The sequence below is a fragment of the Rattus norvegicus genome, chromosome 18 (assembly GCF_036323735.1).
Source record: "Rattus norvegicus strain BN/NHsdMcwi chromosome 18, GRCr8, whole genome shotgun sequence".
Lineage (NCBI taxonomy): Eukaryota > Metazoa > Chordata > Mammalia > Rodentia > Muridae > Rattus > Rattus norvegicus.
The window spans coordinates 65,808,873-65,880,961 of record NC_086036.1 but is presented as its reverse complement, the minus strand read 5'-3'; the positions used below and the strand labels follow the sequence as shown (position 1 = coordinate 65,880,961).

Below are 72,089 nucleotides of genomic sequence, written 5' to 3'. Positions count from 1 at the left end.
TCTAGTTAAGCCAACATCAATTTCATTTGTCTAGTAAGTATTAGAGATTTTTTTTTACAAAGTGAAAGATAACATATATGGTACTAGACTTGATTAGGTAAGACACAGAAAACATCCAAAATGTTTCTTGGGAGGGGATGCTAGTCCCTAGAAATGTTCAAGGATGAAAGTGTTAACTAGACGAAGAACTACTCCGGAGAATAGTCAGCCATGTTGATAAGGCATGGTATGGGACTCACACAGGTCACCTTAGATTTTACTTGAACAAAATGTTGTTAAAGGACAATAAATAAGATGCTTTATCAGCAAAACACTTGCCCTATAAGCATGAAGACTTGTGCTCAGGAACCCACAGTAAAAAAAAAAAAAAAAAAAAAAAAAAAGCCAATTGTAGGTTGTACTTTTGTTTGTTTGTTTCTCATTTTTTCTTTACTTTTATTGGATTGTTTATGTATTTACATTTCAAATGTTATCCCCTTCTCCAGTTACCCCCTCTCCTATCCCCCCCTGCTTTTATGAGGATGCCCCCCCCACTCCCACCTTAACACCCTGGCATTCCCCTACACTGGGGAAAAGCCTCCACAGGACCAAGGGCTTCTCCTCTTATTGATGCCAGACAATGCCATCCTCTGCTACATATGTAGCTGGAGCCGTGGGTTCCCTCGTGTGTACTCTTTGGTTGGTGTTTTAGTCCCTGGGAGCTTGGGGAAGGGGGGTCTGATTGGTTAATATTGTTGTACTTCCTATGGGATTGCAAACCCCTTCAGCTCCTTCAGTCTTTAACTCCTCCATTGGGGTCCCTGTGCTCAGCCCAGTGGTTGACTGCAAGCATCTTAATCTGTACCAGTAAGACTCTAGCAGAGCCCCTCAGGAGACATCCATATCAGGCTCCTGTCAGCAAGCACTTCTTGGTATCTGCAATAGTGACTGGGTTTGGTGACTGCGTATGGAATGGATCCCCAGGTGGAGCAGTCTCCGGGTGGCCTTTCCTTCAGTCCCTGTTCCACTCTTTTTCCCTGTATTTTCTCCCATGAGTATTTTGTTCCCCTTCTAAGAAGAACTGATGCATCTGTAGGCTGCACTTCTACTCCAGCACTAGAATGGTGGTGACAGGAGGTTTCATGGGGCTTCCTAGACGGCCATTTAACCCACAAGATACACAAGTAAACATCCAACACCAGAAGAGTAGTATGATAGCGAATTCTGGTCCTGAAAGGCAAGCAGGTACATGTGCATAGATATCTATATAAACGTTGTGTGCAAACATATGCACACACAAAAAATAAACCCTCCAGACTCTACTTCAGCTCCTTTCCCATGACCCCTTGGAGTCCATGACTTCATATTTAGCTTGGAATAAAAGCCAAAGTCCTTCAGCTACATCATGAATATTGAAGCCTGGTGATCTTCTCTGTTCCTTCTTCCTGAGACTCCAATCACTGGTCCCAGCCACACAGACTCCCAGGGCAGCAAAGTCCACTCCTGCCTGAAAACATTCACCCCTGCTGTCTCCTCTACCTGGATTTCACTTCTGCAGCTGACCACCCCATGCTGCTTCCTTCTATCCCAAGAGTTTGCCTAGACCTTATTTTTCTTTTTGGAGAGGCCTTTCCTGATCTGCGGCTCCACCTGATGGAGGATTTGTCTTCACTGTGTCCCTGCCACACTAAACAGTCCATTTGGACACTGTCACCACCCACCATCTTTACGGATTCCTACATTTACTTGTGTCCTTTACTATTCCCAGCCTAGAATACATGCACTGGGAAAGAAAAGGCTCCTCCCCTTTGTTCCAATGCAATGCTCTGTTCTTTCCTGGTACTTTGTAGATGTTCAGCCTTTAGCTGTTTCCACCTGTGTCTATTTTGTTATCTTTCTACTTATTACAACACATTATAGAACATTAGTAATGCAGTAAATATAGTGATAGGTAAAATTTTTATATGTGTTTTGAATGTGAATTCAGTAATCAGTTGCAGCCAATAGGGGAAATATCAACAAATCCTGCCTTCCTTAAATGCCTCTCCAAATTAATGTTTACCCTAGGATCTGTCTTTATTTCCTTTGACTGTTGTATATCCTTATCCCAATTCTGGTACAGTGATTAGATTCTGTTGAGACCAGGAAATAATATGATTATTAGATTCTTTCAGAGGATGGTTTGTTTGCTGGTTTTCAAGGCAGATGGTCCTCTCCCTCAAGTCTCCAGGAAGACGTTATTGGGATTTCAGATAATTAATTGTCGTGTCTAATAACCTCTGAGTTTCTAACACTCTGATCATTGATATTATCTGACAAACCTGTGTGTTTCTTCCAGCCTTGGCTACGTGGCTCATTAGCAGGCCATAGTGAGGTGGAAAACACAGGTGGACTGGTCTTGCTTTCTTTTTTTTCTCACTTCCTGTATTCCTTTCTCCTTCCTCCTTTATTCTTCTCTCCCCATTCTCTCTCTCACACACACACACACACACACACACACACACACAAATATATATATATAGAGAGAGAGACAGAGAGACAGAGAGACAGAGAGACAGAGAGAGCAAGAGAGAGAGCAAGAGAGAGAAAGAGAGACAGAGACAGAGACAGAGAGCAAGAGAGAGAGCAAGAGAGACAGAGAGTGACAGAGAGACAGAGAGCACGAGAGAGAGAGAGAGAGAGAGAGAGAGAGAGAGAGAGAGAGAGAGAGAGAGGTTTGCCTAAAGAAAAGAGAGAACAATGTTAGGTTCGACTTGTTTCTACATGAAAATTTCAGAGATCATCACTCTGACGTCAGGAGAAGGGAAGAGAGATGCCACAGGATGAAAGAAGCCAATGAACACACCTGAAAATCACGTCCTACCCTTTCCACTTAAATCCGAGGGCAGGAAGCCACGGTCAGAGGGCACTTTCGCAGGTGTAGGGAAGCATGTTTAAGGCATCAGTTCAGGTGTTTTCTGTATACCTGTCTTTCAGTGCTATTCTCTGTAACCTGTGAGGTATCAGCTCCATTTTATAGATTAGAAAAAAAATATATGATTGAGGAGAGGAGGTCACAGAGCCGATCAGTACTAGTAGCCCATAAAGCTGCAGATGACCAACTGGATTTAGGAATCTGGGCTACTAGCAGCCTTTGACATCGGTTGTCTGAGACTAACTCACCGTTTCCCTCTGCTTTCTAACCAAGGTCAACTGCAGGCAAATGCTTACTGTGAAAACCCAGATATAGTATTAATTGGCAACAAGGCAGACCTGCTGGACCAAAGGGAAGTCAACGAGCGACAAGCACGAGAGCTGGCTGAAAAATATGGGTAAGTCAGTTTTGCAAGAAATAGACAGGTAAAGGAATCCCCTTGGATCAGAAAAAGTGGTGAGTTCAATGCTGGGGAGATGACTCGCTGGGCAGAGTGAGGACCTCAGTTTGGGGCCCTAACCCCATGTTATTGCTCTCTGTATTATTCAAGAGTGGAGTCAAGTTCAAAATGTCCCAATATGCTGACCATTGTACTAAATTTAAATTTATGCCAAATTTTTTGTTCTTAAAGAACAAAACCTTAAAAGTTAAAATGTAATTATGTCACTTTCCCATACATAACTGTAACCTACCCAGTTCATTTAATGCTGCTTGTGTGTGTGTTGGGGAAGTGAGACTGACCGACTGGAATAACCATTAGGATGCTCATCTCTGGGGAAGACTAATTCTTCCTCTCTTGGCAGTTGACTGCAGATCTTCCTCTAGGGGTGTGGCCCTGTGCAACTTCCCTATCCATGCTGGCATTTCAAATGGTGATGTAATTCTCCAGGTTTATTTAGGCATCTACATTATTGAGGTACCTGCCTCCCTGTCATTTCTAGGAGACAGAACTTCGCAGCAGACTTCCTTACCCTCTCCTTAATTAACCTCAGCCCGGAGACTGCAAAGATGTCTTTGTCATTAAGAACAATTGGCATTCTTTAAGAGGACCATTTTAGTTCCCAGCATCCATTTCAAATGGCTTATAACCACTTGTAACTCCAGCTCCAGGGGACTTGACACTTTCTTAGGCACATGTATGCATGCATGCATGTGTGTGTGCATATATACGTTCATAAACACATAAATAAAAACAAAATATTTTTAAAAGCCCAAATCTGCTTTTAAGATGATCTTGTGTGAGAATATTACTATCTGTATTACTCAAGAATCGAGTTAAGTTCAAAATGTCCCAAGATGCTGACTGTATTCATCGATGGTACCGTTGTGTTCTTGAAGAATGACAGAATTTGGGTAGTAATAAAACATGATAACCTCGTGAAGTAACACATTTGCTAATTATCTAGAGTTAATCCTCTATGATACACATACAGTGCAAAAGAATATATTACATATCATTCATATAAGCCATATCAATTTTTTAACGTATCAGTTTGAAAAAAAAAATGTGCGTTTCATTTTTTTTTCTATGCTAGCATACCATACTTTGAAACAAGTGCGGCGACAGGACAGAATGTAGAGAAGTCAGTGGAAACCCTTCTGGACTTAATCATGAAGAGAATGGAGAAGTGTGTAGAGAAGACGCAGGTTCCGGACACTGTCAATGGTGTGAATTCTGGGAAGGTCGATGGGGAGAAGCCAGCAGAGAAGAAATGTGCCTGCTAGACCCTCAGAGGAACCAGTGATGGAGAGCTCACCCAAATCCTATGTCCCAAAACAATGACAAACACAGCGTGGTTGTTGAGTAGTCGCTCATGAGCGATGGCGTGTCTTTCTCCCCTGACCCCAATCTATTTTAACAAAGCAGAATGGTCATAGTGTTAAAAGAACTGTCCTGTGATCCCAAGTCCCTTCCAAACAAAACTCAAAGCTGCCCCACGTGAATGCTCAGTTGTATTTTTATAAGGTTGTATATATGAAAAAAAAAAGTATTGGTCAGTTTTAAATGAAAGCACATTATTACTGTCAGCCTGGAGAATGGAAGAGGCTAACTAAATGGAGATGATAAAAGGATGATTTCTGCTTTCATCTATGTATGCGGAGTATGACTCATACAACTTCTATATTTGCACTGGGGAAGACATATTCCTAAAAATAGATGCATAACAAAGAATTCTCTGTGGCTTATTAAGAATGACTGTGTCTGCCCAGTAAGCTATACCGAGTTATTGATGAGGTCGTGGGTGGGTGAATGGAAGGCTTCTGTAGGAAACTGTGTGACAGTGCCATTTTTATATCCCTAATAAATGTTGGAGAGACAGAACAGGACCTTGGATGGAAAGGTATGAGGGAGATCCCCTGGCAGAAAATGAAACATGGGAATAGGGTGCTTGAGCAAGTTAAATGAATAGGGTCTTTGAGATAAGTCTGAGAGAGAGAGAGAGAGTTACTTAGACAAATGCCACTGAAGCAGATTAAACGCTAACATCACCAGCTGGGATTGGCAGTGTCTTCAGAAGCTCCTATTCAAATGATTCAAACCCTTAACATCGTTTCTGATGGTGCCCACGTTCAGATTTTATTTTTATTTTCTATTGAAAGAGTCACAAGAAGAAAAATAAAGCATTTTTATTGTATATATATACCTTAGAAGTATAGTAAAAAAAAAACCTTAAGATTTAGTTTTACAGTTTCTAAGTATAAAATTTGTTGTTGAGAGAAAACAGTGATCATTAATTATGGCTTTTGCTTCATTTTAGAAAAGTACTAGAAATTCTAAATTTACATTTCCTCTAGAGCACACTTATGCCTGCCTTGGAGCTGTTACAGACTGTAGGTATGTTCATGGATCAATAACATCAAAGTAATTATGGACCAATAACTATAGTCACTCTGAATTTTCATGCAATCAATCACCAAATGCTGATGTTGCATATTTTATTATAACATTTTTTTTTTACTTTGCCAGGAGAAAGAATAGCTGTAGTTGAGATGTACTTGAAAAAAATATCAAGAGTGGAGCCGAGTTTCAAATTCAGCAAACTATAGTCAATGTTTTGTTTTGTTTTCCTGAAAGCTATCTTTTCTTTCTAGAATTAATCACAGATATTCTTATCCTTGTGAAAGCTCACATTGTGTTTCTTTTTATTAATCATAATCTGGAATACATATAAGCCAATCTTATCAATGTAGTATTTAAAATTGCCAATGGATTTCACCAATGACAAAGACAATAATAGACTATTAACAGAGACAAACTGCTTTGGGCTTTCTGTTTTCACAGTGAGCTTACAATTTGTGACAGGATAGTTTCTAGTCCTTTGAAACACTTTTAGTCTCAAACTTTTGCATGCCTTGCCTTCTTTGAAAGTTACAAACATCACAAAATAAAATCCAGGGCCATATTCAACTTCTACTAACTTCGATCTGCTGTTGAGTCAGACAGATCCCAGATCATGTCTACACAAAATAAGACAAGCTAGATCCAGAACTGGGCCACGAACCAACACAATTTGGAGGCTTAGATGGGATTCAGCCTTAGTACAATTCTCAGTGTCAACAGCTCAGCGCTCCAGCATGTACAATTCATTCTCCGTGAGAATCCCCTTCAGTTCTCACTGGCTGGGATGCTCTTCATGGCCTCGATGTCTGTGCCGTAAGGGTAGAAAGCTAACAGTCAGTTTCTGCACCGTGTCTTTTGGAAGCAAAGGGGAAAGAAATGGTTATGACAAAATCTGGTGAATGTCATGAGCGCCATAATTTCCGGTTTTGATTCAAGTCATACTCGTCTTTCCAGAATGGTGAGTCCTGTGGTGGTGAAGGAATTTCATCTCTCCAACTCTCAGTTTACCATTGTGCTCCAATTACATAATCAGTTACCTAATTGGCTTGCTTATACAAAGATTAGCAAGACTCTTGCACTGTCAGAGTAAGTATTTTTCATGACCGGTTCGAAGAGCATTGTTGCGAACTAGCATGAAACAGAGGGCATTGAGGCCTGGAAATATGGAACTGTGCCTGTGAGAGTAACGGATATTGGGTAATAATCTCAAGAGGGTTGACATTTCAAACTGTCGAAAATGAAAACATCCTAGTTATTACACACTTGGCTAGAAATTCGTCTTTCTATCTGTAAACTTTGACATCCGACCTGGAAATCTATTTGGTCATGATTAAGACATCATTCTCCTATGTTTGTCAGATTCTAGTTCTGCATACTTCCTTATGTAACTTCGAATGGATCTGGTGCCATGAGAAGAACTATGTATCTCTTTGATCCCACCACAACGTATATCTGTAGATATTTTTTTCCTAGTAATTACTTCCCAAATGCCTTCAGTGAACCAATTGGAGTTTTGAGAGGTAGCTAATGTACATGACACGTCTTTGTGATACAGCACCCAAGTCTAGGGTGTTGAATCGGTTGATGTTTACACAGCCTCAACTCAGTGCCTCAAACTCCTCTGTGACCAGTTTGGTCTCCAACCACATAACTCATCTCCCCTAATCTGATGTCTCCGAAGAGCCATCCCAGAGACAGTAACATGGCTGAACCCACCCGATATTGTTAGCAGAGGATGCACAAACATTGTTGGCATCTGGAGATTAGTGCCACCTTCTCCTAACATGTCACAGATTAGCAATTGCTTGAGAGTTAACTACGAATTGGTACAATGATATTTTAATCATTGAACGGTCCTCTGAAAAACAGGGCTGAGAATATAGCGCCGGTCTTGTTCTGATTCTGGTAACTAGCTGTGACCAAGTGGAGAAAATGCTGTGGTGTTGGGAAATTAACTTGTATCTCTCCGAAATGGTTTCAACATTCACACTTTTACTAATAATTTACTGAAAAAAAAAAACCCAAAACAACAAAAAACCCCACAGAACCAACATTTTCTAAAGTATCTAATCTGTTAATCTTAACCAGATAAGACATTCTATGCATCCATGGGTGTCTTTGTTTTACCGTACATTTATTATTTGCTAACCTGTACAGATACGATGATGGGGCAAGAGTTCTTCTAATCAATGTTTAATTGTTCCTTGTATAAAACAAAAACTTGCCCATAAATAACTTCATGACATCATTAAAAAACATGTAACAACAGCCTCATTCCAGAGACATTTAAGCTCCAGATTGAGTCTATTGGGCATCAGCAGATTTTATGAACCTGGGGCATCTTCTCAATTAGTGCCCAGGGGCAAGGGGTAAAGGAAGCTCTGTGTGGAGATGTGGTGTGAAGGTGACCAACCTGGAAGGGCCTGTGAAGGGTACCATTCGCCCTTCTGTACCTCTCTTAGGAGAAAAATGCCTTCCTTGCTGTGCACACACCCAATACTTAAGGACGATTTGTCACTCAGAGGGTTTTAGAGTTATACACCAACATTCAACCTACAAAGAAATAACATTTCTAATCTCCGGCTTGCTGAGACGTGTAGTAATAAGTCTGGAGATGTGCAAGCTAAGATACAGGGCCTCTGGGTAGTGTGTTTGAGAACTTGGGTTTGGTCCTCAGGTAATAGGTAATGGAGGGGAGAGGAGGAGCTAATTTTAGCCAAAGTGATAGAAAACCTGATTTTCATCTCCTACCAGGCTTTACAATGTTGAAAGTGGCCTAGTAACTCTGAGTACTTGAAAGAAAGCTTTATCATTTGTTTAAAGATGTAGCTATAGTTGCCTAAGGATTTAATCTATTGTATTTTCTTCTTGATATTCTACCTCGGTGATGGCAGCTCATTTCTGAGGTGGCTTCAGAGATCTGAGACCTGACATTAAGTATGGAGTAGTAACTGAGGGTTATCTCAGGGCCTGTCTCATAGTGTAGAAATGACAAGCAATGCTGGGTATAGAGAAAACGTTGTAAAGTTGTCATTGAATTCTTGAATGATGTCCAATCCCAATGACACTGCTGACCAAAAGTTAAGAGCAGACATAAGAGTGACACGCTAGCTAAGCCAAGCTTTTCTCTAGAGGAGAAAATGAAGATGGTGATAGGTTGACTTGAGTGGAGGAAGAGAAGATTTGTCATTTTCAAACTAAATCCGCGAAAATATTTTCTCATTATTCTTATCTTCTTATGGAGTTTTTGCCCTTGTATCTAAGTAAAGAAAAAGATATGACTACCAAATATTTAGGATACTTAGAAATATTTTATTACTACATGTGAATCTGATATTCTTTTCTCTTGCATTTTTATTTACATCTTAAATGTTATCCCATTTCTCTGTTTCCCCTCTAGAAACTGGCTATCGCACTCCCACCCCTGCTTCTATGAGGGTGTTCCCTCACCCTCCCACCTCCCCACCCTGACATTGCCCTACACTGGGGCATCAAGCCTTCACAGGACCAAGGGCCTCTCCTCCCATTGATACCTGACAAGGCCATCCTCTGCTACATATGCAATGGAGCCATAGGTCCATCCCTGTGTTCTCTTGGGATGGTAGTTTAGTCCCTGGGACCTCTGGGGGGGGGGTCTGGCTGTTTGATACTGTGTTCTTCTTATGAATCTGATATTCTTAATAAAGTATTGCTTTAGACTTTTCAGCGTAACATTTAGAGGTTTGTTATAGAAGGTTTCTTTGTACCAGGGTTCATGGCTGAGATATTTCAGAATTTCATATGTTAAAATATCATTAATAAAAGGAATAAAGGAAGAACCAAGGTAAAACAGTCCTGAAATGATGGAACTATTTAAAAGAATGCCAACTCTTAGAGAATACCCATGGTCTAAATGTACTTTTCTGCTTCCTTTCCTTTCTGCGGGGTCCTGATCATTATGGCTAGGACCCCTCGGCTGACTTGGTCTTTCAAGATCCTTAGTAGGTCAAACAGGAGCCAGTTTGTCTGGCCTTAACTGACTGGATCCCCTATTTAACCAGCAACTCTGGTCCTCAAGCCAAACCTTGTATATTAAGGGACACAGTCATGTATGCTTACTGCTTTGTTCCATATGATTCTTGTTCTTCAATACTCAGAAGAATCAGTTGTAGGAAGGGAAGGGCCAGTAATAAGAACTTCAGGTCATACAGCTCTGTGTATACAAAGCTTAACAAACTTGAGTAACTCCCAAGGTCCAAGTTACATTCCCAAGAAAGGCACAACAGAAATTTTCTCTCATAAACACATACTGTTCTCATAAACTAAGCATAATACATTTGCTCCTATCCTGGGTCACATGTCATGGTAAGATGTATAGTATGGCCATCACAGGAATTGTACTAGGACAGTTAAAGGACAGTCAGTCACTTTGCGGTCACTGTGTTTGACTGAAAATGTATAATGTATCTTACTGTTGAAAACATATGAGCTCTGTTTCAATTAGTGTGTCATCCTGTACTTTGTTCAAGGAAACCAGTTAGATTCATCGTAGGATAGTTCGAGTTGGTTGAAACCCCACGTACAAATGAAATTTTAAGTCTAAAAGATTCTTGTATTTGAACGTAAGAAGCATAAACTCTCCTGCTTTACTTTATGTGCAGAAATGAAACGTTCTAACAGTACAGAAGTGCTTCATGGTATGTCAACAGCTTACTTTCTAGTAATGCTAGCCACCTTTTAAGCCCAGCATGTTTCTTTTGTCTGCTCTTTATAAAGATCTCCGTTTTGTCTAATGCTTTAAATGTAACCCAAGACTTTAAGTGTGGATTATTTAATGTGCTCCTGAAGAGGTTGTGGTTCCTGACAAATGCTGTCATTATTTGTTGTGTCAAATTCCAGTGGCTTCAGAAATCATAGCATCCCATAATTTTGTGGTTTCTGGGTTTGCGCAGTGTTGTTGACAACTGTACTTAGTGATTGTTCTGCACACTTTTCAAATAAAAACACGTTTCTATCAAGTACTCTGTATTCAAGTCAATTCTGTGTGCATGCCAACGTTGGAGGCACAGTGAGTGGAGAGCTACACGCCAACACCAGCGTGAAGTGTTTGCAGCATTAAAAATGCAATCCGTTTGGAATAAGGTAAACATTTGTGTTTAGCCAAATGACTATTATTAATCTTACTAAATGTTCTTATGCATTATTTAAAAGCTGAGCTTTTCTATTGAGATGCTCTAATAGTTTTGAATGAAACATTCATTAAAACGAGAAGTTGTGTGTTGATGTAGTAGCTCTAGAGTCCATAAGCACTGCCACATTTCTTATCCATAACAAAATGCTGTATCATAATGGGCTCCACTTTGGTCACAGACCTGGTCAAAGCCTGACCGTTCAAGGCCCATTCTGAACCACAGTCATCGGCTTCCTCAAGTGTCCATTTGCCCAAGTTTCCTTGTTCCCAGAGCAGATCTCTTTCCATATGCTGCTTAGATAGGCTTTGCCAAGACAAGGATGAGATTTTAATTTAAAAATCAACAAAGCTCCCTATGTAAGCAAGTAAATCCTTGACCTTACTCATCCCACATGACTGCCCAGTATTGTGGTTGTGTACTGGGCTCCCTCTAAATCAGTAAACATGAATCTCTAACGTCTTGGTTTCCAAACATTTTATAGATATAGGCATAGGATGCACCATATTGAGAGGGAAAACCAGAGAACGCTGACATTTGCTGTTTGTCATTATAGCACTACTGTGTTTAAATTGTATTCACAGATCTCTATTCTAAAGGAAAAGGTACTTTTATGTGCTGGGGCTTCTGCAGAAAGAATTAACTATAAGAAGAGTATGGGGTTTGCTGTTCTATCAGAAATTCACAAAAGCAGTGCACGCAAAGATTTAAAGGCCAACACGCTGATTACGATTTCACTAAGCCAGTCTGCTTCCTGGAGGGGGTTTGTTATGCTAATCGTATTTTTGCAATCATCTTTGTTTTGGACCATTTTTATGAGTCTTTGAAAGACGAAGGACTCTTTTATACCAAGTGTCTGAAGGAAAGCAAAGGCAGCAACAGCTGTAAAGTTACAACAGACCTCCTCAGAGTGTTTGATCCATGAAAGAAACTAGACTATGCATGTGTACTCACTGTGGGAAGTGACCCAGACAGAGCAAAGAGAGTCTTGCCATTTAACACATTGAACACAGATGTATACCACCTTAATCCCATCCAGGAACCTAGGACCTTTCTCTTCTTCTTACTTCCAAGTGCAGTTCATCATGAGGCCATTGAAGCAGTATAAAACAAGACCACTTAAGGGGGCCACTTAAGCACAGTTTGTGTTCACTCCATGATCCCGTCCAGAAAAAATTGACGGAAGAGGGGGAACATGCAGGCTCCTAAAAATCCTTAGCTTCTCCAATTCAGAATTCAAAGCGATACTTGAAATTCAGACACAAGAAAGGCCTTTCATGAAAGAAATACAAAAGAATGTAAGTATCGAAGGGGATTTGTGTATGGAAGATGATAGAATTTACCGTTTGATCCCTCAGTCATGACCACACCCATCCTTTCCTTCTTTGGAAACTAGAGGGTTGGCCTGAGCAGCAGAATGAACCCCTCTTTGGTCTAGCCTTCTCCCCTCATCATCTTGTCTTCCTGTTTCTGTTTAAATAGACTTCCAAAGAGAAGGGTTTGTTGTTTCGCTTTCAAATAATTGCCCCCTTTAAATCACCAATGTTTCATTACCACCAGACCCCTGCGTCTAAAAGGGCTGTAAGGTTGTCTTGGCAACTGAGTGTTCCAGTAGACAGCATCATATTCTCTTCACAATCCGTCAGGCATCTCTGATGTTATCTTTCCTGTCAATGGAATGTGTACTTTCCACAGTTGTGGGGATGGAACTGTGGGCCTCAAGCATGAAAGGCAAGTGCTTTACCACAGAGCCACACTTCCAACCTGTTCGATACTTTAAGGAAAATAGAGACAATTTATTTTTATCTCTCTTCTGACTCTCCACCTTCTTTCCTGAGCCTATTACCATACTCTCTTGTCGCCCTGGGATCTAAAACTGGGTCTGGCAATCATGGGACATACAACAATATTCCATTCCCTGTTACCTGAAAACATGACTGGGTAAAACAGTTATCTATGGCTCATTGTTTTTTCTCCTTCCCCTCCTCCTTTTCTATAATTCTTTACCATATTTAATAACTTATTGGAGTAAATATATGCAATGTATTGCATCATTATGAAGATATTACACTCTTGATGTTTCTCTGAGTCTATCTTCAACTTCTGTCTCCCTTCAGACACCAATAATATGTCACTAGGAAATCATACAGTATGTTTTTATTTTATGCAAGGCTTTCTTTTACTGGCATAATAATTTGAGATTTTATTAGGCATTTGTAATGGTTTGTTGGCAGCTTGGCTCTTTGGTGACCTACAGTCCAGTGTGTAGGAATGTCACTTTTCTTGACTGATCTGCCAGTGGGCATTTGTTTGTTTGGATTTTCGCCTTTGTCTCTTATTATGTGATTGAAAAATACTATAAAAATCTACCTGTATACATAAAAAATGCTTCAGTGTCCCTTCCTCAAAAAGTTAGATTGAATGGCTAGATCATGTGGCAAACATATGTCCAAATGCTTAAAAAATTACCAGTTTTCAAACATGGTTTTGACACTTTTTTGGTCCTGTACTGACTAGTTTTGTGGGTCAACTTGACACAAGCTGGAGTTATCACAGAGAAAGGAGCCTCCCTTGAGGAAATGCCTCCATGAGACCCAGCTGTAAGGCATTTTCTCAATTAGTGATCAAGGGGGGAGGGCCCAGCCCATTGTGGGTGATGCCATCCCTGGGCTGGTGGTCCTGGGTTCTATAAGAGAGCAAGCTTAGCAAGCCAGGGGAAGCAAGCCAGTAAGTTACATCCCTCCATGGCCTCTGCGTCAGCTCCTGCTTCCTGATCTGCTTGAGTTCCAGTCCTGACTTCCTTTGGTGATGAACAGCAAAGGGGAAGTGTAAGCTGAATAAACCCTTTCCTCCCCTACTTGCTTCTTGGTCACAATGTTTGTGCAGGAATAGAAACCCTGACTAAGAAAGGTACTTAAAGGAATGCGTGGATCAGTTCCATTGTTCCAAATCTTCAGTACTGGGCAGACTTTGTGATTTTCTCACTCTAGTGATGTTGGGTGGTTTTAATTAGTAAATTCCTAACACTAATGTGTAAGGCATCTGTGGCCAAGAGAGATGGCTCAGCCATTAAAAGCTGGGCTCACAACCAAAATAAATGTTGATGTGTGATGATTATCTTTCACCTATCTGTCCTTCTTATGTCATATTTCCTAAAGTAATTGCACAACCATTTTTGTCACATTATTTCTATCACATTATTGTCTTGTATTTTAATAACTGTATAGTCTGGGCTTTTAAAAAAGTCTATACACATCGTGGAGGGCTTCTGTGGTTCCACAGCTTGGTGATTTTAAATGAGAAATTGCCTACTCTGCCCCAGAGTCTCAGACATTATAACACTTGCTCTCCGGTTAGTGGCGCTGTTTGGGAAGGTTGAATAGTGCAGCCTTCCTGGAGGAAGTCTGCTATTAGGATGTGGACTTTGAGATTTCAAAGTCTCTCTGACTTCCAGTTGACTCTCTGCTTCATGCTAACTGTTCAAGATGTGCTACTGGCTTCTGGCTCCTGCCATCACACTGTCCCCACTGTTGTTCTATATAAGTTGTTCTTCTATAAGTTACGTTGGTTATGGTGTCATATCACAATGTAAAAGTAACTCATACAATGGCACTTTGGTGTCCTTAGCAGTGCCTTCCAAAGAGCACAGATTTGCATTTTAAGGAACCAAGTAGTAGCGTTTTTTAGACTTTTGTGGCTCCTTTTATTTGTGCGACACTGTAAAATCTTTCCTACTTTACTATTGTAAAAAAATAATTCCTCCTAACAGTTTCTGCTTTACATTTAACATTTAGACATATTGTCAATTTAAATAGGATCACATTGTGTGTGATATGAGGTAATTATCAATATTTTCCCCCAATTTCTAGCATCTTTAGTAACATTAAGTAAATTTTCTTTTCCCAAGGTAATAGTATGCTTTGGTCAAAAATAAAGTACATGGGGAAAGGGGATAACATTTAAAATGTAAATAAAAGAAATATCCAAATAATAAAGTAGTTCTCCTTCCTTTACAGTAAAATAAATAAATAAATAAATAAATAAATAAATAAATAACATGTGAACCTTGTTTAGGTTTCTTTTTTCCATTTATTGCTATATTGCCTTCCTTTAACTAACTGTTAATATGAGTTTTTCTTGTTAATTTTATAATTGGTGATCTTAGCTTTACTTACATTAGTAATATTTTACTTTTTCTACTTCAAGTATAGTTGACAGATTAAAATTGTATATATTTAAGGCCTGTTTTGATATACATAAACCACTACAACTATTACCATCAATTAATAAAACATATGTAAGAATATATATCACTTCATGTATACATTGGCAATTCAGGAACCTTTCTCAGAAGATATGCTGTCGCTCAGATATCTGGGAACTTATAGTTTTGGGGTCATTTGAGTTCTCTCTATCAGTTGTACAAGATACAAAAGAAAGTCTGACCTTTCCCTGTGAGCCTCACCTCTATTTTCATGTTATGTTTCCCCTTCCAGCCCGTGCCATAATATTTAAGGTGAGTAGTGTGTCCGCTGGTTACCCTGTTGCTGGAGCTCACTTTTTCCTTATTAAACATACACACTGAAAGGTTGTCATGAGAGCTCATTTTCCACAGCAAATCCCTGACTCTGTTTTCTTTTAAGAATTTTTATCATAAATGGGTGGATTCCCTCGAGTATTTTTTTTAATGTAATTACAAGTTTTTAAAAATAATCACATTTTCTACCTCACTGTTGTATGTAGCAGATGACGCTGTTGATTTTCTTTTAATCTCACATCTTCCACATACAGCCCAGTGTTCCAAGATGCTACCACTACCTTTAAAACACACCTTAGTTTTCTAGCTTAGGCCCTCATAACAGCGGGCAGACTAACAAGAAAAGCAGCAAATTTATTGAAACTTTACATGATATAGATACCTCAGAAGCAAAGGAAACAATTGGCAACCCTATGAGTTTTAAGGTAGATTTGATGATGAAGTAGACAGGAACTAATGTCTTTGCCCAGATCTTTTCCTGAGTCCTTGGGTCTCTGAGAAAAGGTAATTTCTTTCTTTTTGGTAGAGGGAAGGCACTGCTCCAATGAGGGTGACATAGGGAGAGATCAGGAAAATCCTTGCTTGACTCTGTTACTTTCTCCGGAGTATAAAGGGCAAAGGTAAGGGTGAGGCCCTGTTTCTGCAATTTTGTTTGAGCACCAGAGTGCCCATAGGTGGGATAGAGTGTGTTCGAGTTGATTTGACTGTAGACCTTAGTAAAGAAATGCAGTATGATTGTTCACAGATTTACCACACCCTTATAATAGTTTACATAATGAATGAAAAGAAAGAGGGAAGAAAGCAAGGGAAAGGAGGGGCTAGGGAAAAAGGAGGAAGGATGAGGAGGTCAACTACTATAATTGCAGTATAAGATGAGCTGTTTTTTGTTTTGGTTAACTACTTGAGTATTGTTAAGAGTTTCAGATGTATTCGTAGGTTTGTTAAGAGGAAGGGATTTCTAAAAGGAAATATAAAAGAATGGGAAAGGATGTGTGTTCCTCTATTATAAATATTGCCTTTTAATTTAGAGTAATAATTTAATTTATGATTGGATGTCTGAGTAAGTCAAAGTGCAAGACCCCAGGTTCAACTATAAATACTAGGAAAGTCTATACTTAGTTGAGTTTTCTTTTTTAATCTTAAAGTTGGGGGGGGGGGAGTCAGAGAAAATTAACAATAAAAACAAAGAGGAAAAAGTTGAGAAAATATTTAAGTTTATGTTAACTGACATTTAAGAAATCCCTAAGTTATTGATATATAATTAATAAAAATTAACTTTTTCATAAAACTTTCAATTAAAAAAACCCATTCACTATAATATTAAGTTTCTTTTTTTTCCTTTAGTGGATATGTTTTTATTTACATTTCAAATGTTATCCCCTTTCCTGATTTCTCCTCCAGAAACCTGCTATCCCACCCCCACCCTGCTTCTATGAGGGAACTCCCTCACCCACCCATTCACTCACTCCCACCTCCCCACCCTGACATTCCCCTACTCTAGGGCATCAAGTCTTGATAGGACCAAGGGCTTCTCCTCTCATCGATGCCTGACAAGGTCATCCTCTGCTACATATGCAGATGGAGCCATAGGCCCATCCCTGTGTACTCTGGTTGGTGGATTACACCCTGGGAGCTCTGGGGCATCTGGTTGGTTGATATTGTTGTTCTTCTTATGGAGTTGCAAACCCCTTCAGCTTCTTCAGTCCTTTCTCTACCTCCTTCATTGTGGACCCTGTTCTCAGTTCAGTGGTTGGCTGTGAGCATCCTCCTCTGTATGTGTCAGACTCTGGCAGAGCCTCTCAGGAGTCAGCTATATTAAACTCCTGTCAGCATGTACTTCTTGGCATCTGCAATATTGTCTGGGTTTGGTGGCTGTATATAGGATGGATCCCCAGGTAGAGAAGTCTCTGGGTGGCCTTAATATTAAACTTTCTTAACAAAAAATAAACAATTGTTCAAATATATAATTTGTTTAAGTTTGGGCTCTAAACCTATTATAGTACTTTGTAACTATTTATTCATTCAAGGAAAAAGGCAGATTTTGAAAAACACTCTTCCTGAGGAGACATGATTAAAACAAACATCTACTCACCCCAATTAGGAAATGAACCACAGATCAAAGTATGGATATGACCCAAGTTCAACTTGATGAACAAGTGAGTTTTATTGGAGTTAACAGGATATGAGTGAGGGGCAACTGAGAGGAGTGTATATGACTCACAGACAGCTACATCACCACAGCCCACCACAGCCCAGCACGGCTCATGAAACCTGGAACACACTGTGCAACTTACAGACATCTTGGTAACTTGGAAAGTGGGGCTATCAGGAATTCAGATTATACAAACCCATCGTGGGTGGCTTGGATGATTCTACAAATCTGAGCCTCTTCTAGGCAATACAGTTTGTCTGAGTGTATCTCTCAGTACTCCAGTCTGCTAATTAAAGGCTTGTGGAAGAAGAGACTTGCAGAAACTACTCAATTTCGTGAACTTCCTAAAGCTTTGAGTTGTTAAATTTCTGAGGTTAGGGAGAGCTTTGCAGAAAGAACGTTTGACTTCCCCTTACGCCATTCTCTTTTTTACTAAGCTTCTCTCCAAGATGGAAGGTTTTATCTCATAGGAAATTTCTGTGCAACACCGACCTGTTCTCCATTTTATTTCCTTCTTTTTTTTTTTTCTCGGAGCTGGGGACGGAACCCAGGGCCTTGCGCCTCCTAGGCAAGCGCCCTACCACTGAGCTAAATCCCCAACCCCTTTATTTCCTTCTTATACCTGTGGTTTACAGCTCATTTCAGACATTCCTAGCCAATACATTGATTAGTATGATTAAAGAGATCTATTAAAACCACAAAAGAGCTGGCCTCTTTTTTTTTTGCCTCTATTTCCTTAGCAGACACTACTTGTGTATCAATACATTGTGTTCCCCACTGTGATCCTTCATCATTCCATAATGTTTGCTTCTGAAAACATTTCAAATAATAAAAGTCCAAACCACAGAGTATAGAAAGTGAGCCACACATAAGACATAAGTGACCGAGCTACAAAGATGCACCCATACTTGAAGAATTTGGATGGTTTTGGACTCAAAAGGGCTCATTGTTTTAGTGTGTGTGTGTTTGTTTGTTTGTTTTCATGAAGTCTAAAGAAATTTCTCAAGTAAACCATACATCGCGAGTGGCTCTCTCACCTGCAAAATGCCCAACGGAGTTTCAGATTACATACTGGCACACCAGATCCAATGCAAGATCCAACCGTGTCTTTAGAATAAATTATTCCAATGGAAATTATTGAGATCATCGGGCTTGTCCAATAAGACAACCCCAAAATCTCAAATTTCTTGTAATCCAATGTTCAAAGGTGGAAAAGGAGCCCGGGTGAGCACAGATGTTAAATGGGTTCTCTTGCTAAATGCCTGAACCAAAAAAAAAAAAAAAATCAGGTCCCAATCCCCTTACAAATGTGTCCAAGATGTACTACAAAGAAATTCTTCAGTGTGGCATAAAGTCATGACTAGAGAGTGTAAAGGAAGCAGATTCTTGGCAGATATATTTGTCCACGGTGAACTTTCAGGATGTTGTAGTCTAACAGGTAAATGACCCGCTCATCTCAGGAAATACTGAAGTTATCAGCAAGCTATCTTTCTGACCACCTTCCACAGGCTAATGCCTACAGCCAGCCATCAAGAAAGCTGGGTGTCTCTTTACTGTAGTAAGAAGAAAGACATCCCTATAGCTGAGTACTATCTTGTTATACCATCAACTGAACAAACAGAATGAATGATCCACAGTCAAGTCAACAGTTCAAATCTATGTCTACTGTTGAGATCGGGCCAATATCTTCATTGCTTTCATATCTGTTGCTTACAGACAGGGATAATAGTTTGGACTTGTCTTTTGAAGGTTTCAGGAAAGACTAGAAGAATGAATACAGTAAGGTGCTTATAACTATACTGGCATAGGATAATTATGTCCTAAAAACATTCGTATTCTAAGATCTAGTAAACAGGTTTGGAGCGATGGCTCAGCAGTTAAAAGAATGTGTTGTTTTTTGCAAAGAAATGGGGTTCAATTCCCAGCACCCACATAGTGTCTTACAACCATCTGTAACTTTATTTCCTGGGGCTCTGATGACCTCTTCTGAACTCCACTAACACCAGGAGTGCACATGGTACACATACATACATGTGGGCAAAGCATTCATACACATAAAATAAAATGAATAAAGCTAAAAGTCACTTTAGAAAATCTAGCCAACGATAGACAAGTCAGCAAAAACACCATAAACATTATTTTATGAGACATTTCTGAGACTGCAATAAGTACCTGGACAGATTTATAAATACACCATGTTACTTCACTGTAGGTGCCTTTAAATACTTAAGACATTTCACATGGCATTTGAATAGATTAGAAGCATCTTTCCTGAGAGGATAACCAAAAGTCTAAGGGACTGTATTTGCTAGTTTTATGTCAGCTTGACACAAGCTAGAGTCATCAGAGAGAAGGAAGCCTCAATTTAAAAAAAAAAAAGTCTCCATGAAGTCTGTTTTCTTAATTAGTGATGAGTGGGAGAGAGCGCCGAACACTGTGGGTGGGGCCATCCCTGAGTTGGGGGTGGGGAGACTGTAATTAATAAGAAAGCAGGCTGAGCAAACCAGGGAGAGTAGGTCAGTAAGCAGCACCCGTCCATGGCTTCTGCATCAGTTCATGTTTCCAGGTTCCAGCCCTGTTTGAGTTCCAGTCCTGACTTCCTGCAATGATGGACTATGACCTAGAAATGTAAGCTAAATAAACCCTGTCCTCCCCAACTTGCTTTGGTCATGGTATTTCATCACAGCGATTGTAACCGAAACCTAAATGACCCAGTCTGCTCTCTCTCCCCCAATATCTATCTCTCTCTCTCTCTCTCTCTCTCTCTCTCTCTCTCTCTCTCTCTCTCTCTCTCTCTCATCTCTGTCTCTCTCTCTCCAACAGAAGCATGGCCTGCTCTCCTGAGTGTCAACATACCCAAGGTTAGAGTTAATTTTTACTTATAGCACACACAAACCTCACCTTAAATGAAGGCTCTCAGCACACTTTTACAAAAACACCTGATACACCTGTTGCGTTAAATATTTTAAAAAGGGGGCACCATCCCACGATAGCACCAGCTGCTCTCTGGCCCCAGAGGTCTCGCTACCTCCATAGCTAGCCCCATGCAGTGACCGCCCATCTCATGGTTAGCTGTCACAAATCCCTGTAACCCAGTAAATTCAAAACTCTAGAGGCTTGTAATTTATCAGCCAGATTTATATCATGTAAATCCTCAACCCACAAAACGCCCAAACAAAGAACTCAGAGCCAATTGATACTGATATAAGCTGCCCACTTAGATCGGAGAAGTTGTCCTGTAATAATCCATCCTTTATGATAGTCATAGCTACCTGTGGCTGTTTAAAGCCACACGGATCTGGGTCGTCCTTCTCTCCTCCATCTTCCTTCCTTCTCCCCTCTCTCCTATCTCTCCCGCCTCTCAAAAACTCTCAGCCCGCCCTCCTTTTCTACTGTCCAACCACAGGCTCTAGCCTTGTCTTTCATCTGCCCTCACTGGCTTAAAGACGACAATCTACACATAACATTCCAGCTCATGAACTGCGATTGCTCCTAGCTTAGATAGCAGCCGTTGTTCTACTGTTTACATTATGATGAAGATATCTGGTAATAGCCCTGTGTTCTATCCTTCTACATAATGATTTTAGATAACACTAATATCATGAAGCGAATGAGTAATGAAGCAAACTGTGCCACTTACAGCCCTGTGTTTGTGTGGGTGGTTTTCCTCTAGCAGTTTGGAACATCTGAAAAACAGTAGCCTTCTAAAGTGGTGCCATGATTCCCAACCTCAGAGGACTGTGCTCAGGGTCAAGTGAGCCTTGAAGAATCTACGCCTTCCTCTTCGCACCAACTGGTAAAGATAGATCAATTCTCTTAACAACATGGCAGACACGAGACTGTGGCATGGTAAGATATTTATTACCTAAATGCCAAATTAAATTACATCATTCATTAATATATATTTACATACTTCCCTTTATTTATACACATAAGAACCACTATCAAAGGTCAAATCTGACAACCTTATAAGAGTCCTCTTTGTAAAATGTTTGAAGAGAGATAGATTCAAATTTTAATATTTTAGGTTTAAAGCAGAATTCATCTTCCATGTGGGAAAGATCCTAGTCCCTTGGCCTTTTAAGTTACATTTTGGTTTAAAAAGAAAAAGGTTTCTTCTCTCCAGGAGACATTTGTTGAATTGCCTGCAATATCACCTTTCTATGCCGTTATTGATGTATACTAAGTTACATTTAGATAAGACATGATGTCACTTTAACTTGGGAGCTGAAACTGTATTTCAAGGAATAAATAAAATCTGTAGAAGTCCTTCTCTGTCAGAACTGCAGCCAGCCAGCTCATTTTCGTAGCCGAATCAACATCAAATAGGGAGAAGCACCTTCAGTCTTCAACTCACTGTAGAAAAGACACATAAATTATCAACGTGGAGCAAGGTAGAGCCTCCTAAGACAATAACTACACCATCATTATCTAGGGTTAGGACTAGTTGAGGCAGGCCTCAACGACCACCATCCTAAAAAGTCTGATCTAAGAGACAGCCACTAATGTATCTATTTTGATGAATTCCCCATGGTATATATAGTAAGATCATATCAAAATAGCATTTACCATCAACAATCTCATCTAGGTTGACTTGGGTAAGTGTGAGGTAGAGTGGGAGAAGGGCGATAGTTGAAGCCTTTCAACTAGTGGAAACATGCGGCCATTTGTGTTAGTTGACACTGTTGGTCTTCCTGTGGGGTTGCCATCCCCTTCGGCTCCTTCCGTCCTCCCCCTAACTCTTCCATAGGGGTCTCCGACCTCAGTCCGATGGTTGGCTATAAGGATCTGCGTCTGTTCTTAAAGCACTAGCCAATGCTATTTTGAAAGTGAAGGACAAGCTTTCATGCCCTTCACACTGGAACTTTTATGTTTAAAAGATCAAAAAAAAATGTCTAGTTTTAATATTTCAGTTAGGAAATTTCTCTTAGATTACTTTTTCCAAGTCATGGGGGAAAAAAACCCCTACTAACAGTGTAATCTTGAGCTGTTAATTAGGTATAGCTAGAAACCACCACCAACAAAATCGTCTTGCCAGTGTACCTCCTCTGTACCGGCCAAATTTGTAGCATTCAATACAAAATCATTGTAAATAGATAGATTCAGCACTTCCTCCAAGACCCCATTCTGCCTCTGTTTCCCCCAGAGCCAAAGCCGTTTGGCTCTGACATGTTGCTCACCATGTTCTAAAGAACAGTAATGCAAGGCAGGAAACAGAACACTGACCACTCTCCCTTCTCCGGGAGAACTGGCTTTCTTTTCCAGTGCCTCTAGGGCTTAATTCTTTACTCATTTTAGGTATCGCAAGGCTAGTGACCAATGAGTTGAAAATTTCGCACCTGGAGATCTGAGAGGCCTTGATTCAAAATGGCCTTGATTCAAAATGGTCTCTCTAATTATGTGCAGCATTAGCCAACTGAATCATTGTTGCTAGGAGTTTTAAAGAGAGAGACGAATCAGTCTGAATTCCTAGACTAATGTTAATCAGAGCAAGTCTGATTTTCCACCTCAAGCCTGTGACCAAGAGCCTCTGAAAATGAGAATCTTCCCTGTAGGGACCAGACAGTGGAATTCAAAAGCAGCTAGGACAGGAAGTTTTTAATCACTTTCTAAATGATTCCCGTAATTACAAGCTATGCTTTCTCTTAAATGAACATTTCCTAAAGCTTATGGAAATGAGATTGAAGTCCAGATTCAAATTCTGACTCAGCCAACAATAAATACCATACACAAAGCAATCTGTCTGGCTTTAAGTATCATTTTGATTGCTTCCTTCGGTCCTTATCACTGCTTGAAATCACCCATTGGTAGCTGGTAGTTTATGCAGTTATCTGTTCTTAGCAGCACAGAAAAGAAAAAGCAACAGGAAGACCTTGTCCCTTTCTAGGAATACTTAACAACCCATTTGGCTGAGAGCTGACATGAAAATTCTAGAAACGACTAACAACTCATGATTAAAACATCCATGGATGGCACAAAGAACAGAGCAGCCAAGGAAGAAGGAGAAAAGAGAAAAATTATGGGCAATATTTGAAGAAAGTTCTGAAGTTAAGTCTGGGCTTCATGTAAGTAAGGCAGAGAAGGGGAGAAGATAAGCATTTTTTTAATTTGATATCAATATATCCAGTCTCAAGTACTCTGTAGTGGACAATATGTGCGGGCAATGCTGAACAGTACTTGGGTGATAGAGGGCATGGTGGCCAATCACCATCGACCTGATGGGTTTAGAAGAACTGAGGGGATAGACCTCTGAGGGTGTCTTTAAGGGAGTTTCTGGAGAGAATTTAAGGTGGATGATGGGAATGAAGGGGGAAAGCCTGTACCTTGTAGAGACGGCCTTAGATACTGATGTCCTAGGAGATTCCGTCCAGTGTGCCACCTTGGTTTTTAGTTCTTCATTCTAAAATTGGAAGCCATAAGGACAGAGATCAGACAGCAAATCCACAATCTTCCTCCATCCACAACGCGCATGCTCTGCTCCCCTCCTGCATCCCGCCTCCAGACGCAGGATGTTTGTTGTGGTTATTTTATTAAAACCAAGGAAAACAATATGTAAATGCACCCCAAAAAGTACATAATGTACCAAGGGGTTAAAATGTAGTACTGTGAACATCATCAGTCTTTGAACTATTTGAGTTTATAACCATTCCTTTTCACAGGCAAATGAAAATAATCTTAGTGATCCACACGATATTAATTACATAATTATCTTCCTGATGCAACCCCTTGGTTATAAGCCCTATAAAAATGGGCACAATGTCTTCTTAATAGTTCACGGTGTCTTCATCTTCACCTCTCTTGATATCTATACTCCTGGCAAAGATATCAGGGTTGCCTTTCTTATGCAAGTTACTAAAAGAACAAGAAACATATGATCGATGGTACATACTGATTCAGAGAAGTCACTAGTTTGAAGAAAGCTAACACTAAAATGCAAAGCTTTGAGAAACAGACATTAGTTTTGTTAGAAGTTAGAAAATTAATGAATGCCTAGGATATGATATCTTTGTCAGGTACTTTATGTACATTACTTCCCTTCACATGACTAGCTCAGCTCTACAAAATGTATTATGTATTAAAAGATTCTTTACAATACGTAACATAGATTTTATAAAGTTAATACACTTCTTTTTTAACAAAATAAGACTAAATAAACTCAAATTGACAAAGTAGCTACTTTGGGTAAACCACAGGTAGTGCATACAGCCCTCAGACCCTGCCATGGTCTGTTGGCAGGCTGTTTGACCCAACAGCACATTTTCTTTTCCCTGTAAGACATCATTTTTCGCCAGAACCATCAAATTTAGCTCAGCCTCCCCACTTTGCAACTGAATAAGCAATGATTGCAAAAGGTACTGATATTTGAGTGTGTCTGAGGGGAGTCCAGGTATCATAAAAATGTAACTGAAAAAAAATAAATAAAAGCAACAGTCAACTGCACTGGCCATTGAGCATCATACCCCCCACATCTCAGTAATCCAGTAACTGCCACATGCATGTCACTAATCGAATACCAGAGGATATGAAGAAGCCAATGAAAGCATTGGAAAATTCCTCTCAATATGCAGGATGCATATTATCATTGAAGTGACAGCAGAAATAAATCAAAAACAATGTAACAGTTGTCATAAAACAATCCATAACTGATGATTACAGGAAAGACGTAAACTAAGTCAGAGTGAGTGGAATAATTTACGGCATTTTCAAGCATATAGAGATTGAACCTGGACCTTGAAGGCAAAGGGAAATTGGTGAAGTAGAACAGGGGAAAAAAAAACACATGGCAGCTGTTCCTACCGTGTAAGCCCAGGGTCCACAATATCACCTGAGAACTTGTGGGCTCTACACAGTTTCCATCCCTGAGGACACAGGGAAGCAGAACCAAGTGCCTACTGATGAGCATAATAAAACGCAGCTGGCCCGTTAAGGGTGGGTCAATTTTGAGAAGTAGCAGATTGATCATTGTCTCCAACATGTATTAGAATTTCAACACGCAGGGGGGCAAGGGGTAGTGGCAGGAATATCCAAAGTTCAAGGTCATCCTTGGCTGTGTAGAAGGTCCAGGGTCATGTACGTATATGTGTATATGTATATGTATACATATATGTATATGTATAAGTATATGCACATGCATATATATGTATATAATGCTTATACTTTGATAGCTTTTATATCTCCAAGGGAATGACTATAGTGCTGACAAGGAGAACATTTATCTACTGAAGAAAATAAGAGTTTAGAACATAAAAGCCAGGGTTCGTCTATACTCAGAGAGTCTAGGGAAACACTGAAGGGTATCATCACTATGAAGTGTTTACAGTCAACTAACAAGTTTCCACGAGGGGCAACACAGGTCTGTTCAGTCCCCACCGAATGACGTCAATAATCCCTGGCTGAAACTGAAATATAAAGACAGAAAGGGATGAAAAGACACACCTTCCTGGTCCCACTGCTGGACCGTGACTAAATCAACACACAGCATCTAGGATAAATTATAATAAACTTATAGGATGACGGAACTCTTCTTGGAGGGGATCCACTTTTGGAGGGCTTTTCTCTACTTTCTGTGAAGCAGACGAAATCTACTATGAAAAGCCAGGAAGGGTTTTAGAGGAGAGAAAATGAGTGTGTGGGAATAAAACCATGTCTTCTCACAGGAAATTAAAATACGTTGTTTCTGTTTTTTTTTTAATTTGTTTTTATTTTCAAGTCTTCATAATAACATTTCATTTAAAATGGTTGTCCGTGATGAGCTGTTAAGTCAAAACTAACGAAAGTGGAATTTAATGCAATTATAAAACTACTTTGGTTAAGTTTTTAAAGATCAACTTTTGATATAAGCTCCATGTTGGCAAGCTCTTGATTTTTACCATTGCGCGAACTTTCTACTGTGAAGGAAAGCAAGCTCACGCCACTTTTCCAATCAACTCCCAAGAAAAGCCTCTCACTTTACACTGAGTAGGAAGAACGCCGAAAAGCATGATGTCAGCAGACTTTGGGATGTAATTGAGCCTGGAGGCAAAGCCAGGATGGATGAGGGTGGACGAGTCACGGGCCAGGAAGAAGTATGAAAAAAAGGAGTCTAGAAGCCTTACCATTGGGCTAGAGAATTTACACAGAGAAGCCTTAATCGAGCCTTAAGTATGATCCTGTCTTGCCAATACAGTGAGTGTCCAGGGACAACGTGGATCAACCTTTAACATTTACTTAGTGTCTAAAGCTGATAAAAATAAGTTAGTGTTTGTCCAATAATAAATTAGTCCTAATGTAATAGTTTTTTAAAGCAAGCTATACTTTTTCATACATAGCATACACGGCTAAAGACACTGAAGACTCATGCGTAAACAGCACGGTACATATACTTACCAGGAGACACCAAGACACAGTCAGATGCAATTTTACACACAACCATTCACAGTCACACAGGCACAAAAGCCATGCACAGGCATATACGCTGTGGTAGTTTATCGTTTACACACAGGCACACGCTTACACATACATGCCCAGGCATGGACCAACACACACCGCACAGAGTCTCTTCTTACCTGGGCTTCGAGCACGGTGACCTTTTCTTTCAAATTTTCAATTTTTTTATCTTGTTCCTTTAAAGTATTTTTTAGTCCTTCCATCTAGGAATCGGGAGAACAATTGGGACATCCTGTCAGATCGTGGGGAATAGTTACGTAAGTCAAGAATTTCCTTTTCTTTTTCTTTTCTTTCTTTCTTTCTTTTTTTTTTTTTTGTACCAGCATATAAAGTGAGTCCTTTAATTTTTCAAGTGTTTTAAAAAACAAATTTATACTTAAGCCAGCCTTGAAGATAAACATAAAAATTACCATTTTAAACCAAAAAAACCCCTAAACCCACAACCGAAGCACCGACTTTGTGCATAGTGCCACCTAGGTGTGCACAGGGGGAACTGCAGAAGTAGAGAGACGTCATTGTCTGGAACTGCTTCATCTCCTTACCCAGACAGGAAAAAACAAACAGGGTCACCACTGTTTCCTACGAGTCTGCCCTAAGAATTTCCGTGGTCAAATGCTGCCCCTCAAATAGAAAGACACAATCCCACGGTGTGAGCGGAGCCAGCAGGTCACTTAAGACCGCAAGCCAAATAGGCGCCCAGGAAGAAAACGATCAGAGAGGTACCACTCTCCCTTCCCGTTTATAGGAGAAACCTGTCTGCAGAAAACCCCGGCAGGTGCAGAGATGGCAGAAGGCTGCAGCAGGTATCATGTGTCTCATCCTGCAGAAGAACATGGGTGGGGGAGGATTCCTGCTCTAAACTAACCCCCCGGAGTCACTGTTTATGAGTATACGAGTATGTAGCCGTCAAGCCTGGTCATCCCTGATAACCGAAGCAGGATGATTCCAAAATCACTGCTAGCCGCCGGGCTGCATAGCAATTCCAAGATTAGCATGGTCAGTTGATGAAGATTGTATCCCAAGAACCAAAGTAAAAAGGGGCTGTGGCTATGGCTCAGTGTTGGAGCACTTAGCTAGCATATGCAAGGCATGCTTAATCGAAACTAGTGGAAAAAGTTAAATTTGGAAAAAAAAATCACAACCGCCACTCCCCACAAAAAAAAAAAAACAAAAAAAAACAAAAAAAAACAAAAAACAAACAAACAAACAAACAAAAAACCTGATTACTTAAGGAAGGTTTGAATCCCCTACAGTCTTCCAAATAACAGTGAACAACATCTCACTCAGGACACAACGCTTATGCAAAAAAATCACTAAAATATCTAAAGAGCACTTAAGCACAGCTTCTCAAATTCTCTTTGTACAGAAGCTGAAAGGTGATGACACTCTAGGCGAGAGAAGCCCCAAGCCAGGTTGCCTGAGAAACCAAAAAGGTACGACCGTGAGAAGGCAAGCCATGGAGCGTAGCCTGCCAAATTGCCCAGCTTTGGTGTTTGCACCTGAGATCTCTCAGAGAAATTCGCCTGTGAGTCTGACCTCCTGGATGATGTTGCGCAGGTTCTGGTGCTGGGAGTGGATCACGAACTGCAGATGACAGATCTGCTCCTGGAGGATGGAAATCTCCGTTTGAAGATGCTGGCAGCTGAGAATGCATGCAAAGGTGGAGGAGGGAGTGAAGGATTTTTTGATACATCAGCCCTCCCTTCCTGCTGTTAAGCCTTGTGTGGCCCCCGGGGATTCACATACCATATCAAGACACATAGAAAAGAATAGTCTGTGCTCTGCTTGCCTAGGAACTTGAGTGAGATATGCATTGAGATCAGAAGCTGCTTCTGGATGGGGAAAGAGATCACTGACTAAAATGACTTGTCATGCAAATATGAGGACCTAAGTTTGGAGTCTCTGGACCAGTGAAAGGCTGAATGTGGTAGCTAGCCTCTGTTTCTGTAGCATGGTTCTTTAAAGGGTGCAGTCCATCGCAGAAACGCCAACCTTGGTCTTTCTCTTAGAAAGAGGCACTGGGAATTAACCAACTGAATGTAGGTCAATGTGTTTCTCCTTTCCATGTGCATGGCAAAAGAGTTAAGACTAGGATAAACTGGATATGTACTCTTCCTGGAAACATTTACTCTCCTCTGATTGGAACAGAGCAAACTATAACCTCTCAGCCATCTCATCATCCCTGAAATTCATGTTCAAGGAATGGCTGCTCCTGCATTAGCTCACATCAACATCAGGTTTTAGTTCTCTCTGGGCTTCAGCGTGAGCGTACCCGGGCAAAGGAACCTTGTGAGGACATTTCATGACACACCTAGCAGAAGTTTCACATGTGTATAGAAGGGGGGAGGAGGGACTCAGACCTCACCAAGGACCATGGACTCTGGGGTCTTCAAATAATCCAAACTGAAAATGAGTGAAGCCTCAAGCTAGAGGCAGCAATTTTTGGGAATTCAGGGAGGTTAGGGGCAGGCAAGCAGGGCAGTTGAGACATCTTAGGGGATGGGTGCACAGTCCCTTGAGAGGGAGAATTGTTGAAGAGATTTGGAGGACGGGAGAACACAAAGCCTCAACAGAGAACAGTCTCAGCTCAGTGCAGGGCATGAGGAACCAAGCAAGGCAGAAGGCTATGGAAGTTGATGTTAAAAGATCCTCCTGTGGCAGAAGAAAAAGAGTAGCAATGATGTGCTTAGTGGTCAGATTTGCTCTGAAAAGAGAGGGGCAAGGACTCTGGCTGCTCTGTCGAGACGAAGGGCTTGACTGCTTATGTGTGCAGGTTAGGGTTTTGACCCAAATTAAAGACATATGTGCAGAATGAACCCAAACTGAGAAACTGTCTTAATCAGGCTGACCTCTAGGCAAACCTGTAGGATGTTTTATTGATTAATAAAAATCTAGGCAGGTTGTCCTGAATTCTCGGAGGAAGCAGGCTGGGTAAGCGATGAAAAACAAGCCAGTAAGCAGCATTTCTCCATGGCTTCTCCCTCATTGTCATACTGGGGAATAAGAAAACTAGTCTCTGAGGTCATAAAAGTTTTTGGAGATGAAAGCCGACCTCAGCAACATGCAAGGCTCTGCTATTTCTGGGAAAACTGAAACCAAACCAGACCAACATCTTCTGAAGCACTCAGAGGCTGTCCTTGAGAAGTACATTTATGCAAAGGTGGTTGTTCTGTAAGCTGCAAAGTGCTTTACATGAGATCACAGCAACAACAATAGGAGTCAATTTTACTTGAAAAAAAAAAATACCAAGGAGCCTATGTGGGACTGACCTAGGTTCTCTGCACATATGAGATCATCGTGTAGCTTGATCTTCTTGTGGGACTCCTAACAGTAGGAGCAGGGGCTGTCTCCGATTCCTTTGCATGCTTTTGAGTCCCCTTCTCTCCTACTGGATTGCTTTGTCCAGCCTTAAAAGGAGAGAAGAGCCTAGTCTTACTGAAACTTGATATGCCATGTTCAGTTGATATCCAGGGGACATCTGCCCTTTTCCGATGAGAAACGGAGGGGTGTATGAGAGCAGGCAGAAGGGAGGAGGGGTGGGCTGGGAGGAAGGAGGGAAGAGAACCTGCTGTCAGGATGTAAAATGATGATGATGATGATGGTGATGGTGGTGATGATGATGATGATGATGATGATGATGATGATGATGATGATAGTTTTTAAAAAGAAGATAACCTCCATCTTTTCCTTCTGTCTGTCTACCCAACTAAGAGAAATCTCTTATTTGCGGCTCATTAAGCAAGCTTTCATTGCCTCAGCTTCAGAGTCCAGCTCATACTGACTTCACTGTCACTGTCACCTAGCAAAGTGAACAAAGACCCCTCACACGGCATAGAAACCATAAGAAGGAACCAAAGGGGCCGTGATGTCTGCAGCCTGAGAACAGAGTAAGACCGGATGTTCAGTTACCTTTCTAGAAACACAAAGCACTCATTTCCCCTCCCCAAGAAACTTCTAAAAGTTCCTCAAAAATATTTTGAGAATTTCATACGGATTGCTCACATTCAACGGAACTACTAGGGAAGATCGGTTTGCTTAAAAGAAACAAAGTCTTAAAAATAATTAAAGAAAATTGTCAAATGCAGGCCACCTGGACACTTGAAGGAAAGAACATTGCATAAGTCCAGAGTTCAGTTACTTTACGTGAAAAAGATCTTTAAATTTAAGGGAGAAAAGGGGGAAAGAGAGAGAGAAAAGGGAGAAGAGAAAAGCCAAGGCTCCACGGTGACTAAAGAGACAGCAGGGCTACTCTGCCCTGTCCTTCTTTACCAAGACAGACAGTGGTACACTATCACTCCTCTGCTCTCTCGGGATCCATGTTTACTCACAGGGAGGAGGAAAATAACAACAGAATAATAGTATGACAGCACATTTCAAATATGTGCGTCCAATTTAAAGCTCAGCCTCTTTCTGGCCTTCATAAGTGGTCAAAAATGCACAGTTACCATCCAGAAAGAAAGCAGACGAGAAAAGAAAGATGAGAAAATAGAGACAAAATAAGAAAGGAAGAAGAAAAGGAGAGGGAGGCAGCAAAAAAAAAAAAAGTCAAGGAATAAGGATGCCCATGACTGTATAGCAAAATAAATAAGGAATAATGAAAATTTGTCCCTTGGAGACTCCTAACAGTCCCTGAGAGCCTAGAGACTGAAGTTCTAGAGGGTCAAACAGCATAGAGTGCATGTTATCTTGACATCAGAAAGTAGCATGACTATAGTGAGCTTAGAATCAAAAGGGAAAACACACAAAAAAACTCAGGAAATGTGATACGAATCAGGACCTACCACCATCACAGAGGATTTCCTAAGAGCAACTGAGGACAGCTGCTATGGTGACCATACTCCCTTCCCCCGAGTAAGGACTCAGACAGACCCAGTTGAAAATTGTGAATAACAAGCCAGCCCAACAACCAAGGCTGCTTTCCATCCCATGTCTCTTACTTCCTATGGAATTCAAAGGCTGCCAGCCTATCATAGGTTCACTTGATGACTGGCAAGTTTGACGAGCATAGCCACTCACAAAGAGAAAAGTAAGCTTGTAGGATAAAGATAACCCCGGCATCTTTGAGAAAATGGAGAAGTGAACAAATCACTCTTCAGAAAAATGAACTCTCCAAGTGGCTCTCTGGGACTCTTCTGTACTCTGGCCCGAGTGTCTATTAATACTAGGACTTTGTCATCTCATCCCCCTGCATCCGCACCACTTCCTTTAGTCCAGTGAGTCTCAACCTGTGGTTCACAACCCATCTGAGGTTCACATCAGATATCCTGCATCTCAGATATTTACATTACGATTCATAATGGCAGCAAAATTACAGTCATGAAGTAGCAAGGAGGTAATTTTATGGTTTGGGGTCACCTTGAAACAAGGAACTGTACTAAATAAAGGGTCATAGCAACGGGAAGCTTGAGACACACTGTCCTAGGCTTACAAAGCTAATAGGCCTGCAGCCCAGCACAGCCACACACAGGAAAGTTTTCAGAAGATACTCCTTTGGGAGGCAGACTTTCAAACCTTTTTGAATTTGCAGCGTTGGACTTGAGCTGGAGTAGCTTGCTTTCTAAACATAATTTTCTCTCTAGGAGTGCTTTCTTTTCCTAGGAGAAAAAAAAGAGATACATTTTTTGTGTGTGTGTGTGTGTGTGTGTGTGTGTGTCGTGCATGGGCATGAGCGTGCTTGCAAACTGTTCATAATATGTGTGTTTTGTGATGCTAGAAATATGGCCTGTGTTTCAGAGCTCATGTTAGGTGTAACAATGTGCCCACCAAGAAGCCTGGTCAGGCAATGTCCCTCGTGTTTCAAAAGTCAATCAGGGCTGTGTTGTTAATGTTTAACCTGGGTGTGTTTCTGCATGTGGTTAATCCTAGCACTTTTTAGGTAAAGACAGGAGGATCAGGACCAGCAAGTTCAAGGTCAGTGTGAGTAGCATGAGACCCTGTCTTGAACCAAACAGAAGTCTCCATAACTTACTCATTGAGCCAGAAAGAAAGAGCTCGATCCTTCTCCAGCCCACTGCCAAAATGGAGACCTGGTTGCACAACTTTGCCGACCCACCTTCCCATGCCACCTGGAGTACCCAGCCTCCCCTTATGTGAATTCCCTTATGTCTGCACCTGCCTCTTTACCACATTAGGAGAATTGTTGCTACCCAAGGACACCACTGCATGCCTTTGACGTTTCCACCTGCTCTCATAGCATCTGTCGCCACGTAGTAAAGCGGTAAATGTACGCCTAATGAGGGCTTGAGGCCACAAATGTTAAAACTGCTTCCTAATGAGAATCCAGGGGGAAACTATAAGACTGAGAAAAGATGCTGTGATTTATTTATGGAACCAAACCGTTCACCCCGAGGGAGGAGTAACAAAGTCCATGAAAGACCAAGCATGGGTAACCAGAGTTTTTTGAGTTGCCAAGTTGGGGGAATCAGGAATGGTGGCAAGAGGCAAAAAATTGGTATCGAGAGCATGGGCAGAACTGACTGGAAATGTTTCGGAACCTGTCCAATGTTGTTTCAAATCACTGCCCACCACAGTGTGGAAATGGAGACCGTACGACACAGTGCTCTCCCACCGAAACCAGAAAGCACCTGCTACACACTGGTCTGTTTTTGAAGGTTTGGCCAAGGTTTTAACCTCCCTCAACATTATCACTGCTAAGAATCCAGGCACACAGAAGCAGGAGTAGTCGTTGAGTCCATTCTGGCCCACAGCCCCATTGTAGTAAGGGCTGGAAACACACTCATTGTGATTTGTCCCACAGAAACCTTCTAGCATAACAAGCAGGGCAGATACAGACAGGGTACTTGGGGTCTTTACGGCAGGAGCCTCCATGTTGGCAGGGGTTCCCTCCACAGGGATTAGTGACAATTTCACAGGTAGCCCTCTGTACCCAGGAGGACATTGGCACAGGAAGCTCCTTTCCCCTGTAGCAATTTCTCCAAGTAGCAATTCCTTGACAGAGACTGGAGAAGTAAGGGTCTTTTGGATCTCCACAGTCTTTGTCCAAATTATTAGCTATGTCTAAGCAACAATTGTAATCCTGTGGAAAACCCTTGGGCATAGCATTGTTTTAGCAAGAATTTAAGAGACATCTGGAATTGTTTTTATTGCAAATTGAATCCTGGTATCTCAGATTGCACTGTAGGTAGATCTAAGTACACCCTCTCCCTCTGAGGCCAGTCAAGACAGCCCAGTTAGGGGAGAAAGATCCAGAGGCAGGCAACAGAGTCAGGGTAAGACCCTGTTCCAGCTGTTAGGGGACTGGTAATAAAGACCATGCTACACATCCACTATACATACATACATACATACATACATACATACATACATACATACATACATACATTTTGTGTGTGTGTGTGTGTGTGTGTGTGTGTGTGTGTGTGTGTGTGTGTGTGTCTATGTGTGTGTAGGGGCCTAAGGCCAGTCTTTGTATGTTCTTGCTACTCAGAAGTGGATGAATATGTTCCTGATTCCTGCATGAATGAGGCCATGTGCCTCAACGGCATAGGCAGATACATGTGTGTCTGTCCTCAAGAGTATTCATGCTGGTGTGAACTGTGAGTCGGAAATTGATGGATGTGAATCTCAGCCGTGTCTGCACGGTGCCCCATGTCAGGGTGCTCAGGGGACTTACTTCTGTGACTGTACACCTGGATTCCTTAGAGACCACTGGGAACTCAACTTCGATGAATGTGCCAGCCAGTCATGTGTCAGTCATGTGTCCATGGAGGTCTATGTGTGGAGAGTGGAAACAGCTACTACTGTGACTACACAGGGAGTGGATTCACAGGGGCAAACTGTGAGACCCTGATGCCTCATCCTTGGTCAAAGCCTTGTCACGAGGACACAACATGTGAAGACGCTGTTGACAGCTAGAGTTGTCACTGTTGTCCTACACACACAGGTGCCCTGTGTGAGACAGATGTACGTCAATGCAGTAGCAACCCCTGCCAGTTTCACAGAGAATATGCCAAGCAGTTCTCAGAGGATCAATAGACACACTGCAGGCCTGCCCTCCTCCTTCAAGTACCTTGGAGCCTCAGGCTACGTTTGTATCTATCAGCCTAGATTCAGAGACAGGAGCCCAGCATAATTGTCCTTTAAGAAGCTCCACCAATCAGCTATCCAACACAGATGCAGAGACCCACAGCCAAACATTAGAGGGGGCTTGGGCAGTCTTGTGGAAGAGTTGGGGGAAGAATTGAGGAAGCCAGAGGGGATAAAGACTTCACAAGAAGACCATCAGAGTCAACTAACCTGTACACTTGGGGATTCCCAGAGACTGAACCACCAACCAAAGAGCATACCAGGGCTGGACCTAGCCCCGAACTCCCTTGCACATATGTAGTAGATGTACAGCTTGGTCTTTGTGGGGGTTCCCCAACAACAGGAGCGGTGTCTTATCCTGTTGCCTGCCTGTGGATCCTGTTCCCCTAACTTGCCTTGTCTGCCCTCAATGGGAAATGGTGTGCCTAGTGCTGCAGTTACTTGGGGTACCAGGTTAGATTGGTACCCAGGAGGGCCTCCTCCTCCTTCTCAGAGGGGAAGTGGAGGGGGAGGGAGAGGGGCTTCTGGAGGGGGCACTGGAAGAAGAAGAGGGCTGCAACTGGGATGTAAAACGAATACATTAATTAACTAATGGGGAAAAAGTAATCGACAGCATGGGTGTTTAACAGCATGCTGGGCCATTGTCCAGTAGTGGGATGTAACAATTAACTTAGTTTTAGTTATTTATTGTGCGTGTATACATGTGCCATAGCACACGTGTGGCAGTCAGGGGACAGTTCATGGGAATGAGCTCTCTCCTTCCACCACACATGTCTTAGGAATCTAATTCAGGTTGACAGTTTCCATGTTTTACTCTATTATTTATAGGTCAGAACCCGGATTCTCTGAAGTCGCATGCTGATTTTAGATTTTTCTTCTGTTTTACTTTTGAGACAAGCTCTCTTGTCATATAGGCTAGCCCTCAATTCACCAAGGAGTCAAAGCTGCCTTTCAACTCATGATCTCCCTGCCTCAGCTTCCTTAGTACTGGAGTGATAGGCGTGGTCTTCTACATCAAATTTAATTTATAGATTTTTATTCGGTAGAAAAGATAATCCTAAAGGTTATAGTTTCATTGCTTTAAAGAATATTAATTAGCTATACCTAGACTAGCAACACATCATTGTATTCTGTCCATCCCTGTGCCCACAACACACAATGTGTATAAATACCTTATTCAAAAGAATTTTATTATAAGGTTCCAAAATTAGTGACGAATCGAATAAATTCTAATTGTACGAGCCATGTCTTTTAACTATATGAATATCCCTAAAATGCAGTTAAGAATGGAATAGGTGGAGACAAAATGTGTGAGATGAGAAACGTACTCCCTTCCCTGACAGATATTCGGATTTCAATACAGAGTAATTTAAAGATACCAGTCACTTCCTATCCTGTGTGAGCTGCTACTTTTAATTACGCTAACTTATTTCAGTTATTTTCTTAGAGCAGTCTTCCCTCAGAGAAATTATTCTGTACTAACCACATCCATGTTAGCCTTAAGTGTCTTTCAATAATTTCTGAGAGATGTCAGCTATACCTCGAGGTTGATGTTGATGCCTCTATTCTCAAAGAAACGCTGCCAGAGACCATGTATTATAAATTCATAGGGTGCCGAGAACATGTACATCACAAACAGTCCTCCCAGAGGACTTTCTCCTGATTAATGAATGCTCACAGCCAGGGCCAGAGACCGGGTAACTACAAAGAATGAGTTCTATCCTGACCAGGGCTCTTGTACATGCCATGACCTCTTCATAAACTGCTCATGAAGTAAAATCACACTTGCCTAGCACACACGTCTTGGCAGTGGCTTCTTCACACACATTAGTACCTGTTTTGCCTCTGGGAGCTCAAGATTTCCCTTCACTGTTGATCAATGTAGACTGGCACCAATTTAAGACATTGTAAATGTTAACATATGAATGCCTTGACAACCCAGAATTTAGTCTTTTAAAAAAATTTTTTAAAAAATTGCATTTGTTTTACTTATCATATATGTAACCATGTGTTCCGGCATGTATGTAGTGGTCAGGGGACAATTTGAGAGAATGAGTTATCTTTGTCCACTTTAGGGACCTAACTCAGACTGGCGGACTTGGTGGCAGACACATTTACCAGCTAAGCCATCTCATTGGCCCCAGAACATAGAATGTATCCCACCTCAGAAAACAGGTTACAAAAGGAAGTATTATGAAGTGGAAATGGGAGAGTGTAGAATGGTTTCTTGCTGGTTCTGTCCTTGTTTATAAACCAAAGGTAAGGAAGAAGGTGGTCTCTGAAGTGCCTTTGATCCCTCAGATCCTAGTGCAGCCAAATCAATGACACCAGCAAAGAAATGTGAACCAACAGAAGTGCACTGCTGGCAAAAGGAACATATGCCATGCAAAAAAAAACAAAAAAATGCTCTTACAGGGCGTTTCTGCTCGCTTCTTGCTGTGTGTTCAGAATTCATTCTCGCTGCATTCCTGATTAAACCGGGACAGATGGCGGAGGTTTTAAGTAATGTGTTCATTACCAGACCTCACAGCACTAATGGCTATTTACCGGAGTGGGGCCTTGCTCAAGTGAGTAGCAAATGAACCCTTCTCAGGGGGCAGCCACAGCTAGAGCGGTATCTATCTGCCTTTCTGAGGATGTGCGCTTTTCACCTTCACTTCCGCTTCGAGGTGGCATCCGTCCCCATTAATAAGGAGGCCGAGCATACGCTATTATTCCAATATGCATTCCCCGCCCAAAAGACTTGCACAGAACGTGTCTTCTCATTATCTCCTGAGCCGGAGAAGGTGTCTCTGAGCTTGGCTGCTTAGCTTTCTCATCTCCACGCTGATTTGGAAAAGACGGAATAACATATAGGCTAGATGTGTTTTAAATTAGTCTTGCACATTGCTCCTCTATTCGATCACCATTCACCCCCATTAACAGGCTCCACGTTAGCGAGAGAGAGAGAGAGAGAGAGAGAGAGAGAGAGAGAGAGAGAGAGAGAATTTGGAAGGTTGTCCCCCGGCCTTGCTGACCCTGGGTGCCATCCTCGCTACTTACTGTGTCACAGAGCTCTGAAAGGGAACCACAACTGTTGTTCTTGGATGCACTGCCCCACCTGAAGCCGGCTCTCCGCTTCTCCAAATGACCCATTAGCCAATAAAAACAGGAAGTCTGGAAAGTTTCTCGTGCTCAGCACAATCTAGTTATATACGCTGCAATCCTCACAAACGGTGATTCTTTCCAGTTTATTCACAAGTATTTATATATCTCCTGTGCCTGGCTCTGTGCAGCACATGCATGGTTAGCACAGGATAGGTGCTCAAATATCTTGAAATAACACTGCTTGACACAGCCAGTGTAGACAAGAGCTTGCCTCTAGCACAGAACTGGAATTGTCAGAGAGGGAATTTTCTTCTTCCACTGTTTGCTAAGTTTGATGCACTCACAATCGGCTACCAATTAATTGCCATTAACACGACTCTGGGTTTTAGAAGGTAGTGATCTCAAGTCTAATCTCTCATTCCAAGTTGTTTAATCAGTAGCCCGGGCTAGATAATTCTATTTGTTTAACAGAATTCTCTTCCTTTTCTTAATGCAAACATGCACTGTGCTGTCTCAGCCCTTCAGATTATTTACTCCAATATAAGATATGCTAAATGCTATTGGATACTCAACAAATACTGCAGTTTTTCCAACAATTATAGACTTGCGTGCTTGGGTAAGCCAACTGCCAAGGATGATTCAGTGATTCTGGGAATGACAACTGTGGCCCGGGGTATAACAAAGGTAAATGCTATTATCATTAGGTACCGTTATATTTGTGCACGTGTGGTATTTCTGATTTCCTCATGTAATCTTCACTAGAACTATACATTTCATAGTCACTCTGTTAACAAATTTTATATTACTGGACTATATTTTAAAACTAATTAAACTTCCTTTGGTCAGAAACCTGTATAGTACAGAAGTGTGACACTCGGGAAGTGAAAGTTCCCTAAAGGCGAAGAAAACCTGGGACAGCTCAAAGGAGGGAAAGCTGAGTCGATTCAGGACCCACCCAGGAGTACAGTGGCTGAGAGGGTGAACAAGACATAACTCACTAGAAGCCTAAGACTACTTTCTTATCCACTCCCACTTTGGTTCCTGAGGCATTTTGTTTTGCTAGTAAAAGACTATGATCCTCATTTTATCTAAATTCTGAATTTGAAGGCACAGACTAAGTTTACGCGATTTATCTTGGTATTTGTAGTGCTAAGCACTAGATGGGATTCCATGACATTACAAGTGTTTCCTCTACTGCTCCTCCTAAATACACCTGTGGAGAGTTCTAATGTCCACTGAGTTTTCTCACACATTTTATAACCATGGTTTGTTATAAACTCCGAGAAGTCATGGGCTACTGAAAGATACCCTGGCTCTAATAGATCTAAATGCTGGATTACAGGGTTCCACTCTGCTTTTCCTCCTAATGGCGTCATTTTGTGATTTAACCCATGATTTCATCTACAACCCACCAAAAACACACAGGGACTAAAAGGAGGAATCAGGCGAGCCCTCAGAACAGAGCAGGTCCTCACAGAAAATGTCTAAGGAGAAAAAACAGACTTGTGAGGCACGCCCATCCCCAAACTCAAACTCCAAGGAAGCCTTCCAGCTTGGTCACTCTTCTCCCCTTTCTACAATGAAATGAATGCCTTTACTTCTCAGACTTACATTTTCCATCCTCTGGACACGGTTTTCCAGTCCTACGATTTGCTCATGTTTTTCTCCCAGTTTTTCTGAAAGTTGACTCAGATTTTTGGCACGTTGCTTTAACGTCTGCTCTTTCTCGAGTTTGTTGACCTGTGGTCAGAAAAACAGTTTGCTAGACCGTTGTTTTTGATTATTTATCTAAAACAATATATAACATCTCGCATATCAGGAAATGCCCTACAAGTAGGGTAATTGCCCCCGCTGTGTCCCAAGGTTGCTTCTTAGGTAGGTAGCTGGCATTGAAATGCCAGTCCTGGGAGAGAAGTGTGCCCATTAGGGAGGGGGTGTCAGCTGACCTCCACTATAGTACACATGCTCAGAATGGCTCAGTAAAACCTGAGTATGTATCTGCCCCTGAAAACACCAGGTGAGCCGCCATGCCAGGTCACTCGGGTTAGGGCTGAGCCCCTCAAGACATATATACTTGGTCACACAGGTCACACCATTCATTCACAGTGCATCCCCGGGTCACATATGGCTGGGTAGGACTGTGGTCTCCAGCTCCCAAGCTGCGGCTGAGGTGTTACCTGAAGTACATGTTTACTGTCCTTATGCTTTTTCTCCAGGTCTTCAGACTGCGTTTGGTAGTTGTCAAATAATCTCTGAGCCGCATTTCTCAAAGCTGCCGCTCCTGCTTCTCGGGAAGCTTCCAGCTAGGAAAAAAAAAAAAAGATGCCAGTAACCCTGCGTGTTGTGATATTTCAAAACTTAAAATAAAAAGAGCTGAAGGCAGAACGGTTTTGTGGCCAATTGAAAACAGTCCCTCATTAGAATTTGCATCCTTACAGGTAAGTTGTGGGAGAGAAGTTGCTGGTGTCAAGTAAGAGCAAGATGCAAAATGATGTGCTCCCTAGTAGAGGGTACTGAGCGTCTGACATGGTCAAGCCAAACCTGAGGGCTCTGCACAGCAGTGCTTCACATGGGTAGCCAGCACCCTGTCAGTACGTTTAGGGGCCAGCCCCTCATCAGCAGTGTTCCCAGCAGGCTTACAAACGCAGCACTCTGAAACAGAAGTGGCATGACGCTAGAGAACTAGGAGCAGGGAAGTTCAAAGGTCAGTCTTTCAAGGCTGCAAGCGAAGGGAATGATCGAGATTCATAGCAAGGTAATCACTGTGGGGGCTGCATATAAGATAAGCTCCAAGGGGGAACTATAAAGCACTCAACAAAAGGTTAATTAGATAGTTGATGAGGCATTTGATAATAGAGGTTGGGAACCAGTATTTGGGTGTGGGGGCATGTGTGCATGTTCCCACGAACACGTATGTTCCCATGTGCACATGGGTGGGTGTGGATGCACAGTCCCTACACACATAGATCAGAAGAGTCAAACTTGGAGGTCCTTCCTCAGGGGTTCTCCTGCCTCTGCTTTCCATACACTGAGACTGCAAGCATACAGCTCCATGCTTAGCTCTCTCTGTTGCTGCAGGGGCTCTAATTCAGGCTCTCATCTTATAGGGTGAGCACTTAGCTGACTAAGCTATCTCCCCAGCTCTAATATTTCTTAAAAGTGCAAAATCTCTTCAAAAATGCATTGTGGTAAAAAGCAAGTTAGCCTGAGATCTCTCCCCTTAGTAAATGATTATGTACACAGTGTGTTATGGTTTGCTTATGCTCTGCCCAGGGAGTGGCACTATTAGAAGGTGTGGCCTTGTTGGAAGAAGTGTGTCACTATGGGGATGGGCCTGAAGACCCACATCTTAGCTGCCTGAAAGCCAGTATTCTGCTAGCAGCCTTCAGCTAAAGATGTAGATCTCTTGGCTTCTCCTGCACCATGGCTATCTGGATGCTGCCATGCTCCCACCTTGATGATAATGAACTGAACCTCTGAACCTGTAAGCCAGCCCCAGTGAAATGTTGTCCTTATAAGAGTTGCCTTGGTCATGGTGTGTGTTCACAGCAGTAAAACCCTAAGACACAGTGTAACTTTAATTTTTTCAAATCCTACTTTTAATAATGGTTCTTAAATGCTTTTAGGCCACCAACCACTAAAGATAGTGGAAAAGAAAGGATTTGGGGGAAGTGAACCTGTTTAAAAATGCTTCTTTGGAGCAAATCCCATCTGTGTTGTCTGGAAATCGGCAGTTCAGTTCACAGGTTAACAGTGGCAGCTTGATCCACTCACAAACACTTCACAGATGCACCAAAATTCCAGTTCCGTAGAGTTGGGATAGCAGACATGATCACTACCTAACAGAGACAGCCAGCCCTCAGCCTCATCACGAGTCAGCAGGAGGGACCAGGAGAAACACCAGGAGAAGTTCTCAGCTGTGCCTCTCTTAGAGAAGATCAGCAAAGACTCGAGACCAACAAGCATTGCAGTTAGCTCGATAAGCAAGCCAAGCTCAGCCACAGCTACTGTCCGTCAAACCCTAGTTATACCCTCCAAACATCATGTTTCCTCCACCAGTCTTGCCTCAGCATGTGCGTCTCTCTCAGCTGACATCACTCTGACCATCAGCCCGAGTCCAAGGAAGCAGCAAGAAACTGCAGCACACCAGCAGATATTTTTTTGCTGCAGTTTCTCTCTATGCAGTACTGACAAATGCAGTTCAGCTACACCAGACCAATACCTGCGTGTCCTCAGAGAAGAACCTTTTCATCGTGTATCCTTTCACTTTATGTCTGCTTCAGGAACTATTCCATCACGAGTCTGCCTTAGCCTTTCACCTGTGTCCACTTCAGGAAAACACTCCTTCACACGTTTGCCCAAGCAAAACACCATCAAACACAAGTGACTCTCCAAAGAACCCTTAAAGTTCCCACTTCAGCACAGTATGGCATAGCACCCTTAGCTGTACATGATAGTACACAGGAAGCTTCCAGAACTCGCTACTTTTCATAAATAAAACTTTATACCCATGGACCTTCCAAAGATTTCTTCAAAAGTAAAAGTAGTCTCCAAAAATAAGTTTTAATTTAATTCTAACAATTTTGTCATCTGCTTGAATATGAGTGTATGAGTGGGCGTGTCTGTCTGTACAGACCTATCAATGCTAACTAACTATCTATGAGCTCCTAGTAGTCATACCTTGATTTGCAACACTTCGTTTTCTTTGTTCATTTCTAGGAGCTGCTGATCTTTTCTTCTCATGCTTTCCAAGAGCAAATCCAACCTGGTGGGGTCTGTTGTAGAATCCAAGCCATTCTGAACATTTCCAGATTGCTGAAATGAACAAACAGAAATCTTCAAGTCAACTCTCCCTTTCCTCTGTGAACATTGGCAATAATGATTATCATTCCATACACGAGCCAAAGAGGATTCAAGCCAGAGAAAAGAGCTCTTGGAATCTCAACTTTCAATGGTCAATTCTAAATAAGCTAGCTTCTGAGTCTGCTCAAGTTTACACAGTCTTATAAGAACATCGAGCCTGAGCTTCCAGGGACTAAGCCACTACCTAAAGACTATACATGGACTGACCCTGGACTCTGACCTCATAGGTAGCAATGAATATCCTAGTAAGAGCACCAGTGGAAGGGGAAGCCCTGGGTCCTGCTAAGACTGAACCCCCAGTGAACTAGATTGTTGGGGGGAGGGCGGCAATGGGGGGAGGATGGGGAGGGGAACACCCATAAAGGAGGGAAGGGGGAGGGATTAGGGGGATGTTTACCCGGAAACCGGGAAAGGGAATAACACTCGAAATGTATATAAGAAATACTCAAGTTAATAAAAAAAAAAAAAAAGAACATCGAGCCTTTCTGCAGTGTATACTTTCTACAGCTCTTAAATACACTGTTAAGTATATTGTACATACCAAGCATAACCATGAGACTGAATTAATTAACATCATACCTATAAGTATATTTTGATTAAACAGAATCAGATAACACATTCATGTAAAAGTGTTTCCTTGCAATCATGTCATAGTAAATTTCTAAACTGAGATATCAGAATAGAGCTGCACTGAGATGTAATTCTGTGCATTCATGTCCCTGAAGGTACACCTGGACCATATTTCTCATCTAGAATCCTGGGCACGCGGAGGTGAAGAGCAAACTAGAAAACCTCTCAGCCCACCAGTTTCACAGATGTGGAAACTGAGGAGCAGAGTCAATGTTTGTGCCCGTAGTAGATGAAAGAGATCATGACCCGGTGATCATCAATTGGACTGTGTGCTTTCAGTTTATTTCATGGCAGATAGAAACATTGTCTCACAACTCTACATGCCTTGTAGCTTTAATAACTCCTATTTGTTAAGCGCCTATTATATATACACTATGTCATCTCTTCAATGTGATGGATGCTTCTTTCCCTGGGTGCTTAAAATACAAGAAAATGTTATACTTCTTATAGAAGGAAAGAAACTTAAAATTGCAGTTTCATAAACTCGTGTTCTACTTTGATTTTTGCTGCTGTGGGAAAAAAAGTCACCCATCAAAGGCACCTTGGGAGATGAAAGAATTCACCCTGTGTACACCTCATCTCTGCACTCATCATTAAGGGAAGTCAGTGAAGGAGATTGATACTAGAGGGAGGAACACTGCATGCTGGTTCTTTCACACACTCAAGCATAGCTAGCCTTCTTATACAACTCAGGGCCACCTGGGCATCAAATGATTCTACTCACCACGGCCTGAATCTTACTACATCAACTGACAGCCGAGACAATCCCACACAGACCAATATAATCTGGGAAATCCTTCAGTTGACTTTCCTTTCTCAGATGAATCTAGGTTCTGTCAGGTTGACAGTTGAAGCTAACTAGAACAGCAAAGTGACACCTACATAAATAACCACGAGAGCAGATTTAGAGTCTAAGATTCCTTAACAGCCAAACCTATAATTCCCCACTATAATAAACTATCTATAGTCCAGAAATAAAAGCCAAGCATATAAAATATACACAGCTCTTTCTTTTGTGGTCATGAACACCTTCCCTGACCATATACGGATATATACTGAAGAATAATTGACAGACACTTGGAGAAAGGTAAGTTACTTGCTGTGGTTGATGGTTTACAGGTTTAGATCAATGTTCTCATAGGAGTCATCTGATGGTAAAAGGCTGCAGATTTTGAGCCAGGATGTCTGGGTGGAGTAGACAGTACAACTCTAATAAGCCTATAAAGATGTTGCTACCAGGCTACTTTACATGGTAGCAAGACCCTACATCACAACAGCACCATGTCCTCTCCATTCATACAGAGATACTCCTAGCAAGGTCAACAAAATGCCATTTCCATTGGCCAGTCCTTGCTTTACATAGCCCAGCAACCACACTGAACAGTTATTCCTTTCACCCACTCTCGGGATTCCATCCTCTAAAACTTTTTCTCCTAATTCTCCACCTCCCTTTCAACCTCTGGGCTTTGGAAAGCTCACCACAACGCACTTAGATGATCTATCATTTCTACATACACTCACATGCTTTAAAATCCCCTCTCCTGTCAAAACTACTGTCTTTTATTATTTATCTGGAGATAAAGTCTTGCTATTTCAAACAGGCAGGCCTTGCACTCTTGTCTTCCTGCTCAAGTGCCAAATCCAGCTCTAGTTTCAGAAAGTTACCAACCATAATGCCCTGTATATTGTAGCCTAAACCTTCTACTACAGATTTGTACTCTCAAATTTAAAATCATATGCCTACTGTGTTGGTTTGAACATGCTTGGTTCAGGGAGTGGCACTCTTAGGAGGTGTGGCCTGTTGGAATAGGTGTGGCCTGGTTAGAGGAAGTGAGCCACTTTGGGGGTGGACTTTGAAACCTTCCTCCTAGCTGCTTGGAAAACAGTCTTTCCTGGTTGTCTTTTGATCAAAATGTAGAAATCTCATCTTTTTCTCTAGCACCATGTCTGTCTGGATGCTGCCATGCTTTCCACCATGATGATAATGGACTGAACCCCCAAAAGTGTAAGCCAGCCATAATGAAATGTTGTCCTTTTAAAAAGTTGCCTTGGTCATGGTGTCTCTTCAGAGCATTAAAACGCTGAGAGAGAAATTGGTACCAGGGACTGAGATATTGCTGTAATAGGCCTGACCTTGCTTTTGTTTGGAGGAATGTGTGTGACTTCTGGAACTTTGGGAAATAGTGAGATGCTTTGGGTAGGGCTTGATGGGGCATCCTACTAGAAATATGGAACGCATTGGTGAGGATTTAAACGGTGGGGTCCTGGTTCTAGAAGTTTTGGAGGACAAAAATTTTAGTATGTGGCCTAGATACTACATTCTTGTGATATTTTGGTAAAGAACATGGCTGCTTTTTGCCTGCGTTCAAAGAGTCTGCCTGAGGTTAAGGTGAAGAGATTCAGATTAATTTCATTGACAAAGGAAGTCTCAGAATAACCCAGTTTAGAATCTGTGCTGTGGTTCACTATTATGAATATTGTTTTGATCAAGCATAGCAAACTGAGAAAGGAAAAATACAAAATAGATGGTGCAAGTAATAAAGGAGCGCCAGGAAGTAGAATGGAGCTGAATCCTGTGTTCAAGAAGGTACCAGATTAAGGGAGTGGTGACCTCATGACAAGATCCCACCCAGCTAAGGTTATTGTTTAATGTGTTTGCAGTTGAACAAGGAATAGTTATAATTACCTGGTTATTGTTATCATTCAGACTTTTAATCTGAAATGAACTACAATCCAGAATTGGAGGGAATAACTGTAATCCAGATCATGAGGCATAGTCCCCAAGAAAAGCTTAGCTTCAATGCATATCTTTAATCCCAGGACACAGAGACAAGCAGATCTCCAAGTTCAGGGCCAACATGGTGTAAAGCAAGTTCCAGGTAAAGAAAAGCTTAGGCCCAGGTAAGGTGATAAACATCTTTAACCCAAGCATTCAAGCCATGCAGATCTCTGAGTTCAAGGCCAATCTACAGAGCACATTCCAGGTCAGCCAAGCTTAGGCAGTGAAGGAGTTGAAAAACAGAATGCCAGTGATGATGTAATAGAACAATATGGAAATGTTCCTGCCTCAGCAAGCAGCAGAACATTGCAACTTCAGCCACATGGCTCTGGCTTTAGAGTCAAGAATGAAGGAAACTACTGGGACAACTGACCCTGGTTAGCTAGAGCTAAGAAATTAGTGGTGACTAGAAAGACCCCAGCATCACTGAGGTGAAATCTTCTGGGAAGTATTTTCTGAGCGCTTATACCTCATGCTGCGACTAGAGCCAAGTGGTACTGATTTTGAAGTTATGAAAGGGTCATGGAGAAGAACTGAAGCTTGGCACCGTCAGAGGCCATGAAAGGCACTTGGTGAAGGTGCAATCTGAGCTGCAGTAGACAGCCCAGGCTGAAGGAGTCAAGCAAAGAAGCTGAGGATGAATGAAGAGAGCCTATGAAAGCCTAGTATGTAGAAGATCCCAGCATATTGGAGATGCCAGTGCCATAGGATGGCTACCAATAACAGCAGCAACAGTGGAGTGGAGTCAACCTGAGCCTAGGGTGCTACAGAGGGCAGAGATGGAGAAGTGACGTAAGCCCTTTGGAGGAGCCCACAAGATCATGTGTGAGTCCCACACGTTGGAACAAGAAGCTGTAAAGTTGAAGTTACCTTGGAGCCCCCACGACATAAGAGATGTTAAAGCCATGGGATACTTGCTGAGGAAACCTGCTAACAGGGAGTGGGTTGTAGTCACCAAAAAATAAAAGTAGTTGGAAATCTGAAGAGTGCTTTGACATTAGACATGGAGATGTAGATTTTGGAGTTTGTCCAGCTGGTTTTTGGTCTTGCTTTAGTCCAATACTTCCTTACTATGATGTTTGGGAATGGCAATGTGTATCCTATAGTGTTAGTGGTATATATATGAACTGCACTTTGATTTTGATTTCATGGGAGATCACGGTTCAGTGATTGGAGGGATATCAGAAGAGACTTTGAACTTTGGACTTTTAACATTGTCGAGACTGCTGTAGACTATGGAGACTTTGGAAGTTGGGTTAAATGTATTTTGCATTATTCTATGGCTATGTATGGTTCTTGTAGACTCTTACGTTTGAACAAGCCTGTGGGGACCAGAGGGTGAAATGTGGTGGTTTGAATATGGTTGGTCCCAGGATGGCATTATTAGGAGGTATGGCCTGTTGGAGTAGATGTGACCTTTTTGAAGAAAGCGTCACCTTGAGGGGTGGCTTTGAGACCCTCATCCTAGTTGCCAGAAACACAGTCTCTTCTGGTTGCTTCTCCAGCACCATGTCTGCCTGGATTCTTCCCACTATGTTGATAATAGACTGAACCTCTAAAACTGTAAGCCAGCACCAATTAAATGTTGTTCTTTAAAAGAGTTGCCTTGGTCATGGTGTCTCTTCACAGCAATAAAACTCTGAATAAGGCAGTAGCCCAAACCTTCTGGTTCAGATTTGTACCCTCAAGTTAGAAGCTTATGCCTACCCAATGATAAGAGTTGTAGAAGATAACTCATCTTGACCAAAAATGATTTTCAAATGTTATCTTCTCTGCCACACCTCATCAAAATCCCTATTTGCCCAGCTTTGGAGTACTTAATGGAAGAAAATCTTTAGCACTAGCCGTGCTCAAATGGAAACTGAGGGTGACATAGCGTCTGCCTTTATGCAGCATGTACTACTATCTCATGTGGTAGGTGATTATAGGTTATAGTCCGTAATGCTCATGTGACATACTTGGTTCTGATGGTATTTCATTTGGTACAGTTTGAGCTAAAAGACATTTGTTCGAACTTAAGTACACAAAGATGGTGTTGGAATAAAAGGAAGGTGCTTAAGCTTATTGATCACTCAATTCATTGTCCGTCAGTTCTGTGTCCCACAGCAGGCCTGTAAGCTTACACCTTCATCTGTGAGAAGTCTTACTATCATGTATTCTCCCTAGTCTAACATCTTGCTGTATAATTTATAATTATGTTTTAGTTGCAATATTCCAGCAAGGCCTGGGCATTCTGATCTGATCCATCTAATGATATTCTTAATTAACATATCATACATGGAGGCATTAACATCTTTCGTGCATGAAGTATTTTATCACTTAGCTCCATAGAGTAATCCTGGCAGAGCTGATGGGATAGAACTTTATATGGCTTCGTGTTAATTTTCTGAAACAATGAAAGTACTGAGTCTTGACGGACTTATTACCTCTGCATCTACTTTGTGCCTTGCATTGCCTCGGCCGTCTTCCTCCTTAAACATGCGATTCCGGATCTTTTCCAGGGTAGTTCGAATCTGGAAGAGGAAAAAGAAACAGTCAATTTGTTTTACAAGGTGTTTAATTCTACATGTATTTTTCTTTTTCTTTACTAGCGACAGGCCCTCTTATTTACATGTTTATTCTGATGTCAGATTTAAATGCCATCCTCCAACCTAAATTATATTCAGGCTTATATTACTTAGATTAATAGAAATAAGTGTTTGAGTTTTGTATTTTCTTTTTTCAGATAAAATATAACAAACTAAATTAATAGTATACAATAAAATAATTTGGTGAGTAGTACTCTAAAACTGTTCATTTTTATCAATTTTACCAACAATTTAGTACTAATTTAGTGTTTGGTAATTACTATAAGACAATTACTACATAGTAATCACTACAAAATAATTACTAATAGTAATTACTACAAAATGACTACTACATAGTAATTACCACAAAATAATTGCTATTAAGTAATTGCTACAGAAAAATCACTAAGTCATGATCATACAAATCCATGCATGAAATCTGAGCTCCGGTCTTGCTGACCTGGGGAATTTACTAGACAGTCCAAGATAATTTAATTAGCTGATCTGAACAAAGTCATAGACTACCAATGTCAGAATTTTTCTATCTAATGTAACAGGCAGTTTACGGGACCATCTTTCCTCCGTTCTTTTCATAGTGGAGTCTCATAAGTTACATTTTTAATGAAGTTGTTGGCAGAGAAAACCCTGGCATTAGCTAGCTGGAGTTGTGCAGAGAGACAAGGTGAGGAAAGAGCTGAGCTCAGCGGGAGACATAACATCTAGTTGGGAGCCCAGCATCCCATTCAGGAAACCACCAGGGAAGGGTATAAAACAGCAGGAAACCCAGCAGCAAACAACGGGGTGTGAACTAAATGCTGAGAGGTGTTCTAAACCCTCCTGGCCATTATTCAGTTTTACTGAGCGGAGAAAATCATTTTACTTCACATGTATGTGAGCACGGGCTTGCATTCTAAAGAAATGAGATGGACCAAGTTTAAGTCTAAGCTCATGACTGTCCTGAGCCAAGCGAGATTCATCCCTTTTCATACGTTACCTGGGTGTGGAAACAAAGCCCACAGTCCATACTGGTACTTATCCTGAGACAACTGTGCCTTGAGCATGGTGACTGGTGCCCTCATACCTTTCTCACATACTCAGTTTCTTCAATAATCTGAGCTGACGACGGTCCACTGAAGATGGAGCGGTCTTCTGTCTTACCCCCAGAAGGAACTTCCATGGTCACCGTGACAGTTGTCATGGTGAATTCTGGCTTTAGGGAAACATAAATCAGCTTAGCAAAACAACGTAAAGGAGGTTTATTGTAACCAAAGTTTTAGTATCATCTTAGACTGCAAAATCTCGAGCAGGCCCCTGACTTATTTGTTTTCCATTAGTAATAAATGTCTGTGAAACTAAACATACAGTTATAGTCAAACTGTGTAGTGTGTATCCTGCAGAAACTCGATAAAGGCCATTTATCAAAGGATGTTGTAATGGAAAAAAAAAACTGGAAGAAAATCAAATGCACACAGATAGGCCTGGTAAGTTGATTGCTGCAGTGGAATAATATTTACAGTGTGTGAGTCAGTTAAAAACCATAAATACATAATATTGCATTTTCTTATTTTTTTAAACATAAGTTAAAGAATATGATGAAGAGAAACATATGTCTCTCAGCTTTGACAAATTAAGTTTCAGATCAGCCTGGGCTCTAGAGTGAGATCCTGCTTACACACACACACACACACACACACACACACACACACACACACACACACAAGGAGAGGGAGAACAGACACAGGTGACCAGTGTATGCTCTCTCTGGATATCAAGTTCTCCTGCAGAGAATCTAGGGCTTCTTGGGTAATTCAGGTTGAGGACATGAAGTTCATAAAACTAATTATGGCAGGAGATCAAACACAAAAGAATAAAGTACAATGGAAATAAAACTGAAGAGGAAGAAAAAAACAAGGCATAGCACATGCCATGTCTTTAGCACATGAACTGTATTTTACGGTCACCAAATAGTTAATAAGGGAAAGGTTTTATGGTATGTCAGTTAATAAACTCAAAAGGATTAACCGAGTTAGAAAACATAGCATTTGTAACTGCTTAAGAAGAAATGGGTCTGAATTAATCCTGAAGCTCAGCTAAGAACACTGGGTTTAAAAGTTTAAAGAGAAACCTAACATCCTGAGGGCCTTCAGAACTCAGGCATCGTACAAGTAAATCACTACAGACTGTGTCTCAGGGCTGGGAAGACCACTCAGTGTCAACAACACTGCTGCTCTGAGAGGATCTAGATTCTGTTCCCACCATTCACATCTGAGAGACAGCCCCAACTTGGAATTTACCACCCAGCCTTAGGGAAGGTCCCTGAATCTCCCTCCCTGCACAGCCAATTATCAGGCCACCTAGAGATGTAGAAGTTCCTTGAGACCCCACTAACTGCCCAGTCAATTAATGTAGAGGTCACCAGGGCCACCAATCATTACCTGCCTAGTTACCGTTGCTATAATCTGCTCTCAAGAAATTGTATAAAAAGTTTATGAAAGACAGAGAAAGGGTCACCTCTCCTCTGGGTGCAGGATACCCCAGCGCGCTGAACAATAAACCACTTGCTTTTGCATGGAACTCCATTCTCAAGTCTCATTTGAGGGTCTCCCGGCAGCTAAGACTCACTTTGAGTCTTATACATCAACAACTCAACCACTTGTAACTTCCGTCCAGCAGCCCAGGCAGGGAATCTGAAGCCCTTGTCTGGTCTTCCCAGGCATCTGCATGCATGTGCTATACGTACACACAGAGAACACACAGGCACATACATAGACATTTAAAACAGCTATTTTCTTAAGAATCTTAAGAAACATATAACCAAATACAACAGATGAATCTTGTTCGGATCCTGCCTTAAACCCATTAGGCATATGATGTACTTTTTTTTTTTCTTGATTGACTGGAAAAAGCTGGTAGTGAAGAATTCTTATCACATACTGGGGTAGCTAGATTGGTAAAGTCCTTACCCCAACATCCCAGAAGTAAGATATAAACAGATCCCTGGAACTCACTAGTCAACAATTCTAATGTACTTTATCAATAGTGAACACACATGTACAGGAACATGTCCTCTCTCTCTCTCTCTCTCTCTCTCTCTCTCTCTCTCACACACACACACACACACACACACACGAAGAACCCTGTCTGTTTCTAAGTTTAAAAGAATTAAGACATCTTTTTAGAAAATTGTGTCTGTTGGTGGCACTTGCTGAGTGAGATATTTGTGAATAAAATAATAATTGCCCCTACAGTAAAGATGACATTCGAGTCTTATTCAAAAGTTTGGCAAACTGTAAGTGGCTTGAATCTACCATGTCCTCCACGGTTAGTGTGTTCAGTTACCTGATAGGTACACGGTGGTGCTGATTTGGCAGTTTACAGAGGCTTTAGGAGATGGGTTTTGGCTGGAGGAGATGGGTCCCTTGCAGTACTACAGACAGCCCCTGCCTCTGATCCAGTGCTTAGCCTCCTAGTCTGGCCTTCAATTGAGGAACTCTACTGCAAGGTCCCACCACAGAGCCAACCTTCCAAAACTGCGGGCCAAGGTAAATCTACCCCCCCTTTAAGTTGGACATCGATGAGATAATTAACCAATAGAAGGTTACAGTGAAAAAAAAAAGTGTACCGAATTATTAAATCTTTTCTACTGATTTGGAAATGAAGACCCTTATTGTGATGTCAACTTAGTAAAAGTAACAGTGGCAAAAACAAAAACAAAAAAAAAAACAAAACCAAACCCCAAACTCTGGTTTGTTTGTTTTGTTACCCCAAGCTGGAGGGTATTTCCTCCTCCCCATTCATACTGTCTTCCTTAGAAAGAAAAAAAGTGCCTAAAATCCAGCAAATGACTCAAGCTGCTAAAAGACAGAATCTTTATATTGGCCGGCAGCACACTGAAAGAAGACTGCCTCAAGGGAAGCCACAAAGCCTTTCCTTTATCCTTTAATCTTCAACGAAATTGACAGGGCATGCCAAGAATTTTCCATTTTATTGCAAATCCTCTCAGAAGGCAGCCACTGGTCTTTTTGTTTCAGCAGAACTCAATTTGGCAGCATCCCCGCTCGCTAGAAGCAAGTCTGCTATGTGGACTGGGTAGGGAAGTGCATCCCTCTCTTGGGCCTCTGAAGACTCTTCGAGGATTAGGGACTTGCTCCACAACAACATCTGAATGCTCAATGAAAAATAAAAAGACCCCTAGAGACAATAAGCGACGTGTTCAGAAACTTGAACGTGCGTGGTCAGTTCTATCTGTTCAGAAACTCGAATGCGCACGGTCAGTTCTAGCTGGTTCCCCTTGCTCACGCAGCCTACAAGCTAAGAGTATTCTTAGATCGTTCTAATGTTTTCAAGTCATCCAAAAACGCATCTTCTCATGAACTGCGAAGCATCCATGAGGCTGAAATGTTTTTAAGCATTTAATTCAGAAAAGACGCATGTAGTTTGAATCTGAAATATACGCAAGCTCATGACAAGCTCGTGCGCCTCTGCCTCTGGCTGGTGGTATTGTTGGAGGGTGACTGCAAGTTTTGAGCCGTGAGGAATAGCTGGCTGAAGTAAGTGACCTCCGAAGGTTATCAATCAGCCCTTTTCCCATTCCCTCTCTGTTACCTGCTCTGTCGCATTGCCACGTGCCTTCAGCTTAAGCCTTCACTAACTTACCTTCCTGCCACGATGCATTGAAATCTCTCAGAAATGATTCGAAAGAAACCCTTCCACCCTTGTGTTGTCTGTGGTCAGGGAACACAAAAACTAACATGGTTGTTCACCGTGACGTTTTGTTGTAACACAGTGGTGGCCTGTATGTTGTTGACATACAGTTCCTGATACTTGGGCCGTACAATGGCACAGGTGCGAGCATTTACCACAGAAGCAGTACACAACGAGCAAAGCTGAAATATTTACCATCTGTCCTTTTCAAGGAAAAAAGTCTGTATCATGGCACGTCAGGGGACAGGGAACAGAGCAGAGGGCAGTCAGTCACACTATCACCTGCTTAGGCTGAGTTCTTTTCTCTACTGCAACTTGTTTCTCCTCAACTCCACTGGACTGAGGTATTTCCACTTTTCCTTTTTCACGTGTGTGCATTTCCTCACTGAAGAGACTTTAGAAAAAGACACATCCTGCTTTCTTAGTCTTTCCTAATCTAGCAAACACATTGGGCCTCTGCCATAGATCCTAAAATACATTTTCTTCTTTGCCTTTCATTCCTAATAATGAAGACGTCTTTGCCTTCGACCCTGATAAGTGATTCTCATTACTTTCTGTCAAAACCACCATCTTTTCTGATTACCAGTTGTAAAAGATACATACAATTTTAGCATGGATGCATATATCTGTAAAATGAGGGGAAATATCCCTCAGAAATGTAAAATGAGTTGCTTTTAATGGCTGATTTCGAGAAGCACTCTGTGAACCAGTGGCAAACATCAATATTACCACATCCCTTGTTTTATATTCCTAATAACCTCAGAAGGCAAACCATCCACAACAGGGGAGTAAAGTCAGGCCCCTGTGCTTTGAAAGCTCATTATCAATATGAAATTAAATCCCAATTTCTCTTTGGTTCAGAAAACTTTTGTGCCTACAGTTCCTGAGTCGAAGAAAGAAATCCCAGATTCGGGGGAGGAGTGAGTGAGGGACAAACAGCAAAGTCCAACCAGCCATATGGCATCATCATCCCAGGGAAAATCCATGTTAGCCTTTTATTTCAGCCAGAAGTAGATTAGACAGATAAAAAATTTCAAAATAAAACACAATCAGTTAATTAAAGTGAGGAAAGGCTTTATTTGTTTTATGCTAGGAAGGATTGAAGACAGCTTACACAGGGCATCACGCCAAGGGGAGGTGTTTCCTACATCAGGCCTTGTAAACAAGACAGCAGGGATACAGTGATCCTGGCCCCTCATCTTCAGCCAAAGTCAATTCTTTGTCTTACCACACAGCATCTTCCCAAGAACTTTCAGTGGATAAAATGGGTTCTGTAGCTGAAAAGTTTGAGAGGGTTCTCTTAGCTTCGTGGCCCCTGGAGACACATCACCGCCCAGTAGACAGTCAGCATGAATGCCCCCTATCGTTTGGTGCCTCAGTTTCTTTTATGGTAATATTAATTATTAATAGTAAAAGTCAGCAGTGGGTGGTTTGTGAGTTAATATTTGTCAAGCGCTTAGCACATATAATACATAATAAATGATTTGTACTCGTTTGTCAAATGAGTAAATAAAATATGAGACAATTAACCATAATAAAAGTTGAAGAGTAGTCTGAGGGCTTTTGTTCCCTTTGGGGGAAAATCAGGTAATGTTTGCCATAATCTGCCCTTTGGGATGGCCTATAAAGGGTGGTTTGCTGTAAAGGGGGGCATTTGGAAACCAGTGAATTAAGGTACTGATTCCTTATTGCTAAGCCATCAATAGCGTGTCAACATAGCCAAGGGATGCAAACAAAGTCCACACAGCAGCACATACACACTGTGGTGCACTATTTTCTGTGAGATAAACCAACATGGCACTGGCCCGGGATGTTGTAAAACCACTTCACTGTTTGAGGACCCGAGAAGAGCTCTGGAGTACTAAATGAGCTCACGATCCATGACTCCATCTATGATTTCCGCCAAATGTACAGGCCCCAGTAGATCAGAACATGACTTCCTTTGAACTAATCATATATTCGGTTACTTAATTAAAAATGCCATCACACAGCAGTGGTGTGAACTTCTCTTCAATTGTAGGCAGCTTCATGTGTAAGGGAGGTTTCCAGACAGACAGACGCCTAAGAACAAGGCTAAGTCACACGCAAGAGCGATATTTCTACCAGCCAAAGAGTACCAAGGATTTGTCTCAAAAGTCTCGGATCCTAGAGCTGAAAAGATAACATAAAACCCATCTGTCTCCATTTAAAGAGGAGGTCTTATTTTGAAAAGAAGGCCATAAAACACCACATCCAAAAACAGACCATGAAATCCAGAAACAAGGTCACAAAATACCCTCCCAAAGAACAGCCTGGGATAACCACAAAAATGGGGAAATGTCTCATCTTAGAATGGGCCATCTGCGCTAGGCCGCCCTGTCCCATCCTATGGTTAAACGTTCATGACATAGGAATGCAGACCACTGACCACCTGTGACCCCCTAGCACCCACCAATGAAATTTTAGATTACCTAATCCTTCCCTCTAAGAAGGCTTTGTCTGGGGTCGCCATTTTGGAGAATGGTTGAAGCCCCATGCTGGCTGTTGCTGCAGAATAAACACCCTCTGTCTTTGCATACCAAGTCTGGGGTCTTCCTTCAGTGATTTTCGGACCCCTACACAGACTCTCGTTCATGCTCTCAAATAGATCTAACCTGCAGATGCCTGGATCTCAGGCTTCCAAACCTCAGAATGTAAGACAGCAAATTTCTGTTTAAGACATTCAGCTAGTGGCTCTAGATCATGGCTGCTCTAGCAATATCATGCAAGGTTATTTACAGTCCTTTCTTTACCTAACAGTTGACTCACCCTTCTTGTAGTAAATGCTTCCTGGACAGTGCTGTGGTGGTAGCTCTGTCTATAGGATTGGCCTCTCAAGACTGCTTGCTACATTGGGCTCTGAGTTCAGGAAGGAGGCAGAGAGGAGTGAATGAATGTATGGGGGCAGGACAAAAGGAAGTGGGGCTTGTACTAAACATGAGTAAAGTCAACATGGGAACGGCTCACTAGAAAAAAGTCTGGAATGGAGGAAAACCCTGTGGCTACCTGGAGAAGAGGATTCCAGGTGGATGAGGAGACTGGGAAAGCAGGATTTGCTGGAGCTGGTTCTGAGAGCACAGTTTAGAGGACACTGGCTACCCAAAGCAGGACATCCCCCAGATTGATGGAGTCTCCATTTGCGTTTTGCTTGAGGCTTGAAAGAAAAATTTACAAATCCACCAAAGAAGGAGCCTGCTTGGGGTTCAGAAGCAGGAAGTCTAGCAGGACCTCACCTGCTCCCCCGACCCCAGTCCTCAAGTCCTAATCCTGCAGAATTAGCTGCACAGGGACCCATCCACTTTCCAAACCTAGTTTTTCAAGTCCCCCACCAATGCTGGGTGTCGAAAACTATCCTTCAAGTAAATAACTCATCTGCAAAGCCACTCAGTCAATTATAGTGTCCTGTAAGCAGGAGCCCTGGCCAGTTTTGCCATATTTTCTGATTTTTTTTTCAGGTTTTCAGACTTTTTGGTTCTGGGCTAACAATATTGTTCGCTTTTGATCACTAGAGTATACATACACTTAAATATTAGGTAAACTGTAAAAAGAAAGAATAAAAGTCCTACAGGATGAGCAGGTTGTAGGGAGAGGGACCAGCATACCTCCAAGCCTTGCAGAGTTTGCGTACGCCTGGAATACTAAGCATCACACTTGTTCTGGGACGTTACACAGCACAATGGTGACATCCAGTGTCCGCCTATAAGCCTCAGGTGACAGGGTTCATATAAAGATGAAGAACAGGCCCACCAAAGGCATGCATGGAACAGAGAATCCAAACTCTGCTTTCAAACACTTCTCGATCAATTCTGTTCCAGCATGCGTTTGCTGACTATTGTGCACACACGCACAGGTTTGTAGTATGTGTGAGTCCTAGAGAAAAGCTCCGGTTATAAAATATAAGGTATTTCTTCGGTCTTAAATAAATAGAAAGTACAATAAAGTATGTAATATCTGTGCATCATAGGATTGCTTGCCATTATATTTACAAGTCCCTCTCACTGAAGCTTCTCTGTCCCCAGTATCCTACAGGGCAGGATCCTTCGTGCAGCAATAAAACATGCCGGGCAAGATGAACTCCTTGATCTTTTAGTGTCATGACTGTTTTGGGGGTAATTAACTGTTTTCTGAGGCCTGCTCCACAGGATAGGATTTCAGGCCTTGTGTCATCCTGGTCAAAAGCCCACAGCTGGGGTTGTCCTATGATCTGGGGTAAAACTTGCTATTATCATTTCACTAAATGGTTTTGTTGTCAAATCGCCCTCTAACTACTACGCTTATATCATAGACCCGAGGTGCTCTCAACAGGAGGCTTTTTTCTGCAGTGAGCAGCAGGGTGGATGCACACGTGGGTCAACGTTCTGGAAATGAGCTACTGAACCAGGTGATGGGAAGACTGCTGGGAAATGGAATCTTCTGGACCTGATATGGCTATCCCAGGAGCTGTTGCTGCCTGCAACCAAAGAGGAAAACCGTGGTATGGATGGGCTAGACGATGTCCAGGCCACATGCCTTCCTGAGGAACTACTGACAACTGACGGCTTCTCAGGGAAAGAGAATCTTAAGGTCGTGCGCCTGGTATGTTTCACATGTTCCAATGAATAGCACCATATTTATACATAGTGACTGGCCTAGTTTCCTGGGAGTCAGCCAAAATGCCTACCATCCCTTTCAGGGTCACCTGGCTTTCAAGCCTCCTCAACTAGGAACTGGGGTGCCTTTCACAGTCTCAAAGAGATTCTGGTTCCTATAGGCATAAAGATGACATGCATAGGGCCCCATATATACCTGTAACACATACACACGCACCACACACATACACATACACATACACCACACACACACATACATACACACACATAAACACACACACCACACCACACACACACACATACACACACACCACACACACACACATACATACACACACCACACACACACATACATACACACACATACACACACACACACACACACACACACACACACACACACACTACTGCTGACAAGAAAGTATACATAGCGAAAAAAAAAAACTAAAATAAAGAATGTCAGAGCCACAGAGCAGGCCACTGTGCTGCTGATAGGTAGACAAGAACATGGACTGAAAAGTTGATACACAGAAAGCCATGGGTGAAACCATCCAGTGTGATGACTGAGATGAGGCTAGCCCTCTAAGACTTTCCAGAAAGTCAACCATTGCTTTCCTCTACACACCCACCTGCCACACTGAGCAGAGGAACAGGTGATTTTCACTGGCCTTCAGATCCAATCCCCAGCCTCATCTCCATCCTTGTAGCAGACCACCTGCTGCGGCATCTCCTCCCCTCGGTCTCCGCTCCCAGGGGTCTCCACAGTTCCTGGGGGCACATTTTGCTTTCCTCCCACCTGTGGACCCCTCAGTTCCCTTCTAGCCCATCCCCATTCCTAAGTGTCAACTCCCAATACCTAGAGACACTTTCTATCCCAGATCCCCACTGTCCACACCTGGCAGGATCTCAGAAGCATTCCCTACCAGACAACTGGCAACGTCACTCTCCTAAAGACAAAAGAGGGCCACAGAAATCAAGGAACAAAGTATACAGCCAACAAGGCCAGCTAGAATTGCAGTCATCCCAAACCCAGATGCCTAGACAGCAGCCTAAAATCACACAGAGCAGACAGAATGATGTCTCCACCAGAGCCCAGCAAGCTGTTTCTCAACAGAGAAATGGGCAGAGAACTCTACGGAAGGGGATGTGGAAACTGTAGAAGACCCAGAGGGGACAGAGGACACAAAAGAACAAGGCCTTTAAACACAGCAGAATGTTGCACATATGAACTCAGAGACCGTGACTGCATGCACAGGGCCTGCTCTCCTCTGCCTCAGATGGGGTCCTAGACCTAAGAGAAGTAGACACAGACCTCCATCCATAACCAAACCAACCACTTGCAAATGAAAGATTAGTTTACTCTAAAGGGCTCTTCACTAGTGAACAAACCACTCTGAAGTAAGCCCTGTGGCCCTTTGGGTGTGTTATGTCAGGGCCTGTTTTTTCCTTCACAGGTCCTTAGCGTATATATTACTACTTCCAGTTTTGTGTGTTTATAGGATCCAGTGTGCACACACATGGTTGTGTCTCTGTGTCTAAATGTGTGCTGTGTTTTCCCTTGGTCCTTCCTTTCTTCAGTTTTGTCCCATTTTGGTTTGTTTGTATCTTCTTTTACGTCGTAGTATTTTATTATTATGTTTTAGATGCCTGTTTATTTTCTAAAGAGACACAGAAAGGCATCTGGGTTCTCCAGAACCTATGCCGTCTTATAAGAGTTTCAGCTCAAATACAGTAAAGTTCTTAAGCACTCACCCTCTGACAAAGGCATCTGTTGTCATAGAACAAGGCGAGATAAATAAGGGACAAGAAAGCAACCAGATCCCTGATTCCTAACAGGGCTATCCCCAAAGGTATTGCCTGTGCAAAGCTGGGATAGCTTATCTGATTTCCTAGACCGTTTCACACAGAGAATCCCACTGTTTAGCAGGAACGGGATGATAAATTCTTAGTGTTAGTATTGGACATTGGGCTGGGGACATAAGTAAGTCAGCACTGTGCTTTCCTATCACGTACACAGTACTGTGCTTGATCCTCAGCTCCTCAGAGAATCAGACATCACGGTGTATGCCCATACCAATAAATAAAGGAATAGGGAACTTGGGCGACATCTCAGACATGCTTGCTGCAGACCGTGGGGACCAGAGATCAACCTCTAGCACTCAAGGCGATGCTGTGCAAGTGGGACAGCCAAACAGAAATTCAGTGCACAGGTGGCAGAGACAAGGAATCCCTGCGGCTGGCAGTTTAGCAAGTTCTGCATTCAAGTACAAAACTCTGCCTTGATATACGTGAGATGGAGAGTGACAGAGATTAATACCCATGTCGGTCTCTGGCCTGCACATACATGTTCCCACACATGCAAACACATACATACTCCACAACAACACACACACATACAGTGTATTAAATACTGTTATGCAGTATATATATACATACACATATATATACACACATATATAATTACATACTATATATAATACTATATATATATGTATATATATACATATATATATATATATCTCAAATGGAATGGATATTAGATGACCATAAAGCAGAACAAAGCACAAATACATGCTACAACCTGAATGAACCTTGAAGTCTGTACTCTACGTAAAAGAAGCCAGATGTTAAGGCGCCAACAGTGTTTGATTCCACCAGCTTGAAACGTCCAGAAAAGGTTAACTCTGAAGAGACAGAAGGTAGATGAGGGTCTCCTGGACCTGAAGACGGGGATAGTGAGACTGCAGACGTTTAGGGACGGTGACCTAAGTGCACACTGTGCTGTGGTGACTGCATTCAGTGGCTTTACAAACAATCCCTGAATTATACGCCTGGATATGTTTTAGAGTAATTTGCTCTCACCTCCAATAAAACTGTGTTCAAGGAAACCGAATAAAAGCAAGAATAACTTGAACATAGCTGATTTGCTCCCTGTAGGGAACAGTGATCGCTGTTTTGTTTTGTTTTGATTTTTTTCTCATTTAAAGAATGAAAATAATTATTGGATAGGACTTTGTTAAATTTTAATTTTGTTCATATTTCCAGAATCGCTGCTACCCGAAGCGGCACATTTAATTTTCAGTTATTTTTCATGAAACTGATCTTTGACTCTTTAGTCTTAATTCCATGTTAATAATATTAACCCTAGAATTCGTAATTCCTAAGCTTTCGCCCAATCTACATGAAACAGAACAGCACTAGCCAAATGAATGTGGAATTCCTCTCTAAGTTGTAGATGTGGGTGTAAGTGAGGGAAACTTCTGTCAGAACAAAGGTCCTCATATCTGTGGCCGGTGTTTGTTGCTTCCTGATATGTGATAGTAGGACGTTCTAGAGAAATCCAACGTAAGAAGACAGGAATTTCTCTTCTTGTGCAATCAACATGGCACCATGCCAGGCAGGAGCGCCGTCAATTCTAATCTTACAAACGTGTGCTCTGTTCCACAAGCTCACAATCGCTTAAAGTGCTCCCTAAAAGAGTATGCATAGGCCCAGCCCCAAACCAGCTTTTGTTTTCCAAATCCATGGAGAGGGCAGATATTCATGCTTAGCAATAATTAAATTTATGTGATCATGTTAAATTATTTAATTAATCAAACCCAGGCACTGTTCAGTTACTTACTAATAGAGACTACAACCTGGATGAATCCACATGAGATATATATATATATATATATATATATATATATATATATGTTTATATCATGTCTATATTATGTTTATACATCATATATATGTTTTTATCATGTTTATACATCATATATATGTTTTTATCATGTTTATACATCATTTATATATATATATGCTTCAATCAGTAAATGATCATTTAAATTGGATATATCTGTCTCAGTTCAAAATTACTTGAACCTACAACTTTAAACACCTCTCAGATCTCTTCAAAATCCTTCCTCTTATCAGCAGTTATCTGAAGTAAACATTTTAAGGCTAAATCTAACTTACATTTTTAAGCATTTTGGCAAAAAAAAAAAAAAAAGTGTGGATGGCAACCAAAGGCCACTGTTGAAACACATTTGAACCAGCCAAGCTGACAAATGCTACCTTAAGGTTTCATTCTGGTTATAGTCCCTCTTAGTAAGTCAGGGAAGCGTGCCGGTCTTTATTTCAGTCTCTTTTCAGTTAGAACAGAGGATCAATTGCCTTGGAAAAGAACAAATTAAGAATCTTAACAAGTCTGCCTGGGTCTTTCCACACCCAGCCTCTTTCCATTATTTCTGGAGTTGAGGAAACAATGTTTTTCTCTGCCTGAGACAAATTATTTATCTCCTTCCCACTCCCCTAACGCCCCCCCCCTGCCCCTCCATGGAGGTGGAGCGACAGGGAGGAGGGCAGGGCGGCCCAGCAACAATTGACCAACAGCATCAATTCTACACAGGTACCAGACACTCAGGCCCAGATCAAGTTTCTGGAAAACCAATCTACACAGAGCTAAATATTTAATAGCATCGCTTAAAATCCGAAGGCTCGATTCCCCTTTTGCCATCCCTAAACTTCCTGTTTGGCATTCCTAACATCATCTGATTAAGTTAATTTTTATATAGCACAGAAGGAAGGAGGAGGGGCGGGGGGCGCTTGATGCTTGGAATAAGATAACTATGACACGTTGCTGTAACATCAGTTATGTCCTGGCCTAGAGGTGTGCTCTAGGCTCTGAAGTTTATGTTCACCTTTTCCTTCTGAAAGAGGCTGAAAATTCACCACTATCACGATCCACTGGAGCACCAGAACTGCCCCTGCAGGAGATACTGCTCCTGCTAAGCTGCCTCAGGCCCCTCCACAATCCAGATTGACAAGTGAGTCGGAAACGGGCTGTTCCCTTGCAGCGCCTGTAGCGAGGCAAGTCCGTGCGGAACAACTGACTTTCGCTCACCTCTGCGGCTACAACTCACAGAGGCAGAGATGAACGCCAGTTAGACTGCAGCTTTTTCTGGGTTACCTTTCCCCGGGCCCCTGAAACAGGCAGACAGACGTCTCAGGATTTCTGACTAAGAGATAACAGCAGCCTAAATAAACAAGCAGGTTTGTGTGCACTGGGAGAGGAGAAAAGTAACTTTCTCTTTCTGAAAACTTTTGCACCAGGGAATCGGAGCCCAGAACCAGAGGTTCAACGAAACACCCTCTTCACCACTCTAAGACTTTCCCCGGGAAATGTCCCGGGGTGCTCGGCTGGGTGGCCCGCGCCAAGGTCACCTGATGTCCCCCCACCTGGCAGCAGTCCACAGTTGTCCCAGGCTCGCCTACCTTGAAGGCCTCCGCCTGCTCCAGTTCCAGCGATCTGGCAGAGAGCCCACCGTCGGGTCCTTAACTGCTGAAGTTTGGCGACTGAGAGCACCTAAGTGCTCAGATAGGCGCGCCCAGGGCAGAGTCCAGTGTCCCAGACCTCTGGGAGGAGCCTCTGACTCTCCAATGCCTGGGACGTTTGAGCTGCTGCGGAAAGACCAGACACCGCCCTTAAGGCGCCTGTCCCAGGGGAAAGGCTCTAGCTAAGGACAGGCCTGTCTGATGATGTTCTGTAGCGCCCTAAGTCCACAAATTCATTTCTCGTGTGTGTGTGTGTGTGTGTGTGTGTGTGTGTGTGTGTGTGTGTGTCTAATTAAACACTTTTAATTGGGAATGATCTGAAACCAAACAATTGCAAAACCAGGAGAAAGAGTTCCCTAGACAACTCAGCCAGAGCCCTGAAGGTACACAGTTCCTTAGAGATGGCTTCGTTGAAACCTATGACATCCACAGTGTCCATTACTATTAACCAACCCCAAATTGTCTGCAAATGTCACGAGTGTTGGAGCTAATACCCTTTATGTCCTAGCTCCCCTCAAAATCCCATTTGATATACTACTTGGCGTTAGTGTGGGTCACCTCGTCTCTGCTGCTCTTTGACAGGTCTTTTTTTTTTTTTTAGTCCTTTCTTGATCTGATCCACTTTAGAAATTTGAGGTATACCAGTGATGTTTGGTAGGTATTATTCCACCCGTCTCTTTGCTATCTCTCACATGCGCATACCAGGAAGAAAACCTCTGGGACAAGGCCCTCCCCCACACCTCATCCCATCCTGCTGGTCAACGTGACAGCAAGACAGCAATCAGACTTCCGCAGCAAGGCTGACCTTGATTCCCTGATTAGAATCAAGTGGACTAGGTTTCTCTGCTTCGTTACTCTTCTTCTCTCCTCGAAATGTCTTCGTCACATTGAATTCACTCGGTTCATTTTACTCTGGGTGACAAGGCAGAAAGGTCGAGCTCTACTTCCTGTGGCATCCAGACATTATTGTTCGGGTTACTATTTAAGGGTAATTTTCTTATCTCTCATTTATCTATGCATTCAGTTACCTCAGCATGGACTTGTGTATATTTGCGTATGAGTCAATTCTACATTTCATTTTGTTGTTCTAATTGTTACACGAGGAACTGTGTCAGTGACTTCCTATGTCCCTTTGAAGGTTCATAAACATTTAGGTCTTTGAGGTAAAAAGAAAAACAAAAACACGAGACAAATGAACATTTCTTTCACCCTCTCACATTTAACAGGATATAAGGAACTTTTGTCAAAGCCCTCGACATCAAAAGACTTTCCAGAATTTTACTTTGAACCCAACGATTCCAGCACATGGGACAGAAATTGTATTTTCTTGACAAATTAATCTGTTGATTTTATGGCCCAATTGGAGAAGCGAAAGTTGACAGACTTTTCTTTTCAGATTTTAGTATTTTTTATAAAAGCTAAAGAAACAATTATTTTCAATAATCAGGCACCTTTGTAAAATGAATGAGGACTAGTGAGGGGTGTCCGTGAGGTACGTCTGTGTGTAGTTCTTTCTACCTGAAATCAGCCCACAGACCCCACAAAATGACAGGGAAAGAAGTGACTGCCAAAACTCGGATTCTGAGCCACATAGATATGCTCAGTATACATACATGTACACACACACACACACACACACACACACACACACACACACACGCGCGCGCGCGCGCGCACCATTCATTCATTCATTCATTCATTCATTTAAAAATAGAAACAAACTAGCAGAATCATACATTCACCAAGAAAGAGCAAGAAAATTAAAGAAGTAAAAAGGACGTGCTTAAGCTGACGGCTTTTGGGGAATTTCCTGTCCCCTAATCCACATGGCTCTGTTAAACTCAGACATGTATGTTTAAAAAAAATCGCTACGCAAAAATAGCCATGGATGTTTACTCCTGGCTTCAACACAGAAGTTCAGATGATTCCAACCATTTGTTATTTCGCTCGTGTTTGCTTTTGCCAGTCTGTTCAATAAACAGTCCACTTCCTCCCGAGAGCCTGGGTTTCACTCAGCTGTCCCTGCTACCTTGCTGCCTAGGATCCCTCCACCCCTCTCATTCTGGCCTGACTCGGCAGAGCAGCAACTGTTTCTCTATTGACCTCGGACGAGTCAGGGAAGCTCAATGAGAAGAACCCAGGGAGGTGACCGGCTTCCTATTTACCACTGCTTTTCTCATTTACATTAAGTGTCATGAGCTTTGCTAATAGAGTAAATATTCCCCACACCCACTGAGTCTCAAATAAATGATCAAGGTCACTTACAAACGGGATCTCTCTTAATCGATAAGATCTTCAGGCTCTGTAGGTTTGGTGGCTTATTTTTAGAAGAAATGGGAGAGAAGGAATCTGTCATTTGAAGACACAGCCAAGGAGGAAGAGGGTTTCACTTTTCACATCTGTGTGTGCTTTGATCTTGAAGTTCCCGGTCTTTCGTTTGAGAGAAGTGAGCATTGGTTGTTTAGCCAGTAAGATATAAACCTATAGCATGTTCTTATCATACTGATTAAGATGGTGTCCTTGAAGAAATCAGCAAAGCCATGAGTAAGATTCTGTGTTCTTTCTCAAATCCACGTTTGTCTGTGTGTACAGTCTAGGAGCTACGAAGAAAGCCGGTCCACCTGGAATAAAGGACACATCTACTCAAGGTTAAACAGGAATGGGGATAATAGGCAGAAAGTTCCAGAAATAGTTTGTTATTTTTTTTCCATCTATGGGAAGAAAAGATGAATAGACATTAAAGGATCTGAAACCGTCATCATCGTTATAAGTTCCCTTACAACAAAGGCATGTCCATCTGTATATACAAGTGTGTCTGAACAGGTAAGCCTTTCATACACAACTCCATTCACATCACGGTTGCAGGCACCATGACGTAACCAAGTGTGATATTCGAAATATGTACCTACTGTTACACAATCAAAAAACTGCTTACCACAATACACCATTGATATGTCAACCAGCTGAACTCGAACTCTAGATTTCGGTATTTGCTGCACACTTAGCTAGGGATGGTTGCCAATGCTAAGATACAGACCTACGTGTGAGTCTAAGCATCACAAACACGCCATCACCACAACAGTGCTGACTGTACATACACTTGATATTCTACTGGAAATGGCACGTCAAAACACTCGAGTAACTAAAGTAGTTATCTGAACTTAGGAAGTTCTGCTCTCTTTGGGCTTTCTTATGCTGAGGAAATTGGTTTTTCTCTTATCTTGGCCATAGCTAGAGTACTAAATTTCACTTCCCTCGGCCCTGAGAGCTTTCCCTGTGTTAAGGGTTCTACAGGGCTGATTGACATAATACATACCTGTGTTTGTGGAGAGGAGGACTGTCAAATTATCTGGACCTATCTTTTTTTTTTCCGGAGCTGAGGACCGAATCCAGGGCCTTGCACTTGCTAGGCAAGCGTTCTACCACTGAGCTAAATCTCCAACCCCATATCTAGACCTATCTTAATGCCTCTTAGTAATCCTTGTACCTTGCTTTCCTCTGGGACCCAACGTTTACCCTGTGCTGGTAAGTAAACCTTTGTAAAATATGCCAATAATGCTGTTGCCTTCCTCAAGCCACGGGTTAAGAATGTCCTCAGATCACACCTGAGGCAGGTAGTAGAGGCTTTCCTGACTGGCTGTAACCTGCCTATCTGATGATCTTGCAGGTGTATTTTAAATATTTTGTCTTTTAAGGGAAACTAACTGTGTCTGTGTATATGTCTGTGTGTGGACACATTAAGTGTGGTGCCCTCAGAGGTCAGAGGAAACTTTAGATCGTCTTGGAGCTAGAGTTACAGGTCGTGAGCCTTCTGGGGGAATATCCTAGAACCCAACCCTGGTCCTCTAAAAAGAGCAGAAAGTGTTCTTAATGGATGAACCATCTCTCCAGCCCCATCAATGTAATTTAAGACTTGTTCAATTATTATAACCACTACCACACTGAAATATAGGATTTAGAGTAACCTGGATTTGTTTATGAGCTGTCTCATCTGTAGACATAATGTTGGTGTGCGTCATGTAAAGTTCACCCTTGTGCAATTCAAATGCTGATTTCTCTGCCCTCATATCTTGTTTCAGTCTGGACGTGGCTTAGTCAAGGATCTCTTGTCTCGAGTTTATATACACCATTCTTACCATTTATTCTCTGCCTTGTCAATAAATGATGATCACCCAAATGGCTTGGCAGAAGAAAGAGTAGGATGGAATTTCTGCCAGCCAAAGGAAGGAGAGGGGAGGGAGAAAGAGGGAGAGAGATTCAGATTTGCCATGAGGGTGAAGGGAGTGGGAGCCGAGAAAGGGGGTCTAGGGAAAGATCATGGAAACACAACGGCAGCCCAAAGAGCTAGACACACCAATAATAAAAAGCAAGTATATTTGGGATCATGGCTGGGAGGTAGCCAGATTAGTATAGAGGATTAGACTGTCCAGATATTGAAGTGAAGCTTTAAAAAAATCTTGGTTTCTCCATGTGGTTACTGGAGAATTGCAAAGGTTAAAAAAAATACAGCTGCCAGATTAATTCACTGCTTACATTGATGTTAAAAAAATAACCCATTTTATAATGGATTTGGCTGTAGAATGAAAGCATCCATTATTCCCTTTGAGATGAGGGGCTGTGTTTTTGAACTGACAGCTGAAATGCCAACTTTGAATACTTTATCCAAAGACTGTCTGGTAGCACTTTCAGCAGCTCTGACGTCTAACAGATCCTGAAACTAAACTTTCTTTTGCTTTTGTTTTGGCTTGTGTGTATGCATGTTAACATGTGTGGACACATGTGTCTGTGAGTGCATGCGTGGGCATGTTCATTAAAAGATGCAAAGTTGACATCGTATGCCTTCCTCTAACTCTCTCTACTTGTTTAGTTTATTGAGGCAGTCTATCATCTGAGCACAGAGAGCATGGATCTGCTTCTTAGCTTGCTCTGGGATCCAGTCTTTGACTCTGAGTGCCAGGATTACAGGTGGCTACCACACTAGCCTGGCTTTTCTGTGGGTTCTGGGAAGTAGAACTCTGGTCTTCATGTTTTCATGTCAATCGCCTTCTGCACTGAGCGATCTCCTCAGCTTCTCTGGCTTCAGCTTCTGTAAAATCAGCCCAGACTTTCCTGGTTGCTCGCTCTCTGCTCCAGCTGCTGGATTGTTTCTGTTCTCAGTTCTGATCCCAAGAGAGAGGTTCCAATGAAACCTGATTGTCGCTTTTTAAAACTAGAGAGCTTTTTGCACACATTTCCATTCTAAAGGTACTATGTGCTACTACAGATCTCAACACACACACACACACACACACACACACACACACACACACACCACAACTACCACCACCACCACCACCACCACCACCATTACCAACAAACAACAAACAAAACAACCGTCACTTTGAAAACACATAGTTAGGGTGTTATCACTGTGAAGAGACACCAAGACCACAGCAGCTCTTAGACATTTAATTAGGGCTGGTTTATAGTTTCAGTTTATTATCATTTCAGGGAGCATGCAGGCAGACATGGTGCTGGAGAAGGAACTGAGAGTTCTACATCCGCATTGTCAGACTGAAGGTCTTAATGTGATTCTGAGCCATCGAACCTGTGCTTCGAGAGAGCTTCTGAGACCTTAAAGCCCGCCCCCACATTGACAGGCTTCCTCCAACAATCTAACAAGGCCACACCCACTCCAACAAGGCTACCCCTCCTAATAGTGCCACTCCCTATGACCTAAGCATTCAAACACGTGAGCCTATCAGGCCATTCCTATTCATACCACCACAGAGATCAAATATCTCCCGGAGAGGCATAGTCAAGTGACCCCAATAGCATGTTCCAATGTAGAGTGATGCAAAGACGATCGTCAATCAAGAAACTTTAAACATTACTTTGCTGGGGAACAATCAGGATGACTGGATAACAGCCAATCAGAGAAACCAGGCATCATCTGATGACGTTTTTATCTTTAGAGTTTGGGGATCTAGAGAGCTAGGGATCTCTGTGTGCATTCCAAGGGGGGTTTACATAGTAGTCTCAAGGATATTAGGTCATATTCTGAAGTGGGGATAAGATACCATAGCTTGTGTCTGAACCTTTTGGTAAGTTTGTTTCAACTTACCAAAGCTACTGATATCATAAATCACATCATAAATCGACTACCATTGAAATGGGTGTGTTTCTCTCCTCTGTCTCTCTATCTCTGCCTCTGTCTCTCTGTCTCTCTCTGTCTCTCTCTCTGTCTCTCTCTCTGTCTCTCTGTCTCTGTCTCTCTCTGTGTCTCTGTCTCTCTCTGTCTCTCTGTCTCTCTCTCTCTCTCGCTCGCTCTCTCTCTCTCTCTCTAAGACTTAGTAACTATGCAGCACTGACTTCTATTGGAGAAAAAACATCAACAGGAACTATAATGTGACAGGTCCTTAGAATAGAAACTCCAGTAAGAAAGCACTATGACTCACGCTCCAGCACAAGGCAAACAAGGAGAGTGGCCAAGAAGCTTGTCCTTGGGCTGGGCAGGAGTCTGTGGCACACCCCACATTCACTTCCTCTCTTTCCTTTACCCAAGGAGGATTCTGTGGTGGCTTTACCTCCAAAGAAGAGACAGCTATGACCTATACCAAAAAAGTACTTTGTGTGGTCCTGACTAAATTTTGTTTGTAGATTATAAAAGATAATAAAAAAATAATAGTTATTATATTTTATGATTCACAGACAAATATAGTTGTTATTATTATTGTTATTGTTATTATTATTATTATTATTATTTTGCAGAAAAACAAAAAGAGTGAAAACTGCCAAACAAGGGCTGTTATCACAATGTGTATTTGTACGTGAAAGAGCAATTGTCTCCAGACCTTAGCTCAAGTACTTCAAATAACTGCTCTTCACCAAACATGCCAACCAACAGAAGAAAAAGGAGAGGGGCTTTATCTGACAGTAGCTGGGGCTCATAGGCCTTTGACACAGTTTGGAAGTGAGGAACTGTCCCAGGGCTGTCCTTGTTCCAACCATGTTCTCTGCAGAGACATTCCAACCTGGTTTCCAGAAACTGTACCATCTTATTTAAGGCATCTCTGTCTTATTCCCACTGCTCTCTGTCTTATTCCCACTGCTCTCAGTGAAAGCCGGGTCCCTCTGTCACCATTTCTTGGGAATGTGTAATTTCTGCTTGAAGCTAGTCAAAATTTAAACCATATCCCCATCAGTAGTTCATGCCTTAGCAATTCCTTTTTGTTATGCTACACAAATGGTAGGTGTCACACAGAAGATTGTACACCAGCTAAAGAAGAAAGATACCTTACCTGTCTCTAGGAAACAGAAGTTGAAGTTTGGGACATGTTTTACTCCTCGTGATGCTATATCTTGGTTAGTGTTCTGTTTGCTTTGAAGAGATACCACAACCAAGGGAATATGTAAAAGAAGGCATTTAATTGGAGGTCCCCTTACAGTTTCAGAATCTTAGTCCATTATGATCATGATAGGGAGAGTGGCTGCTGGAAGGCAATGTGCTGGGAGCGCTTCATCTTGAGCCACAGGCAGCAGGCAGAGAGACACTGGGCATGGAATAGACTTTTGAAATCTCAAAGCCCAGGGACCCTGTTGTTGTAAAAATATAAAAATAAAATGGTAATGTTGGTCTTTTACCCCACTGGGTCTACACCTCGGTGTCTCAAGATATCTGCTAGATATCTTGGCGGAAACACAGCCCAGCCGCACACTTTCTTACACTCAAATCCTCACATAAAAGAACACACAACACGATAATCTTAGATCCAATTGGTAAGATATAATTGCCCACTTAAACATACAAAGCCCAGTACTATCCATCCCTTGAGAACACTAATAACAACCTGTAAATACACAGAGCAGAATCTTAACATCACCTGCCATCTTGTCCTGCCACGGCTTCTCCCCTCTCTCCTCTGTCTTGTCTCTTCCTCTCCTCCTTCTGTTCTAGTCTCCTCCTCTTCCTTCAAACTTCTCTCCCGCCCATCCTTCCTTCTCCTCCAATGATAGGCCTCCTTCTATCCTGTACCTGCCCTTCACCTGTACTTTACAAATTCAATGGGGAGGCCCAGGTGAAGTCCAACAAGGCCACACCTCCTAATTCTACTAGTTATTTAAATATTCAAATCTAAGGGGGTATTCTTATTCAAACTACCACAGCAGTCAATGCAGACCTCTGCTTCTGGCTCTACTAAAAGAATGAATGGCTATTTTGTTCTTGGCAATGACCTGCAGATTGCACTGGCATAGACAGTAACTAGGTACAGCATTTGATCAGTTGTGTCCTGTTGCTAGCAGCTGGCCTGGCACTCCTGATCCAACTATGGAGAACACAGCCAGAATACTGCAAGAAAGGCCAATGTCTTTCATTCTCTTACACGTAAATCTCTCCAACATAGTATTGTGAAACTAGTTCCCCAGGAAAAGACAACTACTTCCCAATCAAGTTAGATTCACTCCAGGTCGGCAAGAGTGACATAATCA

At 42.0% G+C, this 72,089-nt stretch overlaps 2 protein-coding genes across 16 annotated transcripts in view; one reads left to right on the top strand and one right to left on the bottom strand.

The window, feature by feature from the left end:
* Rab27b (RAB27B, member RAS oncogene family) overlaps nt 1-10,732 on the top strand; it is a 199,368-nt gene extending 188,636 nt beyond the window's left edge. For 7 of the 8 annotated variants that reach the window (XM_039097195.2, XM_063277636.1, XM_063277635.1 and 4 more), the window contains 2 exons: nt 3,167-3,290; nt 4,429-10,732. In XM_039097195.2, the coding sequence (XP_038953123.1) occupies nt 3,167-3,290; nt 4,429-4,618 (314 nt within the window). In that variant the 3' untranslated portion in view covers nt 4,619-10,732. The remainder of the gene's footprint in view (nt 1-3,166; nt 3,291-4,428) is intronic. The other variant, NM_053459.1, reaches the window with a different exon arrangement.
* A 10,700-nt stretch (nt 10,733-21,432) lies between these two features.
* Ccdc68 (coiled-coil domain containing 68) lies at nt 21,433-63,730 on the bottom strand. Of its 8 annotated transcripts, none has more exons than XM_039096658.2 (11): nt 63,561-63,726; nt 50,072-50,200; nt 48,850-48,936; nt 42,832-42,966; nt 40,329-40,454; nt 39,763-39,891; nt 32,530-32,612; nt 28,555-28,660; nt 27,138-27,221; nt 23,916-23,992; nt 21,433-21,948 (listed from the first exon to the last, which is right to left on the bottom strand). In XM_039096658.2, exons 2-11 carry the CDS (start codon nt 50,186-50,188, stop codon nt 21,891-21,893), a joined length of 1,002 nt encoding a protein of 333 aa, XP_038952586.1. In that variant the 5' UTR covers nt 50,189-50,200; nt 63,561-63,726; the 3' UTR covers nt 21,433-21,890. The 8 variants fall into 8 exon arrangements, 4 of the variants coding, with proteins under 4 accessions (XP_038952586.1, XP_038952587.1, XP_063133259.1 ...); XM_039096659.2 differs by having other exon boundaries at nt 50,072-50,196; XM_063277189.1 differs by lacking the exon at nt 32,530-32,612 and having other exon boundaries at nt 28,555-28,623; nt 50,072-50,196; nt 63,561-63,727.
* Nucleotides 63,731-72,089: the final 8,359 nt, after the last annotated feature.

Bases quoted from the DNA above. Each gene is read 5' to 3' on its own strand.
- Ccdc68 (XM_039096658.2), bottom strand. From the start codon at position 50,188: ATGACAACTGTCACGGTGACCATGGAAGTTCCTTCTGGGGGTAAGACA. The intron at 48,937-50,071 runs GTATGAGGGCAC...TTCCTCTTCCAG, and splicing joins AAACTGAGTATGTGAGAAAG to ATTCGAACTACCCTGGAAAA. The intron at 32,613-39,762 runs GTAAGTCTGAGA...TTTTTCTCCTAG, and splicing joins GTGTCCAGAGGATGGAAAAT to GAAAAGAAAGCACTCCTAGA.